Genomic DNA, 67,027 nt, shown 5'->3' on the forward strand with positions numbered 1-67,027 from the left:
TATTTGACACAATTCTCAATCGAAGCTGCTCAAGCCTCTATCTTTCTCTTCTGTTCAATAATCACAGCTACAGGAGCTGTGCATCATTACGTGCTGATCAAAGGGAAAATGTAAAAGACAGTCTAGTGAATTAAAGTCTAATTTAATTGTGCCAAGAACTGTCATAGAAGGATTTTTTAAAAAGTATCTGGAACAGATAAGTTGTTCAGAATGACCTAAATAACGTTATTTCCTAGTGCTGAAGTGCTGCAATATGCAGATCGTACTTTGTCTTTCACAAAGGAGACAATGCCAGGCAGGCTGGGCCCACGCCGTGGGCTGTGCAGGCTATGTATGTTTTGTTGGACTCGAGACCTATAGAAATGGCTTGGCAATTGCCTTTTTCCCTTCTTTGCAAACACATTTATTGGCATAAACCAGCATGTCACAGTGCTGGTCACAACCCCAAGAAGACCAAGTGGTGTGGGAACATGAGATCCCCAAGGGTGATCTCTTGTCACTAGAGGCAGCTCAAACACAGAAAAATGGGCTCTCTTCAGAGGCTTGACTGAAGCAAAATGAGAAAAACAAACAGCCTGACCACGGGGAAGTGAATCTGATTTTGGCTGTGCTTTGAGCTTTCATAATGCAAGGTGTTCTTCACGAGGTGGAGAAGGACGTGGCTTTGACACACCGTTTTTTATCCGGCTGTGCCCTTTTATCTGTTCTTATTTCAGGGCCATTTCTGAGCAGGTTGAAGCAATCCATCTCTCTCGCTACAAGGTCCTCCTGCTTCTTCTCCTCCCTCTGCTCTCTCCAAAATGCCATTTTCCTCCCCGCAGCCCCCCTGCGATGCCAGGCAGATGCTCTGCACCAGGGTGTGGGGACGGGAACTGCCCTGGAGCACGGCAGCCCCCTGCTTTGGACAAAATGCGACAGCGAGGGAGGTGGGATGGGGGCACGGGGGCCAGGGATGGTTCCTGGGGCAGGAGGGCTTTGCCCAGGGTGACACACGGGGAGGACAGGGAGTGGTGGGGGCCCAGGGCCACCATGTCCAGCTGCCTGGGCTGATGTGGGTCTCTCGGCAGGTCCTGGGACGGAGATGCTGCCCCTCTGGTGCCTCACCATCCTCGGGAGCCTCCTGCCCCCCTCCCAGGGCCTCCTCAACCTGGGGGGCATCTTGGGGTCTGGCCCAGCACAGCCCACAGACGGTGAGCTCCGAGGTTTCTCCACGGTGTCCCCTTGGTGCCAGCACGTCCCCATACCCCAGCTGCCTGCACCCCCTGGCACTGCCAAACTGGCCCCACCTGGGCAAAGATGTCCCCGGCAGGGACTCACCCAGGTGGAGGAGGCACCACAGAGGGATTTGGGCTGTTTTTTAAAAGTCTTAGCTAAAAGGGAACGACCTGCCAGCTTGCTCAGTCTGTCAGGATGAAACGCGGGCAGCAGCCAGGCAGTCCCAGCTGGCACGAAGCCTGGCGGGGACGGAGGATGCGGTGTGATGAAGCGTTTTTGTTTAGCAGTCAAGATGTGCAGGGTGACCCTTTTGCTGGCAAAAAAAAAAAAAAAAAAAAAAAAAAAAAAAAAAAAAAGATGTTCTGAACAAGGTAGATTAATAACTGGGACTTGCTTGTTGCAGGAGGTCTGCTCGGCGGTGAAGGTCTGATCAGCAAGAAAGGTGGGCTTCTTGGCACTGGCCTTCTCGGTGAAGGTGGGCTGCTTGGGACGGGCCTTCTCGGCAAGAAGAGTCCGAGTAGTGAAGGAAGTCAAGGTCTCCTTGGCACTGAAAATGAATCCAAGAACGCCGGTGTCCTCGGCACAGGCCTCCTTGGTGGGAAAGGGCTCCTTGGCACCGGCCTCCTCAGCAATAAAGGCCTTCTTGGAGAGGAAGGGCTGCTTGGCACGGGGCTGCTTGGAAAAGGAGGTCTTGCAGGCAATGGAAGTCTACTTGGTGGTCTTTTGGGTGAAGAAGGACTGCTGGGCCAAGGAGAAGGAGGACTGCTGGGCCAAGGAGGAGTTGGAGGACTGCTGGGTGAAGGAGGACCACTGGGTGCTGCAGTCCCCGACAAATCGACACAGCACTTAGCCTGGTAAGTCAGAGCAGAAGCACGGTGGTGATGATCACTGCAGATCCATGGCCCATCCACCAGCTTCCCTGACATGGTGACAGCTTGTAAGAGCCTGGTGTTTAAAAACTTAGCTTTAAGAGTAAATAATAGCAATAGATTTAAAAAAAAAAAAAAAAAAAAAAAAAAGGCAGTAGTAATTAATAGCAGATACTTAACTGGCATTTTTCTAACAAGTGATGCCCAGAGGTGGGGGTTCCCCTAAAGAGGTGCTCCAGGGCAGGACCAGATCCTTCCTGTTACACAGACCATGAGGGGAAATCCCAACCAGACACAGGTCCAGGAAAAGTCTTTCCCATGACAGTGATGCGACTGCGATGGGCACCCCAAGAGGTGGGGGAATCTCTGTCCTTGGAGATGGCCAGGACTCAGCTGGACACAGCCCTGGGCAACCTGGTCCTGCTTTGAAGCTCTCTCCTCTTGGAGCAGGGCTTGACCCTTCCCCACCTACACCTTTTGACCAGGGCTATCCACCTGGGTAACAAGCCCAATGACTGGCAGAAGGGATGAGGCTGTAGGGCTTGCTCCTGCCACCTGCTGTGCAGGAAGCATAGCAGTCTGGCTTGCTCCCATCTCAGCTCGGGTTGGCTTTGGTTTCGACCCCCAGGTTGAAGATGCTGAGCCTGGACAAAGCCCGAGCATCGTGGAAGGTCCTTCCTGGGGGTGAGCTGGTGCTGAACCTGTACTCGAAGCTGACATTCAACTTGCCAGGGTGAGCAGGGCTGGTGGGAGAGCAAAGCGTGGTGGGGTTACAGGGTCCCAGGGAGTGGGGGAGCTGGGGCGGTTCAGGGGGCTGGAGAAGCATCCACCAACGTTTGGTTCTTAGGGGAGCTTGTGCATTGCATGCAGCTCTGGAGCTGCTGTGAATATGCATTTGCAATGCATTTTAGAAATCTTGTTCTCCTTAAGAGAAGCTCTTGACTTCACCAAGGCCCAGATCTCAACCCCAAGTTGCTGGCAGAGGTGATGATCCTGCTGCGAACAAGGTGTTGGAAGCAAAGTGCCAAGAAGGCTTTGTGCTCTTTCATGTAGATGAGTCCTTCCTTCCTCTGAAGTCCGAGCTGCCCTGGAACCCCCCGTGCCTGTTAGCACTCAGGGGCTCGATGACCTGCTAACCTGAACAGGAGCCTGATGAAAGTCCTGAGATGAAAACAGCCACAGCCGAGCCCCAGCTTGTGTCTCAGCCACAGAGACTGCTGTTCTGTGCTTTCATCTTCTCCATAGCCCTCCAAGCCACAACAGTTATTTCCTTACTTTTCAGAATATTTCTCTTTCTGAGCGGATCTTCGGTGGAAACGAACATCACATCCCACATTGCGTTGACACAAGACACCCCTGGTGACCTCAAGTTGGTCATTAAGGATTGCCACAACCTGTACGGTGGCATTAAAGTCAACCTGCGAAAGGGGTGAGTGCGGGCAAACTTCACCAGCCCCATACTAATTTGACACGCTGTGCAGCTTCTCATTCGGAAGTCCCGGGGTGATTTGCAAGGACACAGCCACAGCACACAGGATCCGAATCCAACCCGGGCTTATGTGGGGCTTGGCCCTGGCCCTCAGCACGGCTGTGCATTTTGCCCCTGGGCAGGTTTTTCCCTCCCTCTCCTCTCAGGGCTCAGCCCCCCGAGCTGCCCAGATGGGCTCTGGTCCCCAGGCTGTGGACCCCCAGCACTGCAGAGGGCAGGTTAGCACCAGGGAAGCCTCAGTGGCAACATGCAGACTAAATTTTTCTCATATAAAAGCCATTTTTTGAGAACCCTTTAAAGGAATGGGAAGTTGGTTTGTGCATCTGGAAATGGTTAAAATAATGTGCAGGACTAGCCACAGGTCAGCTCTTTGCATGTTTGCAGTGAGGCAAAATTTCAGTCTCAAATCTGGGCACAGATTTACTGTTAAAATCAGATTTTGCTAAGCAGATAACAAAAAGTCCTGAGCACCTATAATTCCTGCTAAAGCCTGGGGGAGCTGTGGGCTTGCTGCATCTTTTAACATTGGAGAGAAAAGAAGAGAATGTGTGTTCATCCTCAGTGCTCACAGCATCGCAACCCAGCGTTGCACTTCAGATTTGTCTTGATTCTGCGACCTGGGTTTTGTCAGCCTCCTCAGTAATTCCTGCCTTTTTTTCCTTTCCAGCTTCTTCACCAATTTGGTGAGCGGTTTGCTGAACTCTTCTCTTCGGTCTCTCCTACCTGCACTGGTGAGTGCAAGAAATTCTGCCATGTCAGAAGGTTTGACTGAAATCAGTGTTCTTCCCATAAGCATGAAGCAGATTTACATATCCATATCCAGATATGTGTGCGTGTACAGACACACACCCACGTTCTATAACTGAATTCTGCAAACTTCCTTGATCTTTCTTAGAGTCAGGATTTATTTGTTAGAAGCAATTCAAATTCCATCATGCAATGTTACGGGATAATTTGTAACCAATTGCTTTGTGAAATGCCTTTTCGTACGGAGAAGGTATGGTAAACAGAAGTGACAGCCTCACTTAGAAAAAAGGTGCTTGTTAGAAAATCTTTTATTCTGTTAAAGAGAAGCTGTGCTGTTTTGAGAAGTAGGCTGAACAATTTATATTGCTCTTTTTCCGTGGAGGAAACTATGCTCTAGGAGCTGATTGCTCCATCTTGATTTAAAGTCTGTGAGACTCAAAAGATGTTAGTGAAATGTGTTGCTACAACTGCGATATTCTCACCAAGGCTGTTCCACTTATTACCGTTGCAGTTTTGCCCATTAGTGAATATTTGGTTCAGCATCATCAATATCAAACTACAATTTCTCAACCGTAAGTTGTGAACTTTTCTATATAATTTTTGTAGCAACACGTGGCTTTTCTGTGACTGGTGTTTCTGCCCTCAGCAGAGCATGGGACGTGGGGAAGGAGTCGCTCTGCTCGCGGCAGAGGCAGCTCTGGTCCCCCCACACCAAGCAGTGTGCTGGGGGCATGGACACGGCTCTGCTCCCACTGCTCGCCGTGGTGAGAGCACCGTGCATGGACCCTGCTGCCCTTACTGCAGGGTTTATAATTAGGGTTATAATTAGGGTTTATAATTAGCAGACCCAGACTGCTGCAGCAAGGCAGCCCTGGCACGTGGCCCCCAGAGCCATGTCTGTCCCTCCCCAGCTCTCGATCCAGGCAGAGACGCAGTTGCTGCTTCACTCCACGGAAAGTTTTCAGGATGTCACCCAAACATTTCATACACCAGATAACTCCAGAACAACAGCTTTCACCACCTGTGAACCCAGGGGGTTTGAGCCCCACAGGAAAATGAGAGTTGGGAACACCTGGGGGCAGGGGCAGCATTTCCCAGGCACTGCACCAGCCCTGGGGGCTCTGGGCAGGACAGGGCACTGCAGGCAGCTCTGCAAGCCTGGTGGCCTCTGCCCCTGCCTCTCCTCCTTCTCTCTCTCCGCAGGCATCATCTTTTTTGGACTCCTTGGGAAAATCCAGTCTGCCCTCTCCAGTTTCCCGATGACCTTGGAGAACTCTGTGGAGCTGGACTTGCAGGTGCTGCCAGCGCCGGGCGTAGCCCCAGGACCTGGCTTTAGGGATGGTTCTGGATGGAGGCTCCCACGCTCCCCAGCCTTCTCCCATGCCCCTATCCTCCTATGGCCGTGTCCCCACCGATAATAGAGCAATGGGACCTGCCCTATCCACACACTGTGCCGGGTCTGGCCCCGACCCATCCCTCGCCTTTCCTCACCTTCCTGCCTTCCCACAGCCGCAGCGCCTGCACTCACACCCGTTAACGTCTCCTCCTTTTTTTGCAGAACTACCCCTTTCCAGCTGTCTTCATCGACTGGCTCCTGCAGAGTAAGTGCTGCCCCAGGGGCAGCCCTGGGCTCCGCAGGGTGCCAGGAGCGGGGTGGCAGCGGGGGCAGCGGGTGGGATGGGGACACAGTGCTGGCACAGGTACAGCCGGGAGCAGGTCCTGCGGCTACGGGCGGATGCAGTCACACCATAAAACGAGGTCTGCGTGCTCCTGCTCATGCTCTGTACAGCCCTGGAAAAGTCACTTCACCTCTCATAAAAGGATTTAATAATATTTACTTAGTAGGAGTGAATAATGGTTCTCAGGATGCTGTGAGGATTAATTAATATTTGCAGAGGTGATTGTAAGAGCTTTGAGCTTCATATGCATGCAAAGTTAATATATAGAGGAGGGAAGAAAGAGTTGGAAGCCATCCCAGCTTCCCCAGAGGTGAATTCCTCAGGGCACTAAATCATCTCTGCCCATAACACCAGGGCTCCCCGGCACAAGCGGTGCACAGCAGGGCCCCGGGCAGGACCGCGGGGCTCTGCTGGGCTGGGGGCTCTCATGAGGCTCCGTCTCTCCCAGTTGCAGGCATCGATGCCAGGAGCACGCAGTAGGCACAGGGCCAGCAGTGCCTCAGGTAAGGGTTTGCTCACTGGGGACGGGGCTTGGAGCTGGGTGTGCTGGTCCTGGTGCTGGTGCCGGTGCCAGGCAAGGTGAGCCCAACGGGGTGAGCCTGGTGCCATTGTTGGGAGGCAGCAGGGGGCTGCTGCACCAAGCTGAGCTGCTCCCGCGATGCCCCTGCACTGCCTGAGCCTCATCTCCAGCATCCCCAGGTGCCCCCCGGACCATTCCCACCACTACACCAAGAGGAGGAGGAGCAAAGAGAGGAGGATGATACGATGCACAGAGAACAGACATGAAAACGGGAGCAACACAACCAAGAAAATACGCTATTTCTTCTACCTTACATTTCAGCCTCACCAGGATTTGGTGGCTCTGCCAGCTGAGCCGTGCTGACTGCAGTGCTGCCGTGGTGCCAGTGGCAGGAGCTGTGGGTCCTGCCCGTGTGCTCTCCTGGCTGTCGTGGCTGTACGGTCACCGACAAAGACAGTGGCCTGATCCACAAGTCCTCCCCAGGCAACTGGGGCTGGGTTCAGGGCCAGTGATGGCCATGGCATGGGGACACGTCCCCAGTGTGTAACTGAGGCAGCCGGCAGCTAGCAGAAAGTCCTTCCACACGCACTGGTCCCACGTGAATGTTGTGAGCGTGCACCACGTGCACCAAATCCACAGAAAGGGAAGAAAGAAAAGGGACAAACACTGATGAAATGTAAGTCTTTGTCTTTGCTCTCCTCCTGCTTTGTGATTAGTTGACCACTTGAAAAGGAAATTTTTCTCTTTCCAGTGATTTCATATTGTTAAGAAGTAGGAAGAAAGGCCTACAATCTAATCTAAATATGTACGTAGCTGATTTGTTCACAGTTCTGCTTTGAACTGATCAGAGTACATGCTATCCTGTCTTGTAATCTCCAAGTGGGTTTGGATGTGCTGCATTGTGGGTGAGGCCGATCCACGTCCCTTCTGTTACTCCTCGCAATAAAAAGGACTTTTCTTCATCTGCATTCAGCACGTGATTTGGTTTCTTTCCAAACTGCCAAAGGAGTTTTGCATTTGCAAGGGTTTTGTTATTTATCTCCCCTATCAGCTACAGGAGTAACTTGCCTGCAAAGAATATTTAATAGGCAAACCTGCTGGAAAGGCAGGGAGCCACGACGAGCCGCAGCCCGCAAGTTGGGCCTAAACCCTGCCCAGCTCTGCAGGACCGTGCCTCCCTCGCAATTTAAAGTAGCTGCAGAAATGTGGTCAGCGAGAGGAATAAATATTCACCTCATTTGTATTTATGCAGATTTATTCTGCCCTTGTCCCTGAGCTGCTGGTTCTTTTATTCCCTTTTCCTGCTCCCCGCTTGTTCCCAGCGAACCGGCAGCTGTTTTGACACGAACAAATGCGTTCCTCGCGCGCTGACAGGGTCGGGGCTGGGACCCCTGGGACCCCCCGGGCGTGTGGCCGCAGAGTGCGGGGGCTCAGGAGGGGCTCCCTGTGGCTGAGGCAGTTTCCCGGCTGCTGGCTGTGCCAAAAGGCTTCGTGTCCCTGCCCCGATGCGCCTGGTGCCAGAGGATGTCACCATGTGCAACGAGCAGGTGGTCCTTCCCCTGAGAGGGCCTGCTGAAGTGCTGGGGGCTTGCACTTTGTGCCAGTGATGTGTGTGTTCAGCAGCAGGATGAGGCCGTGCGGCTGGCTGCCCCGTGACAGCCCCGTGAGGAGGCTGCAGAGCTCCGTGGCACAAAGGAGAGACAGAGCTCACTGCCACGGCCAAACTGCCCAATATGCAATGCCTCGCCAGGTACATTCGGCTTCCAATTCCTAAGGAAACGGGAGGAACAGGATGAAAGAAACTGCCAATTCTCAATTCAAGCTCACCGTCTGTGAATAATTTCAGAGACAGGTGTAAAGATCTCCTCCGTAATCCTGGAAAGAAAATGCCAAAAAGCAAATCCGCCCAGCTGGCCTGGCACAGCCCAGGCTGCTGCTCTCCCCGCTGCTGCAGGGACAGGGCGAGGGCTGTGGGGGCTCTGCGAGGTGCATGGGGCCAGGGCTGGGGCTGGGTGGGCACCTGGAGCTGCAGCTGCAACCGAAAAAAAGGGCAGGAGGGCAGCTTTGTGTGGAACTGCCCCGCTGGCCCTGAGCAGCGGCGATGGAGGCACGGGGAGGCTTCATCTCACTGCTGTGGCTGGGCTGTGCTGCAGATGACACTGCAGAAGACACACTGTAGATGATATACTGCAGAAGACGCTGCAGGTGACCTGCTGCAGGTGACACTGCCATTTGCAGCTGCTGCTGGAGCAGTGCTGCTGCCACATCCCTGTCCCTGGCCGGTGTGTCCGGAGTCCTCAGTGCTGGCTGTGTCTGGCTGGAGCACAGCTCAGACCTTGCCAGCTCTTCTTGTCCAGCAGCACCTCGGATGTGTCTGTGTTTGCAGGCTTTGCTCTGACAGCGTGCCACCCAGCCTCCATCCGGCTTCTGTTGACACAACAGCGAGACACGAGGTCTGGGGCTGCGGGTAAAGGTTTACTTTGGCGCACAGACCTGCGGAGCCAAAACACCGAGGGCAAACAGAGGCCTCAGCTTCCATTGTGTCTCCGCTTTCCTGGTTCACAGGCTGGTGTCATTGCACAAGAGCATCCAGTCCCACCGCAGCCAGCCAGGTCTGGGTGCCGGGGGGCTCTCCCACTAAGCAAGGCAAGGGGAGGGCTGTGGGAGGGAGACGGGCAAAGCCCCTGCCCGTAGCCAGGGCAAGGAAAGGGGCTCCAAAGAGAGGAGCTGGCATGGGGAGGGGAGCCCACAGACCCTCAGTTTGTGCCCCCAGAGACTGGAAAGACTCAGGGTGCAGGGGGGGCTGGGGGCACCCCAGGGGGCGAGTAGCTTGGCTTTCATGTTCGGGGACATCAAGCTGTGTTCGTTCCATTCAGTGGGTGCCACCTCCTCGACTGAGCACCCCCTGTCCCTCCTGAGGAGCCGCCAGCTCTGGGAGCTCCTTGCCTTGTCCCAGCCCTGGAGATCCCCCTGCTTCCCCGGGCAGTGCTGTGCCGAGCTGTGCTGTGCTTCCTTCCGAGCTCCGCACGGGGACAGTTTTCCCACAATCAGCACAAGGGCTTTTCAGATGGAGCTCTGATCAAATAGTCATGGGAAAGTGTTTTTAATAATGTCAGAAAAATTCCCCTTTTTAAAGAGAAACTGGTTTTGGAAATGGCTAATGTTTTGTTCTGGTAGCTTCAAAGAAAATATTTTACTACTCTTTTTTAAACATCCTGTAATTAAATAACGGAAGGAAAGAAAAAGAAAGAAAGAAACAGGTTAAAAGATGAGGCTAAACAACCTGAAGAGAATGGAATATTTTGTTGTAGCTCAAAAAAAACCTGTATCAGCTTGACCGAAAGTGAATCTTGTTTTTGTTTCCTTGCTTCAGCCATTACCCTTGGCATCTTCATGGATGCAGAAAGGGGAGGAGGACAATTCTGTCTGGCTTTTCATTTTCACAGCAGTGCGCTGAATATTAATCAGCCTAAAAACAGTGCTGTAGGCACTGCTGCAAATTACAGATTCTGCACTGGGTACTAGTTTGCTGTGTAATTTTTGCATGCAAGTCAACAGCAGGGGTTGGGCAAGCTAATTCTCCTTTGTGACCTGACTTTGCAGATAGCAGACATAACACTGAACTTGAGTGTCCCTGAAGCACCCTGATATCTTTATTAGAAATGCCACTGTGCATCAGTTTGTTTTCGTGCCGGGGGTTCCTGTCAAGGAACCAGGCACCCTTCTCCTCCTCATTAACGTGAGGACTGCAGGCAGGGAAGCAGGGCTTTCCCCACAGCGTCTGGCCCAGCCCGGTGTCCTGCCCCTGCCCTGCCCTGCACCTTGCCTGTGGGACCTGGGAATGAAACCCAGGCATGGATGTCGCTGTTCTTACGGAGGCTACGGACCAGGTACTGTGATCTGTGGGCTTTGGCAGGTGAGGGGATGCTCAGGGAAAGCTCAGCCGTCACTTACAGCAATCTAGGCAGAAAACAGTAACTCTTCTGTTTTAATTTCCATCAAACTTTAATCAGCTGAAAGGAGGAGAGAAGTCCTCGCAGGTGTCCAGCTGCCTGATGTAAGTACAAAGTTGTCATTAATTCGGGTGCTCGTTAGTGCCACTCTCAGGGCTGGTAGCAGCCCCGCACGCAGCCAGCCCCTGCCGTGACCCACACGGATACAGCCCGGGTGTGAAAGCTGTGAACAGGCACCTGGCTGCACCAGCAAGCACGAAGGAGATGCTTTCTGACACCAGAGTGCCACAGCTGCTCTATGGGCGTGCTCCCATCTCCTCACACAAGGACAGGATTTATCTTTGGCTCCACCAAAGGCACAGTGAGGACATCCCAGTAGGCTGAGGTGCTGGAAGGTGTCGCAGCCCTGGGCAGTGTCTGCAGGGGCAACTCCTGTCAGCCTGGCTGCGGTGGGGTGGTTTGGGTCCCTGCTCACACACGGCCTTGGAATAACGTGTAAGAATTCCCCTTCACTTCCAGTTTTCTAGGGGAAGCCTTTCTAGCAGGGAAGGGAACCTGTCCGGCACGTGAGGCACCGCGGAGCCTCCCTGCAGCCAGCACATCGCTGTACCACAGCACCGCGTGCCGTCATTCCTTGTGCAGTTCTCAGACCAAGAGCAGCTGCTGCCAGAGGAAGATGGCAATGGCTTTGGCCATGCTGTGATTTTCCCTCTGCAGGCAAGCAGCTGACGTTGTTTCAGTTAAACGATCATCTGCAATGTTGTCCTTTCACTGCACTTTTGTCTTTCCCCCAGTGAAAACAAGTTCCCAGATTTCCCCATTTCCCAGTGACGTTCGCAGTGTGGGGAAGAAGCTGCAGTGTCTCCAGCACAGGAAATGTTTGTCAATGCTCTTTGTGTTTCAAAATGCCCCTCTGCTCTGCTGTGCTGACATTTTAGGCAAAATGCTGGTTTGAATCCCACTTAATTGTTTGCTCTCGCAAGTTTTCCAGATAAAACATCAAATTGCTGTTGGTCTGTGTGCTGGAATCAAGGGGCACGAGGCAGTGTTTTTCCCTCCAGCAGCTTTGTGGCTCAGTCTGTGCTCCTGCTCTTATCGGCTGCTCCAGCTTTCCCCAGACCCCTGAGCTGTGAGTCCATGCTCCAGGTCCTGACCCCTCAACTGCAAAACAAGACCTCGAATCACACATGCACACATTTTCTTTCCAAACCAGCTTTCCAAAAGCTTGTGAGTGTTCCAGACCTGCTTGCCACAGCCCATGCCAGCAGCGTATTTACTGCAGGGGAGCCTGGTTCTTCTGCAGCTGTGTCTGTGAGAGCTGCTGGGCATCCTCCTGGCTCCATGCAGGGCTTGGTTGCAGGAACAAAGTGGGTAGGGAGAGTGCAATGTGGTTATCCAAATGAATTGCACCATCATGCCTCACAGGAGGCATTTTAATTACCCTATTGATTCATGTTCTTGAGAGCAACCACCACGGCACAGCTCAGCCCGGGATCAAAGGGATGCAGCAAGAGCAGGAGAGAGGCAGCCCGTGGCCATCCCGCTTCACCTCCAGCCCTCCCCTCCGCACACATCAGGCTGGCAGGCCTGGGGATGCTCCATGCACATCCCCTTACCATGCCTGATGGCTAAATAATGCAGCCAGTGGGGGAAAAACAACTGAAAATATATGTGGAAGATACAGAGCCATTAATGAAAAACATCAGAAAACAGATATCAAGTAATGACACCATGACAAGAGCTTATTAATAGGAAAGTCTAAAGATAAAACTAATTTAAGCCTGATGAGACAGGACACCTCATCTTCACGAGAATGAGAAGTCAATAGTGAGCTGTCAGTAAAGGAAATAAATTGCTCACAAGGGAGAAGGAGAAGCCACAGGACGCCCAGGCCCCAGAGGACGGCAGAGGCTCTGACAGGCTTGTGAGATACGCTGAATCCACAGACCCCTGCAAAATCATATATGCCACTCCGCAGCAGCCCCTCTGTCATTGAAATGCAGCCCACAGCTCCAGGAAGGCTCCTGCAGCGGGGAGGGACTGGCAGCGGGCAGAAAGCAGGCTGGGGGGGTCCTGGTGTGGGTGGGCTGAGCAGCTGGAGGGGCAGACGGACGGACTGACGGCCGCGCTGTGACGTGAGGGACAGACAGCGCTGGGAGTCCTGGTGCAGCCAGCTGTCCCCCGTGCTTGGGACCACACGGGACTCCTGCTGCTGGCATCCACAGCAGCCAGTTTAAGAAACAAGTGAACGACATGTATGGCTGGTTTCAGAGATGGAATACACTTCAGAAGTATTGTTGATGTTGTGCTAAATCCCTAGGGCCTACCCACAAAGCACGCTCCAGAGGCAGTGGTGAAAAGCCAGCAAAGGCAAGCCCACGGGCCTCTAGCCCCCAGCAGCAGCCCACGGTGGAGGAGCAGCCCCAGGGACACGGCAGAGCTGCCCCAAGGCCATCACTCGAGCAGCCAGCAGAGGTGTGAGACCCCTGAAAAGGGAAGGAAAAGCCTCACCCTCAGCACGGCCCAGCAGATTGTCACCGGGAGGCAATGCCTCTTGTCACCTGCCACTTTTAGCTAACCTGAAGCAAACTGTGCCTACAAGCTGCTGCTGGGGAAAGTGTCGATTTTTCCCTTCAGCTTCATTGTTATCCAGGGTGAGAGCGGATTGCAGCCTGCTGGCATCCCGGGGCAAGCCACGGCACCACAGCCAGCTCTGGCAGGGGGAGAAACACAACTGGCAGCCTTAGCTGCTGGGGAATTCTTGGAGAAGGGGGCAAGGCTGGGTAGGGAGGGTATAGATGGTGATGGGAATGTAGTGAGATTGTCTTTGGGCTAATAAACTGCAGTGTTGAGCAGACGAGCACTGCCTCAACACACTCACTTCGGTCTGTCCCTCCTCCCTGTAAACAGGTTTGTGCCTTTGGGCTGTGGAGATGTGAGTTCGGAGAACAAGGGTCCTTTGTTCACTGTGACAGTGACCTTCCTACCACTCCGTAACATTGCGTCTGTGTCCACACCCAGCCTCACTCAACTGCAAGGCACACTGCAAGCAGAAAGAGGGCAGTCTGCATGTGGCATGAGTGCCAGGAGATGCCTCAGGGCACGGCTAAAGCTTGAAAGCAAACATTGTCCCAGCACCTCAGGTCTGGGCTTGGAAAACTCGTCTGTCAGATGCCTCGTGAGGTGTTTGCCAGCTGATGACTGCAGGGCCTCATCAGAACCAAAGAAAGGATTGCAGGTGTACCTGGGGCACAACTGGCCCCTTGGAAGCACGAAAAGGTTCAGAGGGACCCTAGGACAGTTGCTGAGGTCCCACAAAAGGATGAGCTGTTGGAAACCCTGACTGGGCAGGCCACTGCTTTGGTTTGGAACTACAGCTGTGTGATCCCAGCAAAACAAATCTTTTTGATCACTGAGATATATGGAAATACCAAAACACTCCAACTTCCAATTCAAGAAGGCACAAGCCTAAATGAGCACGGGAGATTTAAATTCCTGTGGATTTCAGGACTCTTGTCCCTGTGCAGGCTAGGAAAAGGAACATACAACAAGGAGCATGAGGCAGAATGACATGAGACCATTCAGCTCTCCCAACAGCCAAACGCAAGGACGTCTTCTGACATGCAATACAGAAACTGCAGAACACCTCTAGTCCCTGAGAGGAAAACAAAAACAAAAGTCCTGCTTCCAAGCAGTGTCAAATGATTAACAGCCTCCAAGGTCATTGTAAGCGCTTCCTAATGGATGCTTTGGTGCCTTAAAGCCTCAGCCTTCATTCCTGAGGCCTATAAAAACTAAGGAGGCAAGGTAAATGGTAAGCACTATGGCTCCTTGGGGAGTCTGTGCAGTGAGCATTATCACCTTCTCATCAAAATGTAAAACCCAGCTTTCCTCCTCGTTAGTCTCTCGCTCTTAAAATAATGACTGTAAAAAGACCACAGCTGGCTTCAAAGCTGGATGGAGCAGGGAGGGCACACCGAGGTCTGCATTTCTCGCTTGGCAATAGGTGCTTGTGGGGAACAGGCCAAAACAAGCAGGGAAAGGCACTTGTCAGCCCTTTTCATGGGGTTCTGGCTTGGGCCATGGTTTCAAGATGCATGGGAAAGCGTGAGCTGAAGGAGATGTTACAGGGCTGTGAAAACTGGGCCACTTACTGAAGCAAACACAGGTTGGCTTCAGTACCCGTCACTGCTGAGAGATGATGCTTATACATCCTGCCCCTTCCTTTGGTATTTCAAACCCAACAGCTTCTTGCTGCCTCTTTAAGAGCCTGCTGGCCGAAGGCTTACACTCACCAGACAGCAGAGGTCTAAGACTTGGTTTGTGAATTTGGGCCTAAGACACTTTCCCATGTGGAGGCAGGATAGCAGAAGGACATTTATCACCACCTCAAAACCCACACTGATCCGTGCTGACCGTGCAGATTCACTTCCATGAGAAGAGGATCAACTCTGAGATAATCAGCAAAACGTATTTGTTTCTTAAACTAAGGTCTAACAGACGTTCAGCGAACCACACTGTTTTCATAGATTATATCTAGATAGAGCTGAACAGGACTTTCTACAAAAAGGCCTAGATGCTTATTTAAAAATTCTGCAAATTCATGCAGTGACTGCTCTACTGAGTTGATCAGCTGCTCCTTCAAAATCTCTCTGGACAGTCTTTTACAATAATTTATTTTAGTTGCATGATAATCAACATTAAAAGTTGTGATTCTGTCTCACATCTCAGAGGAGAGAGTTGGCTTACAAGTGTAGGTTGCACACACACGCTTTAATTTAGCAGTCCAAGCTGGAATATGACACAATGCAGCCACAGTTAACTGCAGGCTCTGATAAAAATAAGGAACTGTAAGATGCACTTATGAAGCTATTGTCCTTTTAAAATGGCACAATTTCTTCCCTCTTGTGAACCAAAGGGAAGGACGTACCACAGGAAAGAAGTACAATGCCGTAGCTAAAGATTTAACAGGCTAGAGAGAGAATGCTAAGGTGGAAGCTAGTTCTTCCAGTGTATTCTCTAAGGCCTGGAGACAGGGAAAACTTAGAATCAAATAACACCAGAGCGAGGGCAAGGCTGCATTCCTTCAGCCTCAGATACAACAGATTAACCAGCACTCACACTCATTAAACATCATTTTATATTCCACAGTTTGGTGTTACATTCCATCATAAAGGCACAGTGCAAGTTCTTACTTCCCCCTTCCAAACATCTTGCAGCTGAGGAAGTTATTATTTGGAAAGAATTCATCACAATCTTCTCAACAATCTTGTTCTTCAAGTTGTTCATCCCTTTGGCAGTTCTCCTGCGACTCTCCAGCAGTTACTAGAGCTGTGTTTTCTAGGTTCTCCCAGTTTTTGCAGCTCCTAAATTCAGTGGAGCTATTAGGAATGATCTGCCCTGCAGACAAATTTCTCAGGCTGGGCTGTGTTAGAGGACAGGCCTGCAGCACAAGGGTGGGCCGAGCCTGACAGCAAGTGAAGACACCAGAGCACAAAGTGCTTGGGTTTGGCACATCCATGCACAGCTTCCCTCCCTTTTGTCTACAAACTTGCACAGATCTGTAGGGGGCAGGCTGTAGCCAAAATGTAGATATACCTAACGTATAGATAAAATACAACACATCGCTGTTTCTGCCCCTTCTCCACCTGTCCAAACTTCGTTGTTTCTTCCTGGGGAGAATGTGCTACTTTTGAGTTATCCCTGCTGCCAGTGGACGACGTCAAGCTGTAGAGCAGGCAAGGGTGGTACGACAAAGCGGAACTCCCTTCAAGGTCTGAGAACTGGCAGAGGTTACCTGAAAGAAACAGCACAGCATTCCTCAGGAACAAAAAGGCTGAGGAGGATCCATTCTAATTTTAGGCTCCCTGGGCAGCAGCTCTTGTAGGAAACAGCACTGCGCAGAAAAAAAAGAGCCCAAGGAAACAAGAATTATAGGCACGTCACCTTCACCAAAACATAGTCCCCTGGCTGGGCTCTGACCAGAGCCTTGCAGCCTGCAGCATCCTTTATCTCAGCATCAGGGAAGATCACTTTGATGTTGCCATCGTTCCTCCCACACAACTCTGAGGCAGAGCGCTTGCTGGGCTGGAAGGAAGACAGGGAACATTACCTGCATGGCAATAGCTCTGATTCACTGCTGTGTTTTATTGTATCAGAAATTAATTGAGCACTATTGTCAGTATTAAAAGCCACGTTCCACACTTAACCATGACATGTAAAAAGTCCTATGGGCTGAGCTGTTGCTAAGAGCCACACAAAGACAAGGTTTGAAAGCCTACACTAATTCCATGTTTGGCCAGAGACGTGTCCCTAACCTATCCCATCCCTTCCCAGGACTGCCAGTCCTTCAGAAAGGAGCCTCACCTTCACAAACGCCTGAAAGACCCACAATGTTGTGCGTAGCTATCAAGCAGCAATTAGTCAGTCTCATCCAGTTACCTCTTTAGAGCCTGTGCTATACAACATTCCAACTCTGGTGAGTTCCCCAATGCCTGCCTCTGTATTTGGACCAAGGATTTTAGAAGCAAAGTGTCTAAAGTCCTAACCAAAGGGATTACGAATTTACTTAGCACCACTTTTTGCTCAGGTCAGTGCTCTGGAAAACCAGGCTGACCACTTGAGTGTGTGCAGTGTGTGCACGTGGTCTTGGAGTCTCAGGATTGTGTGAGGAAAGATGAGAAGTGAAGGCAGAAGTGATGACTGTGGTCTGTAGCCTTGGCTCTTGTACAACAAGAGGGGAGAAAGACAACTGTTTCAGGCATGCTCACCCCTTCCACCAGCACCAGCTGAGACTGGCCCACCATCGCCTCATTTGCTTTTGCAGCCTCCTCTCGGAAGACAGCAATGAGCTCCTGCAGACGCCTCTGCTTTACATCCGCAGGCACGTCGTCCTGCAGCCGGTGATACGCCCGGGTTTTCTGCAAACAGACAAAGCGAGTGCAGCTTCTCAACAAGCAGAAAATCTGAGATCAGAGCCATGTCTAACCAGTAGATGGACAGAGAAAAGACTCTTCTTCGTCAGGTCTTGCACTCACCTGTCTCATGCTGTAAGCGAACAGGAAGCCTACGTTGTAGCGGACTTTCTGCAGCAAGGACACGGTCTGCTGGTGATCTTCTTCTGTCTCCCCACAGAAACCCGCAATGAAATCACTGCTCAAACTCACTCCTGTCCCAAAGACACAGACTTACAACTCACTCGAGGAAGAGAAGAACATTTCACTCCAGAAAGGACAGTAAGATACAGCCCTGCTGAGCTCAGATCAACCCAAAGGGAGTCCCTACCTGGAATGGAGTCACGCACATGGTGCACAAGCTCTAAATATGCTTCCCTTGTGTATCTACAATGAACAACACATGGATTTGCTGATCAGAAACCCAGATGTTGGTGAGGAGAAACCAGCACCCTAAACCAGGGATCAGCTCACAGGGTTCCCCGTGGCCATCACTCACCCTCGTCGCATGGCCTCCAGGACTCGTGTGCTTCCACTCTGGGCTGGGAGATGAAGCTGTTTGCAGATGTTGTGTCGCTCCTGGATAAGCTGCAGAACCTGCAATGGGCATTCAGGAGACAACATCATAGACAGCTCAACTCTACCAGAATGCCAAAGCAAAGAGTCTCCCCCAGGTAAAATTCAGCAAATTGGAAACCCGCCAGCTTTAGCACACACAACCCCCTTGCCAGGAGCTGCCGTTCCCATTCTGTGACTCTCTGGTTCCCTTTGGGAAAGAGGCACAGCCCACATCCAACAGATCACAGATGCCTGCCTGCCAGCAGAGGTCCAGGTATTTATTTCACACTTGCCTCGTCAGGAAAATCCTTGGGGTGTGGAGAAGTGAAACGGATCCTCATTTCTGGATCAATTCTGGAAACCTGGTCCAGAAGATGTGCAAAACGCAATCCTCCTGGCTTAGCTTTGTAGACAGTGCTAAAGCCACGACTGAGGACAGGGGCAGCTGCTGACTGGAACTGCACCTCAGACATATCTCGAAAGCTGTTGACATTCTGACCCAAAAGAGTCACTTCTTTCACCCCCTACAAAGGTAAACAGAGAGGAAAAAATACAACCATACGGGACATCCAAGCTGCAATGGCAGCTGTGGTTCTACTCTTACTTGGGGAACAGTCCCCAGGGGAAACCCTCCCCTGCCCTGTCTGTCTCAGAGCATTGCAGTGGAAATCAAACACAACTGGAGGAGCCCTACTGCAACGTTACCTCCAGAGGTGAAGGCTGTGTCATCACCCAGAGGTATCTCTGAAAATACTTCCATGGAGAACCTGCCTGTGATTTGGGGCAGGTGGGAAGCGAGCTCTGCCTCACCTGATCCGAGAGCATCTTCACTTCCTGCAGAATGGAAGCAATGGGGCGGCTCCTCTCGCGGCCACGGGTGAAGGGCACAATGCAATAGCTGCACATGTTGTCACAGCCCCGCATGATAGATCTGCCAGGAGGTGAAGCACAGGTCACAACACGATCTCTCTGGAAGAATCATCCACGTTGCAGCCTGCCCTGCTTTGACCTGGCCCAGCACCGCTGCCTTCAGCCAACTTCCTTGTCTGCAGCACACACAGCACCAACTCCGAACGCAGCTTTGCAGCTTTCCCTGACACACCACTCCAATCAGAGCTGACTTCTACTTGCCCCCTAGCTAACACCTCCTAATTTTCCACGCACATTTCCAAGAAACTCAGAAAGCAACTTACGGGATGCAGACTTGCACTGCAATCTGGCAGTGATGAAAGATCCTTCTGCACTCTGCTCCTACAGAGGGTGACAACTGTCCCTCTGTACACTACAGACACACTGAGCAGAATCTGACTTCATTGTTTGGGAATCTTATCCAATCCAGACAAATGCAAATAAACCCCACAAAAATGACAACACATGGAGCATTAGAAGAGTTATATATAACCTGGGACAGCACATAGCAGAAGGCAGGGGATGAGAGAGGCACAAGCTTAGAAAGGGACAAATGTCAGTGGAACAGAAATCACTCGGTGCAGCAACAGGCTTAGACAACCAACATTCTCCAAGGACACTAAGAGAAGCCTGCAGCCAGCCAGAGCACAGGGCAGTCTCTCCAGGGCTCAGTCAGACAGCAAAGAGACAGCAAACAGAGTCTAGGAAACTGGTGCCTCTGGGCTGCCGGGAGTGAGTGCGGCCAGGCATTGCCTGTTTCGGGTAGCTGCTGTCACTGGCATGTCTGTTCTGGGCAGCAATATTTCCAAACAAAAACCACAGAAACGTGCACAGAAAATAAGGTACTTACACAAATGCTGTTGTGCCACCTGCGCTAGTCTGGACAGGCAGAATATCTGCGTAAGTCTCATCTAGTGACAGCAGGACATTAGCAGCTTGCTGGCCAGACTCAGCCACGGCCAGCAGCCGAGGAAGGTCACGGTATGCATCGGGGCCTGCCACAATATCGACTAGCTTCTCCCTGTGCAGAATCTCCTCCTTAAGCCTCTCAGCCATGCATCCTGCCACCAAAGGAGAAGGGTCCTTGTGAGGAAGTGCCCACCCGCAGTCAGCCTGCTGTACCCCTTCCCTAGCTGTGTTCACCCTGCAGAAAAGGCTTGATGCCACCAGAGGGGAAAAAAAAGGAACATAATGGGATGTGGCACATCAGCGTGTGCTCCCCGCTGCCGCACAGCCCAGCAGGTACCTAGAATCCCGATGCGGAGGGGCAGGCGATCCTGCTGCCGCCGGGCTTTCAGTGCCTTGAGGTGCTGCAGGCGATTCCAGATAGCCTGCTCAGCCTTCTCCCTGGGAAAGCAGGAAAAGAGGGGTTATTCCCGTCGCTGCACTTTAACAGTCCTCCAGCTCAAAGCAGCTCAAGTGCTTTCAGAGAACAGAGCTAAAGACAGAGAACCAAGAATCCTCCTGATGGATCTGACGGTACATGGAAGTGCTTTCTGTGGTGTGTAGATTATGTCTTGACTCATTTGCTACCATTTTGCTTGCTTAGGAACATCACCACTTCAGAAACAACTCCCAGACTAAGCTCTTGCAGAGAAAAAGTCTGCCTTAGCCAGCAAATATCAGCAACCTTGCAAGAGACAGTGCACGTTCAACATCTGCATGCAGGTAAAAAACAAGCAAAGTTCCCTATATATTTATATCCCAAATATACCCTAAATGGATTTCCCAATTTTTTGTAGTACAGACCTTGTACTAAACAGACAGGCACTTCAACCAAAGACAAGAGTCAAAAAGTTAAAAAATAAAAATCATACAAGCACAAATGACTGTGAGTCTCTCACTGCCCATGAGATATATACACAGCGTACACTACCAAGGAGCTTTTTCTCACCATACAGTAATTAATTACACAATTAGTGTTATGTATCATAACATCAACTAGCTCTAGCCGAAGCTAAATGGGCAGTTTCACATCTGCCTGCTGTTTTCATTACACAATGTATTTATCGCCTCAGTTTTCAAATTGCAATTCCTTTAAAACCACCCAAAAAGCAGCAGTGACAAAAGGTTCCTTACCTCACAGAACAGGTAACAAGCAGAATCACATCTGCCTAGATTGAGAAGGAAGGAAAAATTGTAAAAACAGCACACATAACCTGAACAGGTAGACTATAAAACTCACTTAACTTAGCAAAAAGGATCTGTCTAAAACCACTCTGGGTTTCAATGACCAAATTTGCAAGAAAACTTAGCAGAAAACACGCAGAGCCTTCCACAAAACAGCAGAAGTAAACTCAGATAAAGATAAATCAGGAGCATCCCACCGTGTCCAATCCCCTGCCCCAGCTGAGAAGGAACCCAGCAGTTTAAATGAGGGGAAAAAAAAAGACTGCTTTCTAGCATGCTTGTTAGGTAGTTTCCTTTACTGCACCTACTCATGCTGCACAAATCCCACCACCCCGTGGGACGGCACTACTCAAGATAAGTCCTAGGACTTGGTGGTGTGCAGCTCTCCCAGGCCTGCTTTCCAGAGGAGCTGCCTCACCTCATCCACCTCCTTTGTCCTCGTGTAGCCGTTCTTCTGCAGGATCGCCCAAGCGATCTCTGTATCATTGACGTTCATCTGGCAGCCATAGGTCTCCAGGTACACTGCAACAAAGGCAGAGACGGGGGTGACACAGATATCCGCCTTGAATCAATCTCTCATTTACAAGCTCTTTCTATGATCCCCTCCACAGGAAGCAAGCAGCAGTCCCACAAGAGGCGAGCTGCACAAAAGGTACTTTCCCTTCCAGCCGATACAGACAAGACAAGCCAAAATTAAAGGCAGGCTCTGCTGGTGGCACCAGGAAACCCGAGTGCCTCCAAGCACATCACTCCAATACGGCCTGGACAGTGGCTAGCGGAGGGGCTGAAGCTCCTGCCCTACTGAGACACGGAACTCATTGCAATTAATGCCCCTCTCCCCTGGGCGCTGCATCCTGCGAGCCCTGCCACAGCTGCTGCCGGCACCCCGGGGCGCCCACAGCCCCGCAGCTCTCCCACCACGACCCCCACCGGGGGGCTTCAACCTGGCCTCGGCCCGGCGGGCAGGGCAGGGCAGGGCAGGGCAGGGCCCGGCGGCACCGACCTGTGCCAGGCCCGGCGGCAGCGCCCCGCTCCGGCCCGGGGGGCGGTGGCGGCCCGGGGGGAGCCCTCAGGAAATGCCTCAGGTCCGGCCCCGGGGGCAGCGCGGCCCCGCGGCCCCCCGGCCGCTCGCCGGGCCCGCAGCTCGCTCCGCGGGAGGCCCCGGGGCTGGCAGCCACCGAGCCGAGGCGCCCGGCCGCCCGCAGCACGCGGCCGCAGCCCTGCATTGCCGGGACCGGGGACAGGACCGGGACCGGGACCGGGGACGGAGGCGGCGCGGCCCCGTTGTGCGCCGCCAGCAGCGGCCCCGCCGCGTCCCCGCCCCGCGTCCCCGCGTTCCGCTCCGGCACCGTTCCGCCGGGGCTGGCCCGGTCCCTGCAGCGTCCCACCCCCCCTCCCCTAAAATAAATAAATAAAGGAAAAAGCGCGATCGTGCCCGGTGTTTTTTGACATAAAGGTGTCCTAAAAGGCCCTCCCGGCCCCCTCTCCGCCCCGGTGAATGTGCACGAAGGGGGATGTAACGAGGCAGTAACAGGAGTGATTTCCATGTGGTGTTTTTATATAAAAGGCTCAGAGCGCGGCGCAGCCCCCCCACAGGGCGCTGGAAGCCCCCCTGGCTGAGCAGGGCTTCGTACAGCACCGCGGGTAAGCGCTCGCTGGAGGTGAAGCACATGCAGGAGGGGAAAACGCCGCCAGGCCTCGTCCCAAGCCTCGGCTCTGTCAGCCCCAGCCTGGTGGTGGTCGGTGGCTCCTCGGGGCCAGGGCAGGAGAGGGCCCAGGACCCGCAGCAGCAGCGATTTGGGGTGGGCAGGGACCTCCCGGGGTCCCCTCAGCCCAGCCCGGGCCGTGGGGCTCGGCCCCTGGGGTGGTTCTGGCCCCCGCCCGCGCGTCTGCGGTTTGTCCTCTGGCTGCTCGGGCTGGGGCGGCCGATGAGTCAGGGTCTGGCAGAGCCGCTTGTTTGCTGTCTCGGCGGCGGGGACGGCGGCGGGGAGCTGGGGTTGGGAGCCAGGGGTGCGGGATGGGAACCGGGAACCCTCGGAGGGGCAGCACGGGGCAGGCGAGAGGGGGGCGTTGTCGGCGCTGAAGGTCGCTGCGGTCGTCTTATCTGCCTTGCCTGGGCTGGTAGTGAACGTTGGCTCCAAACAGCAGGAAATTCTAGGAGAAGGGGAGAGGAAGTCTGTGATGCGTCCTTGCAGCTGCTTTGCTGTTAGAGCCAGCCCTGCTCATCACCCGACGCTCTGGGGAGGGAGCGTGGGCACTGTGGTTCTGCCATCCTTGGCTAATTTTAGCTCCGGAAGGGCTCTGAAGATGTTCCACAGCCACACCCCGCTGTAAACAACCAGCACCCAGCCTGTGGCACTCCTCCGGGGCCTCCCCGGGCCTCCCCAAGCGCAGGATTCCTCCCTCCTGCCTGGGTCCGGGGCTGCAGCTGCTTGGCCGCCACGCACAGAGCCCCGCCAGGCTCGGGGCTGAGCTGCCGCGGAGCTCCACTTACTATAAAAAGTGTCATGGGAAATTCAGGCCCTGGTTTTAAAATCTGCAGAACACGGCCCTGCCTGAGTCACTGCTGCGTGTGAAATTTGCTTCATTCCCCCTTCTCCAGGCACCTTGCCTGGCCCCCGCCTCTCGGGGACGAGTGGCAGGACCAGCTCCAGCCCCTCCACTCACCTCATGAAACTGCACGATGGGATCGGAGAGCTGTACTTGGGCTGGCAGTGGCAGAGGGAAGCCCTTACCTAATCTCTCTGGAAAAGAAAACACAAACAGCTGTGTTGGAACGAGAAGCGAGAGGGAGCAAGGGGCCATGTAAAGCAGGCAGCCGCTTCCTACCCCCGGCCCTTCCTTTGTCCCCCCTGCCCTGGGAAGGCAGAGGGAGCTCCTCCAGGCTACGCTAAGGCCTGGGGGCTTCACGTTGTGCTGTGCCCCTGGGGCCCCTGGCAGCCTCCAGCCCCGCTCTGGCCTGATTTGTTCAGCTGTAATGAGAAGCAGCGAGCGGGGGAGAGGGTCTGGAAAGCATTAGGATGTGTGTCAGGCTCATTTTTTCCATTGCGTTCACTTCTGGATGCGTGTCACAGTGCAGAGAGGCTCCCGCACTCAGTTACCCACAGCCCTCCTCTGCCAACCCCAAACACGCCGGGCACTGCCGCTGCCTCCTCTCTGCAGGTTTTACCTCCCGAGCAGGCCTGGCAACAGGGGCTTAATTAACAAACTGATAGAGTGACCTGAGTGGTGTCTGTTCCAGCAGCCCCATTCCCCCCAGTGGGTTATTACCATTAAGACGTGGCAGCAGGATACTGGAGGCAACTACGTTCATTATTGACTGCATCATTTTCACCTGGATATACGGAGAGAGGGAGAAGGAAAAGAGCTTTAGTCTGTGGGAGAGCAGGTGACCAGATCCTGGAGGATAATTAGGAAGAGTTAAAATAAAGGAGAAGCTGGGATGGGCGCACACTTCACCAGAGACCTGTGGTTTTGTCTGGGCCACGCAGGTGGAGTAGGAAGCATAGTGGTAAAAAAGGGGATAGTGGCCAGCTCTGCTCCCTCGCCCAGGCTCACAGGGAGGTGCCCGTGGGGTCAGCATCCCTTGGTGGTGGGGGTGAGGGGGTGAGTCCCCTCCTCAGCACCTGGCAGGCTCCCACCTCCATGTCAGGGACAGCTTACCTTGAAAGTGCCGGTGCCGACATTTGAATGCTTCAGTGTGAGCTTCATCCTGCGTGGAGGGAAGCAGAGCTTTGCAGTGCCCGTGGCCGTCCCACTCCCTCCAGCCCCAGCTCATCCCCTCTGCCCCAGGTTCCCATCCCCAGCACCCCCCTCAGCAGCGGTTCATTGGGACCTGCAGCTCACCTGCCCACGGCCAGGCTCCCAACCATGCGGCCAGACTGCACGTCCGCGGTGGCAGACACGTTGCCTGTCTGGGGAAAGAGACAGAGCTCTGGCAGTGCCCCCCCAGCTCCTCCCAAAACAGGCAAAGGGGGCTCAGAGCAGCCCAAAGGCAGCCAGACCGCCCTCCCATCAGGGCCCCGTTCACACCCAGCATGAAAACCAGCATTTGTGAGCTCGGGTATTTCTGCTGGAATCACCCCATGTGCCCGACTGGGCTGGTTGCAGGAGGCAGCTCTCAGCAGGAGCACAGCACGGATGGCACAGGACTGCCAAACACGACGGGAAGGTGCTGCACAGCTCGGGAGCTCCCACCTTTGCTCACGGAGCACCACAGCAGACTGGGGCTGTGCAAAAGGCTCCCCAGCCGGGCCTAGTAACCCCACCGCAGCCCTGGACCCCAACTCACCAATCCAAGGAGGAAGAGGGGGGCCAGGTTGCCGTTGGGATAGATGGCATAAGCCTGGATGTCCACAACAGGCTGGAGTGAGACCCCGTTTGTTCCGATGTTCAGGAACGGGGCGGAGGGAGCAGACAGCCTGAACTTCATCGGCATGTTGGGGTACATCTCGTCCAGCTGCAAAGGAGCAGGGAGAAGGGAGAAACTGCAGCACAAAACCTCCTGTGGCTCTACAGCCTGCTGCTGCCGAGCTCCTTCCCGTGCCAGCAGCTCATGGTGTGCAGGGATGCAGCACCCAGAGCATGGCCCTGCTGCGAACCCCCCTCACTGGAAACCTGGGGCTGGGCTCTCTGGAGGGCCACCTCGCACAGAGCCTGTGCTGGGCAGGGCCGGGGCTCACCTGGGGAAGGAAGGCCGCGAAGGTGGAGGTGTTCAAACGGAATTCAATGTCCTTTGGGATCTGCAGGAGGAGGATGGTTACTGCCCGGCACTGCAGCGTGGCGCTGGGGCAGGATCAGCCCCTTGCGCACCTCGTGGGTGCAGTAAGGACATCTCAGCCCCTGCCCTGTGCCCAGAGCAGCTCCACGGGGAAGCGTGGAGGAGACCGTGGTACAGAGGAGCCCTGCGAATCTGCCAGCTGCTGACCCCACGCCACCTCCCCTCCTTACCATGGCGTCTGTGATTTCGAAGATGAGTGCCCCAGCCGTGTGGTAGGCGAAGCTGGCGGTGTTGAAGAAGTAGCTGGAGACCCCGAAGTAAACCATGCGGTTGTGTTCGGGAGGAACGGCCAGCGCTGGCGGAGTGAAGGGAACGGGGCTGTGCTGTGCCAGGGAGAAGCATTCGCCCTGGAAGGACAGAAGTGGGTGAAGCAGTGCTGGTGGGGCTCAGCCAGGCTGGGGAATGGCATTTCCAGGCGGTGACAGACCCCTGCCTCCCTCCTGCCCCCTGCAATGGCATCAGCCACACCGAGCTTCCCGAGGGCAGCCTCTCACCTTCAGGTCCACGTTGAGGAACTGGGCAGTGGCAACCGGGGCTGCTGTCAAGGAGTAATCGATCCCAGCCACGGCATCTATTTTGGCTGTGACTGCAAGACACAGGGCAGAGGATGAGCGAGAGCCAGGAGCGGCTTCTCTCCACTGACACCTGGGCAGAGCCTTGCCCCAGCTTCCTGGTGCAACAGCAAAATAGCAGTTTCACACGTGTTCGCTTCTGTTTAGAAATAAAAATTGCGTTTTCCTCTTCACTCTGTTTCTCAGCCATGCAAACTAACTCCTGGACCTGAGACACCACCTGGGTCCCCTGTGCCCAGTCTCAGCACAGTCTCTCCCCGTGGGAGGACTGAGTGCATGGTGACAGCTCTGCTGTGTGGTGCTCCACAGCTCCCGGCACGTGTGTGGAAATACAAAGAAATGGAGAGTGGGCACAAGGTAAAACACCATCCCCATGGCCAGGAAATGCTAGGAAGAAACGCTCCCCAAGCCCCGTGCAGTGCTCGCGCAGTACCTGGTACGGTCTGGAGGTACGGCTGGAGGTATCTTCTGACAGAGCTACGCAGGGTTTCACAGACCTGGGGAAACAAAGGCAACGGAGCTCAGCAGCCTGGCTCTGCTGGAACACACAGCCCTGGGTGGGAGCCTCGGGCATGTGCTCTGCTGCCTGGTGCTGTTTGTATTCTTTGCAAAAGCCTGCTTAGATAAAAGATTACACAGTGACGTTCTTCTCTATTCATCAGACAGTACTTAATTAAGTATCTGAGAGACAGGCAGAGTTTATACCTGCAAATATCTGCTTATGGCAGGTTCCCCACACGGTTTAGCTGCATTGGGGCCCTTTGAAGGATTCTCAGCTGTGCCCTCAGACTTCCTACAGTCTCTGCGGGAATGCTTTGTGCTGAGCGGCTACGATTTAGCAGAAGCAGAGCAACTGAAAGAGTTAATCTGCCCCTGAAGGGGCAGGAGCGCTCCTACCTGTGCACCCACAAAGCACAGCTGTGGAGCTGGGGCAGCTTTGTGCTGCCAGGGGAGAGGACCAAATCCCTCTGCCGCTGTCATCCACAGGCAAAGCCTCAGCATTAGTGGAGGATTTAAATGCAGCCTAAAAGCTGGCTCAGGAATTTACTGCAGGGAGCAGTCCTGTAGACGGCCGAGATAATCTGCACAATCTCTCTTCCAATGCCATCCTGGCACAAGAACCCCCGTGCAGGATGAGGCCATCATCTGCCCAACCAGGCAGCCAGCTGGCAGCCGCTGACAGCGAGACGCGGAGCTCGGGGGGAGCAGCGGCCGCGCTGGCAATTCCTGGTGGCTGGCTGCACTGCTGGGAGGAAGAGGAGGGATGGGGCCGTGGGCATGATTTTATCAGCAGAGGCTTGCTGGTAAGCTGCCTGTCCCCCTGCCTAGTAGAATAGAATCATAGAACAGAACAGAACAGTTCACTTGGAAGGGACTACAGAGATCATCAAGTCCAAATTTGTCTGCAGGTGCAAGACCCCCAGGTCCCTCCTGGCCCCTGGGCACTGCCCAGCCCCGCAGCAAGAGCTGCAGGTGCCCACAGGTTGCTGGAGCAAGACTGGGACAGGGACGGGGCTGAGCAAGGTCCTGCAGCACTCCCAGCCCTGCCCTCTCCTATGCTCCATCTCAAGCAGGGAGAAAGCCCCTGGAGAAATGCGTGTCTGGCGAAGGGGCTGGGCTGCTGGGGCAGATTCCCCAGCTGCCTCCTTCCAGGAGATACCACAGCCTGAAAGCCTTTCTGCCTGGCCCCAGCCTTGCTCCTGCTGCCAGCCCATCTGCTGCCAGGGCTCCAGGTGGCCCCCAGGCAGCAGGAGATGGCATCGGCCAGAGCCAAATGCGCCCCGGCCCGGACCCGACCTGCAGCAGGGTGGGATTTGCCTGCTCTCCAACTGCCTCCTTCCTGAGCAAGGTTCACGGCCAGGGAGGTTGTAGCTCCTGCCAGCGAGCCTTGTAGTAATTATTGCTAACAGCTTGTTTCCATGTCTTGATGCGAGTCTCCTGCATGTAGGCTTTTGTACGGGGCTGAAGGTAGCAGGGCTTCCCTGGTGCACCCCGTTACAAGATGGCAAGCAGCTGAAATCCAGAGATGAGGATTTCTAACCTATTGCTCCCAAAAGCACGTGTGAGTGTGGGCCATTTAAAGGGCAGCTCTGAGTGAGTTTCCTCTGTTACAATGAGTTTGGCCGAGGCCTAAGATCTAATTAACTGACCACATGGAAAGAGAAGTATTTGTTAATTGGGAACCAATTATACTGGGCTTTGGCAAACACTGCAGGTTTAGAATCCAGCCCGAGCCACGTGATGCTGTGGGGACTGCACTTAGCATGTGCCCATTCCTCACAGTTTCCACCAAATCAGCACTGTGCCCGCACGCTCTGGCCCTGCTTAAATCTGTAGGTGTGACCTGAGCCCTTGAAACGTCTGTTACAAGGGAGGGCTACAGAGCACCAGAAAGCCTGGAGCTCTACCGAGCTTCTTTCACGTACCTTGCCCTCCAAGTTTTCCTTGAATTTGGACGCAATGGTTTTACGGAAGAGGTTGTAAAGCCAACTGCAGAGAAAAGGAGAGAGGGAGTCATTTTTGCACTAGCTCAGAGGATGCTGCAGAAGTATTGGTGCAGAAAAGGGAGACACCGGAGCTGTGGGACACTGGGGAGTGCCATTCCCATGCCAGCCTGGAGTCAAGCTTTGCCTCGGGGTTTACATTTGCAAACAAACCTGCTTGTAAACAACATGCATACAAGTCTCGTGACTGCCCCGAAACTTCTCCCTTAAATGTGCAACCACAGCAGGACAAACTCAGAGCAGATTCAGGCACATACTGTGCCTGGCAGCCACCTTCCTATCCCAGCTGGGCTAACACGCAGGATTTCTAGGCCTTCACGGTGACGTTACCTCAATTTGCCTGAAAAGTGTACGCGGACATTGGAGATACTGGTGCTGCAGGCAGAGATATCAACCGTTGGCTTCCCAGAGTCATCTCTGCCCAGCTTCAGGGTGGTCTTGATGTATATGTGCTCCACGTTCAGGTTGAACGACCCATGGTGCCGGCTGCAGGGAGAGGAAGGACAAGAAAGGGGACAATTGTCACCGGTGGGTCCTGGTGCAGAGACCCAGAGCTTCCAGAGGGGTCTGTCTGCCTCAGGCTCTGCTTGCAGTGAGTGTCTGGAGGAGACCGAGAAGGCTTTTAAACTCAGGGAAACTGAATTTCATTGGAATATAAACTAGGCAAGGTAGCCTTTAAACAGAAAGAACCAAAAGTAAGCCAGGGAGATGGCAGAGAAGCGGGCGAGTTCACACACAGCTCTCAGCATCTGCCCAGCTCTTCCTTCCCAGCCCGTTTCATCAGCAGCTTTCTGAGCAGCAGCACCCTCTGCACGGGGGTGCTCAGGGGGCTGCTTCCCGGCCCCAGCCCAGCTTGAACAAGCAGGAGGGACCAACCCCATGTGCCCAGGTGAGGGGAGATGACACTCACGTTACCTCCCTGACCATTTGGCTGCCTGGCCAGCCGTGGGTGCCCTGGCATGGGGAGAGGGACCTTGCGGTGCTCCCCAGGGGCAGGACTAAAGCAGCTGCAGCCCAGCTGGGGCAGTCAGGACATCCACAGGTAACAAGGCAAGGGCTGCCCAAACCGTGAAGGAGGCAGAGGAGGGAAAAAAAGCTCATCCAGATTCAGAGAGGGAAATGCAGAGTGAGGTGCCTGTGCCAGGGAAGGGGCTGTGCGCAGGGACAGCCGAGTACCCACAGGATGCGCAGCTTCACACGCCAGTTCCCATCCAGCTCAGCAAAGGCGTTGGAGATGGAAACTTGCAGGCCCTCGTTGGGGACCAGGGAAATCTGCGAGTGTGGCAACTGGAAATCGCGAAGGTTCAATCTAAAATAATAAAATAAAATAAAATAAAATAAAATAAAATAAAATAAAATAAAATAAAATAAAATAAAATAAAATAAAATAAAATAAAATAAAATAAAATAAAATAAAATAAAGGCATGTGAGAGGGAGTGCCTCACACTAGATGCCCAACTGGGGAGGGCAGGAGCAAAGGCACCGTGCCAGCAGCATCCCCAGCTCCCATCCTGCTCCCACTGGCAGGGCTCACCCGGAGATCTCGTAGCGCACCTTCCCCAAGACCGGGATTCGGGATTCACCCGAGATGTCTTGCAGCTTCAGCTGGGCCAGCTCCTTCTCCAAGATAGCAACCCCGTGCTGCTTGGCTGCGGGGGCAAAGAAACAGCATCATGGTCATGCACTCCCAAGGGAGCCAGGAGCGTGCACTAGGTGCATGGCAAAAGGGTTAAAGGAGACACCAGTGGCCTGGCTGCTCTCCACTGTGCAAGCTCTTGCTGGAGCTAATCTTTGTGCAGCACAGAGCCCTGCAAGTTTGCAGGCATTGCCTAATGTCTGCCTGCTTGCAAGCCCTGGGGAGGTGGCAGCCAGGCGGCAGGAGAAAGGAGGAGCCGGTCCCGTGCAGGAGGTGCCCAGCTCCGTGCTGTTCCATGCCTGGTGCCAGCAGGCAAAGCCCCCGTCCTGGGGTATGGGCAAGTGCTGCAGCCCTGCACCCATCTGGGAAGGGGAGCCACGTCCTCCCCCGACAGCTAGCAAAGCCGCTGGGTAAATGAGCTGTTTCTCACACAGTGTATTTCAATCCATAACAGCGCTCTGCTGGAGCCGGGGCCCTGCCTGCCTCAATAAACCCAGCACAGAGCCCATCCATCTCCGTCACCGCCTTCCTGGCACCTCCCCACCGCCTCCCTCCACCGCAGCTCGCTCCTCTGGGGCTCGGGCTCGGCTGCCTGGATGCGTGCCATGAGCGGGGGGCCCTCCTGCCCCGCCAGCCCTGTGCCTCCTCAAGCCGGAGTCTCCCCTGTTGCCACCTGGGTGCAGCCCCCAGCCCCCCGCAGGGCCTGGGTGCTCTGCACGGACTCAGTGGAGAGAGCAGCAGGAGCAGATGGGGACATCAGGGCGATGCTGCCTTTGGCACACATGGCCAAGGCTGCCCCTGTCCTGCCCCAGAACGGCATGAGCATCCAGCTCTGCGCCTCAGCCGCCAGCACCTGCAAGAGAGGAGGGAGATCAGGAGCCAAACCCACCATAGTCCAAGCCAGCCTGGGTGATCCTGACCACAAAGCCAGGGTTGGTGGCTCCACTGAGCGCCAGTCCCAAAGCCAGCACGGTGCTGGCCACCAAAAGGCTCCGCACTCCCATCGCGGCTGCCCGACGGTGCTGTGCTGCTGCCTGGCTCTCTCTGCCTGCAGCGCCTTTATATCCACTCCAAAAGGGGAACTGCGGACGAAGCAGGATGCAGATCCACTTCTGCAGCCCACGCGGGGCATCCCCTCAGCCTGGTGCTTCCTGCTTGGCCGCTGCCCTGCTCCCAAAGCGGTGGGGAAGGCAGGTGAGGACCGGGAGCTAACGGCCCCAGCCCCGTGCCAGGGGCTTGCAGCCCCTCCCCACAGCAGCAACTGCCCAGGCACAGACGAGCCGCTGGCCTCAGCTCCCTGCTGCTGGCTGAGTTTATGGGGCACTTGTTTGCTTTTTGCCCTGCCCGGTTGCTTTGCCCTCCGCCCAGCAAAGGCCGTCCCCGTCCTGCCCCGTGGGGCCCCTGCTGTGCCCTGACAGCTGCCACCACCACAACCCAGACCTGTCCAAGGCGCTGGTTGTAGTGTTACCAGTGGAACAGCCTTGGGGCAGAACAAGGGCTAAAGTTAACATCTTTTTGCCTCCTGCAAGTAAATCCCAAGTCACCTCGCACCCAGGGGCTGACCAAGAGGCCCCCACCTTAGGCTGGGTGGCTACAATGGGGCCGAGGGAGGCCAGAATTGAGGATCGAGGGGTGCCTGCGTACCTCCCCGTGCCAGCCCCAGAGCTCTGCCCAGGAGACATCTGTTGTACTGCAGATGAGCACCAGATGCAAAACTTCTGGGGTCCCAAGTGCCACAGCTCATGGGTGCACGAGGGGGTGCAGCGAGGTGGGGAGGCAGCAGTCTGTGGGGTAGGGCTGGGCCTCCCCAATGCCTCAGGCTTCCTGCAGGGCCCAGCAGTCACCAGCTCCCCGGCCACCACTAGGAGAGCTGATGGAGGATGAAGTGATTTAGAAGTGATGTGCTTTTATTTTCCTTTCTGGAAGCAGCAAAGGAAGTCCTCAGCAGCTGATGCGGGCAGATCTCTCCCCGTATCCAGGGAAGTCCTAGTTGCCAGAGGCAACATCCTTGCGCTAAGCGCTTGTGAAATCCTGAAACCCGGCTGTTGCTCAAGCACAGCAGCCTGGCATGACTGCGCCACGGGGCCTGGAGAGCAGCTGCCTGCCCAGTGCAGCCCAGGCAGGGCCGTGGAGCCTGGGCTGGCTTTGCTGGGGGCTCCAGCACACGGAGGCTCAGTGCTGGTGGGACCTGAGACCTCAACTCCTTTTGTCTTTCTTCCCCACAGTTGCAGGCTGCCTCACTAGCACGCGACAAGCGCACACCAGAGTTGCAGACGAGGCTCTGGGGAGCAGGACCGCAGTCCCCATGTCCCCAAGCTGCCCGTTTGATGAGCGTGATGGGTCAGCCCTGCCCCTTTGGGTCTGGCTGCTGGGGCTGTGCCACAAGGCAGCAGCAGGAGCCCACGCGGGACCCAGAGGCCTGGCAGGCCGGGTGGTGACGGTGCCTGCCAGCACAAGGAACATGGCCCGGGGGAGAGCCACGTCCCATGGGATGCTCCATGGGCTGCCCGGAGCCATCAGCACTGACCCCAACACATCTCTGGTGCCCAGGAGCCCCAGGGCAGAACTCGATGTACACAGGAAGAGGAAGCCTGGAGCAGAGGAGAAGGTTCAAAAGCCAAAGCCCCGTTTCAGCTTTTTGCTGAGTCTTGCTCGCAGTGAAGGAGGAACTCCCCAGAGCCGCACGTTTGTGGCACGGCATCTCTGCGGGGCAGTTTCAAAATGATGTTTAAGACACTCAGGATGAGCATTAAGGAACCGGAACCTCTCCCGTGAGGAGAAATGAAATTTCTTGGGGGACAGCATGCTGAGGAAGCACAAACACAACGTTTTCCTTCTGGCTTTGAGCAAATTTTAAAGCTGAACTGAAAAAACACCGCGCGAAGCCTGACCAAACAATCCCGTGTTTGTCAAGGAACAGTTGGAACCACTTCTAACACCCAACACCGAGGGCTAGTCCCAGCAGTGCTTCCTGCTGGCGGTGACAGCGGTGAATTAACCACAAAGCCCAGCCCGGCCGCTTGTGGGGGAAAGGCTCGGGGGGCTGCTCTGCTCCCCAGGGCTGCCAGAGCTGGGCCTGGCCACCCCACGGGGGCACGGGGCTTGCTGGGCTGTGTCCAGCATCACCTGGCAGAGCCAGGAGGTTCCTCTCCACCGGCTGCCCTAGGGCACGGCTCAGGACCTTCGTGCTGCCGCCCCCCTGCCATCCTTCCCCCCCATCACGTTGTCCTCCGGCCCCACACGCTCCTTGCCACGTGCAGGCAGTTCCTGGTCCTGCTCGCAGCTCTTTCCACATCTCCTACATGACGCAATGGCCAAACCCATCCTGCAGTTGTGTGCCTGGGCTCTCAGAAGGGACCTGGGGCTTTGGCTGCGGCCCTGCTCCATCCCCATGGCCGTGGTGGGTGCGTGGCCTGTGCCTCACCACTGCTGGCGGAGGCAGTGCGTGCGGCCAGGCCACCACTCCACGGGCAGCAAGCAGGACACCCAGGCACGGGACTTTGGCGAGGAAACCCATCCACACCCGTTGTGTGCGGCGCCACAAACACCACGGGACTTCCCCATGGGGTGGCTCTCTGCCAGTACCCGGTCACCAGCTGATGCCAACCCGGACGGCCGCATCAAAGATGAGCAGCTCCTGGTTTATCTGGCCTTCATTTGTGGCCACAAAGCCCAGCTGTGGTCTGGCAAATGCTCTAAAGGGGAAACCGTGGGGAAACCCCGGGGGCACTCCACAAAAAAGTGAGAGCAAACCAGCTGGTTTCAGAGGGAACCTGCAAGAAAGGAGGTCCATGGCCAGGAATAAAACCCTCCCTCCATTCACAACCCCCCTTTGCCACCAACAGGGCCAGAGGGCTCTGCCCAGGACCCACGGTGCCACCACGGATGTCCCTGGAGCTGCAGGGATATCACCCACAAAATGCCATCATCAGGGGGGTGCTGAGGGCTGTGGCTCACCCTCACCTGCTGCTGTGAGCCCCCGGCAGCACCCAAAAATACGGTCAGGCAGCGGGGGGGCTCCCCCGACGCTGTTTTCCCAGCTGTGGGATCGGCGTGACCCAGCTCCGGCTGTTCTGGGAGGCAGGGACGGCTCTCGGCCAGTGCGGGGTCAGCAGCTGACGCCAGCCCTGACGGCTGCATCAAAGACGAGTGACCGGACACGCTGGGGGACACAAGAGCTAAGAAAGGGGGGGGACTCAGTGAGAAGTGTCAATTTGCAGATGAGGACCCTGGGTGCAGGGGTTTGGCCACAAGCAACGAGGCTCCCAGCGGGAGCTTGGCCCCCGGGACCTTCCCCAACACCGGGCTCACCACCCATGCTCTGCCTCTGCCCCAGTGCTGTCCCAGGCCCCCCCCCAGAGCAGCTCCACAGCCAGGGCATCCCCCATCCATGGGGGGCAGCCAGCACCCCGACACACTGCCCCCCTGCCCCCAGGGCACATTGCCTCCCAGCACGATGTCTGGGAGCCTCGGGGAGACAAAAGGGGACGCAGAGGGGGTGATTTTGCAGAAAAGTAAAAATAAAAATGCAGGAATGATGACCTCAGGCAGAGCCAGGGCTGGGGAGGGGGGGGTCTGAATGGTGGCTCTGTGCCGCTGGAGGGGCAGGGCGAGAGGCCACATGCAGCCTGCCCCGGCAGCTGCTCGGGCAAAACAGGAGGTGGAGAAAGGGAGCAAAAGAGGAGGGTGAGCTCATGGGGCCAGGGGTCCTGGGGGGCCCCCAGAAGCTCTGCCCTTTGCTGGGCAGGCCTGGCCCCTGCACCCCCAGCCCCCCACCTGGCTGTCCCAGGGCAGCAGGAGGGTGCAGGGAGCTGCTCTGGGGGGTGTGGGGCTGGACCCTGCCGTGCTGGGGGCATTCGCAGGGTGACAGCCCCCAAAAAGAGGAACCCACGGCCAGGCAGGGAGCTGCTGGCCTTAGGGACACTGCAGGACCCAGCGTGGGGGTCCCACCAGGGTGAGGGCCCCACCAGCCTTCACATCACACTATCCTCTCCTGCTCATCCCAATTGCTGGTGCGGGACCCCTCAGCCATCCCCCGCCTGCCTGCAGCAGCTCTCAGAAGGCGCAGAAGCCAAAGCGAGTTCTTGGGCTGGCTTCAGAGGTAACCAGGCAATTCCAGCAGGCCAGAGCATGATCTCATGCTCCCTCCTACCCCACGCTCAGAGAATCTATAAAAAGGCTGAAGCAGACTATGTGAACTAACACAATTAAAGAAGCAATTGGCGGCTGGTGGGGAAGGGAGGAGCTGGCCCAATGGGCCCCAGTTGGCGTGAGGGTTCCTGGGGAGACGGCTGGGGCCGTGGGCCAGCTGTGTGCCAGCACCGGCAGTGCCTGGGGGTCTGGGGATGTGCAGGGGGCTGCAGGGGGCTGCAGCGGGTGTCCCGGCCCCGCTCCCCACGGCTGAGCCTCTGCCCGCACACAGCTGCTGGCGCCTGAGCCCTGCAGCACTCGTGATCCGCACTGGCGACAAAAGGGCTCTCACTTGCTCCCACGGAAATGGGAGGCAAAGCAGAAAGCCCTCCCTCGCGCCGTTCCTGCCTCCAAGCTCTCCAGCTGTACCTCCTCCCGCCTCGGCTTGTTTTCACAGCGTGTCCTTCGGCTGCTCGCTAATCCCTGGAGAAATCTTTGTTACCGAGACTGCCCCGGCAGCCCACGGCCCACGCTGCAGCCGTTCCAGCCATCTCCACTCTCGTCTCCATTCCAGCCCCGGCCCAGCCCTGAGCCTTTGCCTGCAAACACGAGGGGGGGCACGGCAGCGGGCAGGTGGGCACCCGGTGCTGTGCCTGGGGGACCGGAGAGCTGTGCTAAATGTCCGTGCTTTGCACACTGATACAGCGGACCTGAGGCTTTGGCTCTTGCACTGATTGCTTTTGTACAACTTCTGGTTGCCCAATCTCCCGCTCTGCCCCCAGATAGGTACTTTCCATTGCTGAATCATCCCAAAGAGCCGTCAAAGGCACTTTTCTTCTGCTCTACCTTTGGGCCAATCCAGAAATAAAAACTCAAGAGTTCTGCGAAGCGCTCTCTTTGGCATACACCAGCCTGCGTTTAATTAAAAAGGGGAAATCCACCCCAATCAGCGTACGCCTGCACATATGGCCACTCACACACACACTCTGTACACATGCACGTGCACACGCAGAGTTTTGCAGGTCCCTGGTGCTGGGGAGGACGGCGATGCACAGCGGGACGTGGCCGGGCAAGGGGCTGGCCGGGGGCTTTTGCAGCCCCGCTGCCCCCCGAGCTGAGGCACGGAGCAGCCCCGGGCAGCGCAGCCCCGTGGTGGGGGCTCAGCGTGGGGGGAGCGGAGTGGGTGGGAGCGTGGCCCCCGTGGGCACGGGGCTGGCATCGGGACAGTTCCGTGCCGGGGCTGTGGGCGTCCCCATGGCCACAGTACAGCCACCCAAATGACACCCAAAGGACACTCAAAAGACACCCAAAGGACACCCCACTCGGCGCCCCGTGGCCGGGCAGTGCTGGCAGCCGGAGCCACCGAGCCCGAGCACCGCGTCCCACGGGCAGCCCCTGCTGCGCCCCCCTTCCTTTCCCTCCCCTCCCCTCTCCTCCGCTCCCCTCCCTCTCCTCTCCTCCCCTTCGCCCTCCCCTCCCCTCCCCCGCCAGCGGGGCTCGCTCTTTTTCTTCTTCTTTTCTTTCTTTCTTTCTATTTTTTTTCCCACATTGACGCGGCCGGTGGGAGGGAGCCTGCCCGTCGGACGGCCCGGGCGCGCCGATGGGGCCGGGGGTGGCGGCAGCCCCACAGCACCCACGGGGCACCGGGACCTCATCGTGGGGCACCCGGACCACGTCTTGGGGCACCGGGACCTCATCACGGAGCCAACAGCCGGGGAGAAGCCGCAGCGGAGCGGCGGAGCGCGGCGGGACAGCCACGGGCAATAAAGCAGCGCTCGGGCCCCGCGGAAGGAAGAGGGAAGGGACAGTTATTGCCGCGGTCTCCCCCGGGCCCTCTGCCACTTCCCATTGAGCATGGTAATGCCTTCTGCTTTCGTATCCTTTACTCTGCCGCTGCACCCAGCACCTGCTGCCCGCGCCCCGTGTGCCCGAGCATGAGGCTGGCACCGAGCGCGGAGGCGTCAGGTGGCAGCGGGCTCGAGGCGAGGTGTGTGCAGGGCCCGAGGGCTTCAAGTTCCCTGCAAAACTTGGGGTGCAACAAGTGGGTGCTGCTGCCTGAGCTGTGCCAGCCTCGCGGGCACAGGGACGTGCAGCACGTCCCCCCCAGGCTGTCTGTCCGTCCGTCCCTGCAGCTGCACACGCTGTTGCCTTGGGCTCCCGGGCGATGCTGCATTGAGCGCTGGCCTCTGACTCCGTGCCGGGGCTGTGGGTGAGCGTTTGCATCCTGCCCTGCCAAACTCGCTGATGGGGAACTGTGGAAGAGGGAGAGGAGCTGTTATTCGCTGCTGGCCCTACTGCTCAAACCTTGCTCCCTCCTCAGCTGGGGAGAGGAGAGGGAGCGGAGTCACCCTGTGGCTTTGGGTATGAGTTAAACAACTTCCCCGCACCAAAATACCAAAGCCCAGCTCGCCGTGTTGGTATAAACCACTTCTGAAAAATATGGGTATTTGGGGAGAAATATCAATCTCTATTTAACAGCACTTTGGCTTATTAAAATGGAAATAGCTTTGCAAATGTAAATCTCCTTATGCTCCCTAATGCCTTTTGTTTCATTTCTGCACTCCCTTGCAGCTGGTGGAGGGAAGTGGGCTAATTGGTTCCTTTTTGATTCCTAATCACTCCCTGGCCAGGCTCTCCTCAGCCTCTCGCACGAACACAAAGCTGCTGCGCTGTGTTTACCCCAAAAACCTCTCACAGTGATGAAGTGCTTTGTGACACTTAACAAAAACATTTCTGGTCGTTCTAGGCCAAAATATTCCTCAGCACAACCCAGGCTGTATCTGGTGCCTCCATCAGTCAATACTTTTCTCCTGACTTTGGCTGATGCCGTCCCTGCTGCCTTAGGAAGTTCTGTGCGGTTTTATTCCATCTGCAGGAAAGTGCCTCTGGTTACTCAGTGGATCCGTCCCGTGGCAATCCACCTTGTGGCTGGGTTTTGTTGAGGGCCATGAGGTTGCCAAACCTTGCAGCTGGGCTGTCCCCGCTCTGACGCCCCACTTTACCCTGGCTGTGGGTCCACCAGTGACCCCCAGGCTCTGCTGGCTCAGCACCTTCCCCGCAGCGAGTGGCAGCCAGGCGGGACGGGGAGGGCAGTGTGGGGTCCTGGGGGGATGGCATCGGGGTGTCATTGGGTTTGGGATGGGGCTTTTGGCACCAATTGGGTTTGGGATGGGGCTGTTGGCACCGTGCACGCTCTCACCCCTCCAGACCGCAGTCTGCCCGTGGCATGGAGCAGCCCCGTGGCTCCCTGTGTCCAGGCTTCTCTTTCTGATTTCTTTTGCTTTTTCATCAGTGCCAAATGAGCTTGGCCGGGGAGACTTTGGTTTGGTTTCAGAAGAGCTGGTTTTGGGATGTGCCAGAGCCGTGCAGGGCTGGCCCATCCCTGGCCCTGCTCTGCGCCACCGCACAGGATGGGAAGGAGCCGAGCTTGGGGTGTCGGGACAGGAGGCCCCCCAGGAAGGGATGTCATGCAGGCAGACCAAGTGTGAGAAAATCGGCGGTCATTGGCACGCTCCGCAGGGAACACACGTGCAGACCAGGCAGTGAGCAGGGCCTCGCTTTCTCCCTCTCTGCCCAGGCCCCGCAGCTCCTCCTTCCAGGCACGATGGTGCCACGTTTCTGGGTACAGACACAGAAAGTGTCAAGAAGAATTAACCAAAGAGTGTGACTGCAAAGTGCTTTAGCTAAAGCACATTAAAGCTAATTAAGCTGCATTAACCAAGCCCACATTGTCTCTGGGTGGGCTCCCAGACCCACCGATGGCTGCCCAAAGCCCGTTCCCACCTCCAGCTCGTGCCCGGCCCCCCGGTGCCATGGAGCACCCCTCACTCTGTGCGCTACGGGGCCAAGAGCAAGCTGCAGTCTTGGTGCTTCTTGGAGCCCCTCCGGCAGAAATACCCCCAACGAGCTGGAGACATCGACATCTCTGTCATCCTTGCTCACTGGCATGGCATTCTTTTCTGCATCCATGTTTATATTCACCCTTGCGCTCTCTGTGATGCAGCTGAGATTTAATACAAATGGTCTGAATGCTTCCTTCCATGTACCGTTGCGTCTGTGAGCTCTGGGTAATTAACGTCTTCTGCAAAGCTGGGAGAGCAAACTCAGAGAGGCAATATTAGCACGGCACAAAACCCGGCGTTCTTGACCCAGTCTGGAAGTCCGTTCCTTGGCGGGACGGGGCTCTGACCCAGCAGAGCACTTCCCAGAAAACACTCCAGTGATTAATTTTGAGTTCATTGGATCCAGCAGTGGGTCTGAACCGAAACACTCCATCCATCTTCAGATGTTTGTCCTTTCTCCATCTCCCTCCGGCCGCTGCATTCCTACAAGTTGCTGAGCGCGGCACATCTCCGGGGCTCAGCTTAACCCCTCGGCTGCTGCTCGGCAGCTGTCTGAGCAGGGCCGTGGGCTGCGCTCGGTGCCTCTCTCAGGCTCATTAAGGCTCATTAAACCACAGCCAAACCCAGCGAGCTCCGGGAGCTGGACCCGCCGTGCTCGTGCCCCTGTTGTGCGGCGCTCTGTGCGCTCTGTGCCCTCTTTCTCCCCAGCTCCCAGCACAGGACGGGTTTGAGCCCCGAGCTCGGCCGTGCTGCAGGTGGATGTGGCTCGGGATGGTGGTGCAGGCTCCGAGGGGTGCGGGCACCCCACCCCGGGGCCGCTCTCCCCACCGGTGACATTTTTCTCCCGCAGGACGCGCAGTCCCTGGACGCGGCGGTGCAGGGCGCCCTCCGTGCCCTCTACCCACCCTTCGAAGCCACGGCCCCGACGGTGCTGGGCCAGGTCTTCCGCCTGCTGGAGACCAGCTACCGCGGGGACGGGCTCTGCTGCCTGCTCGAGTTCCTCATCCCAGCCAAGCGCCTCTTCGAGCACGTGCGGCAGGCGGCCTGTGTAAGCTCACACATACCCACACCTTGCTTCCCGTGCCTAATTTTGCCCTCATGTGTGATGCCCTGTGGGGCCGGGCCCTGTCCTGAGCTGTGGGCTCCCCATCTGCACATCCCCACCCCTGTCCCTGTGCCCTCCCTGCAGAGTGGGTGCTGTGCTGTGCCTGGCACGGACCCCAGCACACTGGGAGGTGACCCTCCTGCACCACCTCGCCCCATTAGCATGAGGGGAGCACACAGCACCCCCAGGAATGGCCACAGGCTGAGCATTGATGGGTGGGCTCCGCTCAGGGACATCCTGGAGGGTCTGTGGGCTCTTCAGTCCCCATCCTGGGGAGAGCACACGGGGCTGAGCTGGGAGGGTACGGGAGCAGGCGGAGGCTCGTGCTGATGCCCTGTGTTCTTCCTCCCTCCCAGGCTCCCTACTTTAACTGCATCTTTCTCCATGAAGGCTGGCCCTTGTGTCTGCACGAGAAAGTGGTCGTCCACCTGGCGCCGCTCAACCCGCTCCTGCTGCGCTCCGGGGACTTCTACCTGCAAGCGGAGCCGTGCGAGGAGCACTCGGCGCGCATCACCGTCAAGCACCTCTCGCACGACCTGCGCAGCGTGGAGGAGACGCCCATCCCCGAGGCCACCTACGCGCTGCTCTTCACCAACGAGTGGCTGGAGGAAATTAACTGCGACCATGCCGGGCCCCCCCTGCACACCTGCCTGGTGGCCACGGAGAACGGCATCGCCCCGCTGCCGTGGAGCAAGATCGCCACGCCAGAGTTCGTTGACAAGCCCAAGGCTGGACCCGACACCGTGCCCACGGGTGCCCCGGGTGGTCCCGCTCCTGAGCCGGCAGCAGCGATCACGCCTGCACCCCGCAGCACGGCAAGCACCCCCGAGCCCTACAGCAACATCACAGGCACCATCCCAGGCTGCAAGGACGCCTCCTGGAAGTCAAAGCAGGGGAGATATCCGGGGCTGATCAAGGTGGACCAGGCGGCCTCGCGGCAGACGCCGGCCGTGCTGGCTGTGCCCAGCCTGCAGGAGATCATCAGCCAGAACCTGGAGGGGGAGTACGTGGACCTGCTGGACCTCTCCCAGGAGAAGCTGGACCTCCTGGCCAGGTCCCTGCCGCCCGCCCACCCGCTGGGGCAGGGGGCTGCGGCGGCGCTGCCCTGGGCGAGCGGGGGCCCAGGGGTGGGCTCCTGGCCCCGTGGCGGGGGGCCGAGCTCGCAGGAGGGTCCCTGCAGCCCGTGCCAGAAGAGGAGGCTGAGCGGGGAGCCGGGGCTGCACGGCCCACGGTGCCGCCACCGTGACTCCTACCTGGCCGCCCTGCAGAACCCGGTGAGCTTCGGCCCCGGGCTGATGGCAGCCATCCTGGAGGAGCCAGACGGCCCCGTGCCCCCCGCTGCCCCCTGTAAGACCCCCGCAGCAAGCAGCAGCAGGGCTGGCCACCTCCACCCCAGCAGCCCCCCGCTGCTCGCCCACCGTCCCCACAGGGCCAGGCCAGGGGTGACAGGGGGGGAGGCGGCAGGGCCGGGCAGCCCCCGGCTCCCCCCAGCCCCTGCTCGCTCAGAGGCTGCAGGCTCTGGCCACAAGTTCTCCTTCCTGAAGGGCCCACGGCTGGGATCAGCACCCGGGGACGGCTCTGCCAGCCAGCACGAGGGGGGCTGGAAGAAGGTGTCAGCCATTTACTCGCCCAGGATGGGAAGAGCCAAGGCAGCCGGGAAAGGTGACGACCGAGCGGGACCGCGGGGGGGTTGCATCTCGCTGCCCCACCGCCCTTTGCCAGCTCCTCTCCTCTTTTCCCACGGGCAGGGACGGATGCAGCGGCTGCAGCCCCCACGGAGGACCGGTCCCTGCAGAGCACCAGCGTCCAGAACGGCCCCGTGGCACCCCGCAGCCGGCAGCCACCGACCTGGCAGGAGCTGCACGCCGGGCTCCTGCGCTCCGGCATCGTCTGCCTGCCAGGTACCGCCGGCTACGGGGGCTGGAGGGGCCTTTCTGCTGGAGGAGGGGGGTCTGGAGGGGGGGTTCCAGGGCTTTGCTAGAGTCCGGAAAGCCCCCAGGTGGAAAATTTCCTTTCAGCTGGGAAAAAAATAATAATAATTTAAAAAGACGTTAAAAAGGCAGCTGACACTGTGCTCAGCTGCACGGAGCCCTCCCACACCATTCCTCAGAAATGAAGCTTTTCAGCTTTTAGCTGCCAAATGCTAAATGTTTGGATACTTCCTTTTCCCAAGAGCTGGAATACTCTGGCAAAACCGTCTTTTTTTTTTTTTTTTTTTTTTTTTTTTTAAGGAAAACCATCCCCAGCAGTTTGGCCCTGGAAATGCCAGGGCTGGTGCTGGTGTGAGATCCCTTGCGGGCTGGCACGGCTCTTGCTGCCCCTGCTGAAGGGCTGGGAGGGGGCTGGGGCCGGGCAGCCACCGCCTCTTGGTGCTGGTGGGGCAGTGCTGTCTTGGTGAGGGCTGTGCACCCATGGGAGGGGGTCACTCACCCGGTCACTCACCCACTTTCCCCCGCAGGTGGCACGGACAAGCTGGGCAGGGCCCTCCTGCAGGTGACCACCAACAGCAGCGCCTGGGGGGCCGCCTGGTGCTCTGCTGCTGAGCTGGCAAAGCTCCTCCTCTGCCTCTGCTCCCTCCCCAGGTAAGGGCCGGGTGGACCTGACGGGACCCCCCCGGCTGCTTCCTGGCTCGGGGGCTTCCAGGATGGGTGCCCTGTGTCCTGCATGCTCCGCGTTGGGCACACACTGGTTGGGCACATCCTGCACACTCCTCGTGTCCTCAGTCCCCACCGCAGTCACCCTGGGGCAGGGGTGAGGACCCCGTGCCCCTGCTGAGGGCTGGTGGTGCTGGTGGTGCCATCCTGCACTGCCCCCAGCTGGGGCTCAGCCGTGGCCCCCGTGCTGCTGTTCCTTCGAGGGGCAGTGCTGCCCGGTCTTCCAGTGGGTCTAGTCCGAGGGGGCACCCACTGCCGACCAGCAGAATTTGCCCCCTTGTCACTGTGCTTTATTTCCCTGGGCTAGGAAGGACGCGAAGGACAGCGGGCTGACGGCCGTGGTGGACGCCAGGCGCCAGCCTCCCTCCCCGGCCCTGTTCTCTGCTCTCCGCTCCGTCCAGGTACGTGGGGCTGAGCACTCTGTGGCAGGTACACGCTGGGAGGTCCTGTCCCATGGGGGACACAGTGCCAGCCCTCCTCTGGTGGGATCCTGAGAGCCACATCCAGACCCTGCAGCTCAGAGCAGCCTTGCTGGCAGCCCCCCTGGGATGCCCGAGGCCGTGCTTTTATCTCACTCACTGATTTTTACCTGTAAGCACCATGGGGTGGGTTTACTGGGGCAGATCTCAGCTGCCTGCTGCATCATCACAATATATTTATCTAGAAAAAACACGTCTCTCTTGCTGCTTTCTCCCCAGCAGACATTCTCATCTCCTGACGGGACTGGCAGCACTTAAACAACCACCCCTTTGTTCCCAAAGTTGCCATTAAGTCTAATTTCTGGGCACGTCCACAGCAGCACAGACAGTCCCTGACCAGGACAGAGTCCCCTGCTCCACAGGGAGCCCACGCCAGGCTCTTGCACTCCCTGGCCCCATAAATACCAGCCCCGCTGCCCCTGCCGTTCAGGACCAAAGGTCTCAGCCCTGGCAGGATCCATCCTCTGCACCGCTGGTGCTGGGGAGGGACGTGCTGGCTGGTTCCTCTCCATGGGCCCTTTCTGCCAGGGAAGCCGCTGTGCTGGCTGGGGACAGGGCTGTGCCCTGAGCAATTGGTTTCCATTCCACGTGCCAGCGAGCCCTGGGAGCTTTTTCCTTTGTTTTCCCCTGGCTTTGGCATCACCACGGGCAGCCCGCGGGCAGCGTGCTGGGGTTTGCCCCGGGTGACTCCCCCCTGCCTCCGCAGAGCATCTCTCCAGGCTGCATCCACGGCGTGCTGCTGCTGGCCGACAAGGAGCTGGGCGCCCACCGCGAGAGGCTGCCCGGCGTGCAGGTGAGGGCAGCCGTCCCCATCCCGTCCCTGTCCCCTCCTCAGGGTCCCCCTGCTTGGGGACCCCAGGCAAGGTCCCCACCGCCCTGGGGCTGCTGCCCCTAAGGGTCTGCTGGCGGGTGCCTCCCCAGTCACTGCCACTGTTTGGACACAGGTGTTGGGATAACAAATCTAAGCTTGACAGGGCTTATTCTTCTTCTAGTGCTGCTCTGTTTAATTAATATAATGTGAAATATTAATGGGCTTGGTTACCTGGCATGGCTGTCGTGGCAGATTATTGCAGTCCGGGTGATCTCCTGTGCATCCAAACGCGGTGGAGCTGCAGGGGGATGCAGCTTGGCATGCTCAGCCCCGGGGGAGCTCATGGGGCGCTCATGGGGGTGTGGGGAGGAGGGATTCGGCCACCAGCTCCACGCTGTCCCTGGGGAATTCTTGGGGTTAGGACCTGGCATGGCCCTGTGGCACTCACGAGCCTCCTGCCCCGCAGGTGGAGACCCTGACGTCGCTGAAGGCCCTGGGCCGCTACGTCGACAGCTCCCAGGTGACAGCGGAGCTGGACGGCACCTTCCCCTACTGCCACGGCGAGTGGGTTCAGTTCTTCCAGGTGTCTGTGATCACGCCGTCAGCTGTCTCCTCACCTTCCCGCGGTGCCCCTCTGTCCCCGAGGCTCTAAGCATGGAGCAGCTTTTGTGTCTCACGGGCATCCCCAGGAGAGCAATAGGAACGCTTGCTTTTGGCTTCGCACCCACATCCACCTCCGCTCCCTTCCTCACCGGCCTTCACGCAGTGTCCCCAAAATATTCCCCACTAGCCTGGCAGTGCCGCTCCTCCTCCTTCTGCACCTCTGCCTCCTCCCTGCAGCCTCTGCTCCCGTCCCACTGCCCTCACAGCCGCCCGGCCCCGCTCACCCCGGTGCTTCCCCCCGCAGAAGCTGCATCCCTTCACGGCCAGCCTCAGGCGGGCGTCGGAGCTGCTGCAGAGCTGCATCCAGGAGCTGCGGAGCGCCGACGGCCTGGCGGGGACACAGGTACCGGGGGGCTGTCCCCATCCCTTTTCCCTCACGGCACAGCCCTGATCTGCTCGTCCCGAGCCCCCAGCTGAGGCCCGTGTCCGTCCCTTGGCAGGATGCGGCCGCGTGCATCGGGCGGCACCAGGAGCTGATGCGCAGGGTGCTGAGCGACCCGCAGCTGGTCCGCCTGCAGCGCGAGGGGGGGGCCGTGCTGGCACGGCTGCGGAGGGAGGCCGCCCGGCTCAGCACCTCGCCACACGTCAGGTAGGAACAGGGCGGCTGCGATGGCGAGGGGGGGACTGGGACCCGACAGAGCCACCTCCCTGGGGACAGCCTGGGCCCCGCCAGCACCAGCATCTTCCCAGCGCGTCCCAGCGCTGCCTCCGTGCCCTCTCCTGCCCCACAACCTCCCTGCAACTGGATGGCCTGGTGCAGGATTTCTGCCATCATCCCACAGCCTTGGACCGGGCTCTTGGCTGCTCAAGGCCGCCTGCAGCGAGCCCCGTGGGCTGGTGTCAGGCAGAGCCACTAGATGGGGCCAGGCCCCGGCGATGCCGCACGTGTCCGTGGTGCCGCACGCATGCAGCACTGCTGCTCGTGTCCAGCAACGCCGCTCACGCTCGGCAGCGCACGCACACACGCCTGCAGCACTGGTCCCACTGCTGCCCCCTGCTCCCTTCCCTGGGCTGTCCTACACCAAACCCCATCCCAATGTTGCCTGATGCCTTCAGCCCCACTCGCCTCATGGGATGGGAAGCTCAGGACACGGCAGTCCCCGTGTTGGGCACATCAGTGTCCCTGTGCTCCCCTGCGGCATGCATGGTGATGGGGCTGGGGCATGCTGCCCGCTGCTCAGTGCACCCCCAGCCTGGGGATGCCCTCGTGCAGGTCCCACACGCCACGGGTGGGCTGTGAGGGGGCTCAGGGTGGGGGTGAGAAGGCGACTTGGCCGGCTCCTGCTGCTCTGTGGCTGCCGGCTGCCTGCAGTGCGTGCAGAGGCTCCTGCCCAGTGAGAGCTGCCTCAGCCAGAGGCTTTGGGAGGCACAGAGCAGCCGAGGAGCCAGCCCTCGGGCACCCAGCCCTGCACCCTGCCACGGGGCAGAGGCAGCCCCGCTGCCCCCCACACCCCCAATCTCCACATCTCCCCATTTCCCCCCCATCAGGGCCAGCATGAAGGCAGCCGAGGGGCTGTACAACCAGCTGGAGGAGGAGGTTCACGACCTGGTGTCGCAGTCCAACAGCTGCCTGGAGCGCCTGGAGTTCCTCCGAAAGGTTCGGGAGCTGGAGGCCGAGTTCAGCAAGGTGAGCGGAGCAGCCCCAGGAGCTGGCCAGAGCCAGAGCCCCCCAGGCACGGCACATTAGAGCTGTCCAGGGGGAACGCCGCAGAGACATTTTCACATATTTCCTCAGTTTTGATGATGGAGGAAGTGCAGATAATAACAGGATTGCCTGAGCTTTGATTTTAATTGCGGGGCCGCCGTGCATAACCAGTCTGTGAGCCGGGTGGCGCAGGGAAGGAAAGGGAGGTGCCGGGGGGGCCGGTCCCGCCTGACCCCCGCCCGTCTCCCCTGCAGCTCGGGCACTGGCTGGACGGGGAGGGAGCGGCGCGGCTGCAGGAGATGGGTGCTGAGGAGTGGAGCCCCGACAGCTTCGAGAAGTCCTTCGAGCGCTTTAACGAGTTCCTCCGTCAGGCCACAGTACGTTCGGAGGGGAATTTCCATGGCACTTACCGTGAGCATCGCTACCAGCAGCGCTGGTGCCTGGCCCAGGCGCTCTGCCTGGCACTTGGCTGAAATCAGAACGTGCAGGATTAGAAGTGTTCAACCATCACTGCAAAGTTTATACACTGAACCCCAATCCTCCCACTTTTGCCAGCCCCTTTGCAGCCTCGCTGCCCTGGGGGTGCTGCCCACTGCTCCCTGCTGCAGGTTGGGCTGAGGCTGCTGTTCCCAAACCCTGAAATCCCTTCACAGCCCCCTCCCCTGCAGGGCCACGCTGCAGAGCCCACAAGTGTATCTGACAGTGGTGTGGTGACAGATTTGTTCCTCGCATCCCCCGCGGTGTGAAGGCCCTTTAGGTACACGCACTACATGGAGGAAGAAGCAAGGTGAATCTGTAGGGGCCAGCATGATCCAGGTCGTGCGAGGAGCCGAGCCAGGGCAGAGCAGAGATTTTGGGAATCCCCATTTCTCACATGGCCAGAAATGTTTTGGCACAAGCACTTGAGCACACAGCTTTGATGGCAGTGCTGTGACCTGCAGAGAATCTCACCCTGAGCAGCCAGGTCCCGGGCAGCAGGTCAGCGCTGTGCTGCGAGCAGGCAATGTGCATCCTTCCTTCCTTCCTTTCCTTCCTTCCTTCCTTCCTTCCTTTCCTTCCTTCCTTCCTTCCTTCCTTCCTTCCTTCCTTCCTTCCTTCCTTCCTTCCTTCCTTCCTTCCTTCCTTCCTTCCTTCCTACCACCCCACAGGCTCAGTACCGGCACGGCTTGGCCCTGTGTCAGGAAGCAGCTGAGGTCCAGGATTCGGTGTTCCCCGAGGCAGACTCCTTCCAGGTGGCCGCAGCCCTTTTCCAGACGAAGCTGGTGAGCTTCTACAGGCACGTGGAGCGGCGGCAGGCGGAGCTGGAGATGCTGCGCGAGCTCTGCAGGTTCTCCAGCACGGTGGGTGCTTGGCTCCTCTCGGGCACCAGGCATGGGTGGGCAGGAGATCACCAGCGGCTCTCGTCTTGTTTCCTAGATCACCTGGCTGAACGTGGGCTGCAGGCAGTGCTCAGCACGGGTGAAGCACGGGGGGAGCCCAGCAGGGTGCCCGGAGGCTCTGCAGTGCCTGGAGAGCTCCTTCCAGAAGCTGTCGGTGGAGTTCTCCATGGAGAAGCTGCAGGAGATGCAGGCGCAGGTGCGCAGGATGCAGAGCAGCAGCGGGCTGGGAGCCTGGACCGAGGCGTGGCACAAGTACCAGGAGACCCGGCAGATCCTCGAGGAGATGCTGGCAGAGCTGCGGGAGGCCTGGGGAGCGCAGGCAGACGGGCAGGGGGGCGCCCCCGGCTCCTCGGGGTCTGCAGCCCCAGCCCACCCGGCAGCTCCCAGCCCTGAGCGAGCCGTGGCCGAGGGAGCGGTGCAGGACTCGGGGCAGCCCACAGCCAGCAGCACTCCTGGCCCTGCCGTGGGCACAGAGCCAGGTGAAGCCACCTCCTTGACACCAAAATCCCCGCAGCCACACTCCGAGGGGGTGCAGGAGGGCGAGCACACATCGCGGTGCCACAGGGCAGGCAGCGGCTCCCTCCCAAAATGCGACAGCGGAGCCCGACAGGGGGCTCGAGGAAACCCATCCCAGGAGCGCAGCCCACCCCGTCAGACACATCCCTCCACGCCTCCTCCCCAGCCGGGTTTTCTGGGTGCTGCCCGCTTGTGTCCCCCCCTTCCAAGCAAGCCCCTGGGGCGCGGGACGGCGGCAGCCCCCAGCCCACGAGGCCAAGTGGCGGCCCAGAGGGTGGACACCACGCAGTACTTCCAGGTTTCCAGCCACAGCAGTTTCTCCTCCGAAGACTCAGACTCACAGACCTCCACCGAGGAAGCCCCGGCGGCGAGCCTGGCTGTGCCCCGGGACCTGCCGAGCCCCCGGCTGCCCAGCGCCTCTGAAAAGCCCCCCCAGATTGTTTACCTGGAAAACCACCGCAGCGAGGGGCTGGGCAAAGCAAACCCCAAGTAAAGGCAGCCCCTTCCCATCCGGGCTGTGTCTGCCCAGCTGTGGATATCTCGATCCCTGACTGGGGTGTCCCCTGCTTGGAGCTGGGGCACCAGGACCCACTGCCCAGCGCTCAGTCTCAGATCCTTCATTTTTTTTCAGTTTTTCAGCATTTAACACTCACCCCTCTGTGAAGCAGCAGTAACCTGATTTACCAGATCTCACAAGGTTAATCAATAATCCTCTAGGTGTGTAGCAATCATCATGTAAAGTGCATTTATCCGTGCAAGGGCTGGGTTTGCATCACGCCAGCAGCCCAGGTTCTCAGCACCCTGTGCCAGGGTGCTGCAGGGGGGCCGTGCCCACAGAGCTGCCGTGCCCCCCTCGTGGCACTGCTGCAGCCCCGTCCCAGTGACGACGACGGGCACTTTGTTTGCAGGCATTCGTTAACACGCGACTAATTCATTAATGGTAATAAACCTGCGGAGCAGTGCCCAGAGTGGTCGTTGTGGAGCACGTTGGGAAGCTACACCCTGCTGCCAGCCAGGCCCCTCGCCCGGGCTCCCCACCACGAACCCCGGGTGCCGGTGCCCTGCAGCAGCTTGCAGAAGAGCCCTCTCCCTTTTTTTAAGGGTTAAGAGGAATGCCTCTTCCTGCAGCCTCAGCCCCGTCCCACCCGCTCCCCTGGTACGTGGGAGAGGTTGGTGTCATCCTGCCCGGCGGCCCCTTGCCGGGAGCGTGCTGCCCAAAGCCCCGGGGACCTGGCAGGGCCGGGCGCGACCCATTCCATCACCGTCCGAGCCGGCCCTCGGGACCCTGCTGAGACGCCCTGAGGGCAGCAGGGACGGGCTGTCCGGGACGGCGACCCGCTGCCCACCCCCAGCAGCCACCCCATGAGCTCATCGGGAGCCATCTGACGAACTGCACTGTTGCACGCCGCAGGCACTGCCCTGCTCCCAGCCGCCAGGCGGGCACGGCTCGCGGTCCCACGCGGTGCTGCGCCGCAGCTTAAAGGGCGCTTGCCCATCCCAGAGTCTGTGAGCATCCGTCATACCCCCTCCGGCCTTGTTTTTGCCAAATTCACCAAGACTTGCTTCTCTGGCCTCGTCCCTGGGGGCAGGCCCGGCAGCCCCCCGCCCGTGGGCAGTGCTCCCACCCTCTGGTGCTGGCGCCTGCTGCGTGCTGCCTGCGCTCCTCCCGCGGTCCTGCTGGGTCCCTGCTCCTACTCACAGTCCTTTTAAACCCCATCTTCTCTGGCTTCAGTACTAATTTCCCTAGTAGCACTTCTATCGCTGCCTTTCTGCAACCCAGATAGCTGAGGTCTGTCCCATTCCTTCTGGCTTAAAAGTAATTATCATGCAGAGATACCGGGTGATGTCTGCCTGACCTATCTTGGGTTAAACCCAGGCAATTTTGCTCCATTTTCCAATTATCTCCACGTCCTGAATTTCTCTGAGGTCACACCAGCCAGGCCACTTTTCTACTTCTTCGTATTGTGATATTTACCCTTTCCCACTCATCTGGCCCCAGAAGAGGTCTGAGGGCTTCGGAGAGCCCTTCACTTCAGAGCTGACGCAGTGCACAGATGAGGGCACGGAGCGCGGCGGCTCTCACCATGGGCTCTGTGAACTCTGCCCCCCTCCCCGTGCTGTGAATTCCTACTCCATGCCCTGCTTTACCCACCTTGCACAAACACTGCATTTCCCCCAGGTGTTTCCTACAAGCAGCTCGCCAAGACTTTGTGGACGTGTGGGTGCCTGAGGGCAGAGCGGCCCCGGCGCCTTGCTCAGCTCCCGCAGGGGCAGCCCCGCACCCTGGGGTGCAGGACCCCATGGGAGCAGAGCGAGGCAGGGAGCTGGCAGCTGCACACAGCCTGCGGGATGCCCGGGGCTGCTGCTGCTGCACCCTGCCTGGGCACACACAGCTCGTCCCCTGTACGGGCACTGCCCGAGCACCAGGACTCCCTTCTGAAGACTCATCCCAACCAGGAGGGAGCAGCTTGGCCCAACATGGTCTGTTATCAAAAATGAACCACTGAGTACATGAAACAAGAGCAGAGAAGAGGAATTAGAATATTATTACTGAGCTAATACCACGTGGAAGCGTTTGGGCGATGCTGTCCTTGCACGTAGCCCCCTCGATGCTGCGCTGTCACGCTGTGGCGCTGGGTAAGCGTCCTCCCTCCGGAGCAGGAGCTGCTTTTTATCACTTTTGCAATACTGCTGGAGTCACAGCCCTGCCAGGCTGTGAGGAGACAAAAATGCTAATCAATACTTTTGTCATTTTTAGGATTGATTATTCTAATTAATTCGGGGAGCCTTTCAGCCCGGCTGTGAACAGATAGCTGTGGATACACGAGGTGGCAGCCGGATTGGGATCTCGTTTATCCCATCATATAATTCAGGAGATGAAATCTCTCTAGCGGCCATGAGTAAAACTCCTTATTGATTCTGAAGTGCTTTGCTTGTTTATAAGAATAACACCTACAGTGCTGCAGAAGATGCTTTATGCTTTGCTGTTTCCCTACACCATTTCCAGTGGTTATATGAGGTCAGAGCACACAAACGACCCAGACACCTGAAGGGCAGAAATGGTGAGGGACAGAGCCTCTCCTGGAAAGTCGCCTTTTCACTTACCTGTAGCAAGCAATGTCTGTTTTAGCTTCCACGTTGAAAAGAAAAAGATGCTCACCATTTTTCATTTATTTTCCTTGTGTTTAAATAAATAGTTTCCTGGGAGCCCTTTGAAAAGGCACTAAAATCCATTCTGTTGTTCTTTATTATCATCACATGAGGAACAAAGCCATTTTCTGCTTCTGAGCATCCCTTAACCTTGCCTAGAGAGATGCTGGTGCCCGGGCCCTGGTTTGGCAGACAGAGCACACGCATTACACCCATCATGCAGGCAACAGCCGGGCCTCACCTCTAAAATGAGCCTCTGGGGAAGGGAGGGAGAGAGCAGGCTGCCCAAGGAACCAGAGGCAGGTCCAGGGAGCCCCCAGTCTGAGGTGCAAGAAATGGGTGCAGGGAAAGCAAGCAATAGAAGGCTGGAACTGGTGATGGGGAGAGAAACAGAGCAGGCACTGAGGGGGCTGCAGGGGGCACAGCGGGAGGTGGGGGCTGACTGCAGCCAGCCCAGCACCTCGGGAACCCGGCAGCCAGGAGCGGTTTCTGCTTTGCCACGGTGAGGAGCAGCAGTGCGGCAGCAGTAGTGGGGATGTCTGCAGTGCCTCTTCGCAATTCCTCATATTAACATCCTAATTCCTCAATAAAGTGCTGGGAAGAATCAGAGAAGGAATAATTACCGACATGAATAATAGATGCCTCACAGCTGTGCCCGCCTCCCCTCCCCGTTCCCCGTGTTTGGCCAGCGGAGCAGCCGCACACCTCGCCCGCTGCACCGGCACAGCTCCTGCGGGCACCCCGCGCCGCCCTGGGGGTTTGCTTCCCAGGGATGGCAAGAGGCTGCCCAGGTTCCTGGCCCCGTGTCACAGCCAGCAGTGCCCATCGCAGAGCAGTGAGGAAGAGGAGGAGGATTTCAGCCTCACCCGATGCTGGGTGATCTGCCCCGAACACCCTGCAACGCCCCGTGGGACGCACGGCACCTTTCCGACCGGCCTGCAGCAGGGAGGAGCGGCCGGGCTGGGTGGCCTTTTCCACTGCTCAGGAGTACAAGCTGTGCTCTGCCCTGGTGGGAAAGGCCTTTTTCTTCCTTCTCCACTCCTTCCTCTGCTAGGAATATGATGTGGGTTTTTTAGTTTTGTTTTTTTAAGTTAGAGGGGAGCAGCATTTCCCAGGGAGAAAGAGAATAATCTTCCAAAATGGGGTTAAAATCTCTTCTGCTGAATAAAACAAACAATGGCTTTCATGTTTTTCTTTTTTTTTTTCCCCCCCCCAAAAAAAAGATATTTTGCAAATCCTGAGATTAACTGATAGCAGAGCTGAGAATTTCCTGCTCCTCGGTAGAGGGAAAAAGTTTTCTCCAGATGCTCCGGCTGCCCTTGGCACCCCAGCCCTTCATGGGCGCAGCTGGATGCATCCTACCAAAAAGTGTTTTCGCAACATTCTGCAAAAATTTTCTTAGCTATGCTGATCCTTCAGCGCCTGATTTATGACTCTGAGTCTGACCAATTAAGCTATAACCTTTCCAGAAAGGCAAGTGCAGGAGTTAATCAATGTCTCTTTCCCACCCATGAAATGGCAAAGCCATTTGTCAGGGAACGCGGGGTCCCTGTGGGGCCGCACTCCCACGCGGGGCTCCTGGGGCTGCAGCGGCTCTGTCAGCCCATGAGCACTGCTCCCGGGAGGCTTTCTGAAAATGCTTCTTTTCCAAATCCAAAAAGCTAATAAATTTCACATGCAGAAGGAGACGAGAACAGCCTGGAGACAGAAATGGGTCACTTGGGTCAGACAAAGCAGCGGGGCGAGAACTCCCCGAGCCTGGCATCGGCTGCAGCGAGTGGCTTTTAATAGAAAGCACCGCACGTGGGACAGGAGAGGCTGTGCACAGGGCTGGGAGAGCCACGGGATGGCCCTGCTCAATCCTCCCATCCCACGCCAGCCTCACCCAGCGCTCAAGGACCCCCTGCTCCCCCCAGAGACCCAGCGGGCTCCCCAGGGCAGGAGCAGCCACAGGAGGAGCACAGGTGTGCACACAGCAGGATCTGTGTGCATGCCCTGAACAGCTCGTGTCCGTGTTGGTGTGCTCCACAAGGGGCAGGGATGGCTCAGTGTCTGCATGTGGTGGTGGCCAGAGCAGAGCCACGAGCTCCCTGCCCCAACAGAGCAGGCAGCACCAGTGCCAGAGCTGACTGAGCTGGGGGCTCGGTCTGCAGGTGTGGTCCTCCTCCTCCTCGTCTTCCTTAATCACCGTCATCATCGTAGTCATCCTCCTCCTCCTTTTCCTCCTCATCCTCTTCCTTCTCTCCACCCAGTTCCCATGATCCCGGCCTCGCAGACTGCGGGGGCAGGAGGGATGCTGAGTTATCAACCGCAGAGAGACAGAGGGGAGAGGAAGCAAGAAAGAGGCTGAGCAAGAGGCACCGGGGCTGGGAATCTCTCCAGGCAGCGCTGCAGCTGTGCCCTTGTCCAAGGCAAGGAGAAAAGCACCAGCTGTGGCAAGGCAAAGGCTTGGGAACAACAGCTACAGGCACAGCACAAACCCGAGCCCCTTCTGGACCGGGGCGCAGCTCCCTGGTGCCAGTGGAGCTGCTGCGGGCTCCATTCCTATCACAACAACCCCTTGGCGCCACGTAAGCTGCTAATGGCCAAAGGCATTTCGAAGCACGGGGCGTGGATTTGGCCCATGTCAGGGCAGAGACACGATTGTGCCTGGATTTGTCCTTCCTGCGGCAGCCAAGCCACAGGGATTTGGTTTCAGCAGGTAAACACAGCCGGAGCCTTTGGTGCCAGAGGGAGCTGACCTGCAGACACCGCACTGCTTTGTGATGGCTTCAGAAGTGGCTGATGCCATGAGATGGCCCTTGCCCAGGGCCGCAGCCGGGAGCTGCCCCAGAGAGGCACGGATGGTGTAGAAGGAATGGAGCCTGCCCCGGTCACCGTTTGCCACCAGAGACATGAGCACGTCACTCGTCCTGCAGGGATTCTGCAGCTTCGGGTGTTTAATTCTGGAAAATCACAGTCTGAGAGGTGCATGAGCATTGTTACAAACCAAAGCCATGCATGAGGTTGAGATACCATCTTGATTTCCCCTGGAAGACGCCCGTCAAAATTCGCGTAGGTGTAGGATTACTGGGGAAATGCGCCTCAGCGACACAAAGGCCCTGTTGGGGAAGCAGGGTTGAGTTTTTTCCAGCAAGATGATTGGAAATTACATTTGAAGACTGGAATTCAACTCAGATCAGGGTGAAGCAGTTCATTTTGCAAAAGGAATGCTGTGCCCTGCTCATGTTTCCTCCTGCCTGCGCAGCCCCGCTGCCCGGGGAGCCCCCGCTCCGCACCGCCGACACCCGGCCCCTGCTGCCCACCCGGCCCCACACCCCGGTCCCAGCCCAGAGCTCGGCTCTGGATAAACGGCAATGTGAAAGTTTGGCTTCTGCTTTTCTGAAATGGTAAACACAGGCTCGGCTTGAGAACAAAGGCTGTGAAATCATGAATTCCTCTTCAAACCTCCCTCTACAAACATGGCAGAGCACTTTGCCCCCAGGTTTTCCAGACAAGCTGCTTATCATCTGCCTGCCTCATCACCTCTGTGGCTGATTCCACATTTTTGCTCTTGGCAATTCTCAGAAATATCTTCTCCGGGCTCATTTTATGCCGAGAGCCTGATCCCACGTCTGATGCATCCAAAGGCATCCTCCTCGGTGCGGGAGGGGATCCAGGCAAACATGCAATTGGTTAGGAGTCAGTTGCCGATTTAGCATCAGCTCAGGGGAAGACACTGTCCCTTTTCATGGGCTTGTTTATTTGCCTGCACAAGAGCCTGAGTCAGGGTGTGCTGGTGTGCGTGTGCAGCTGAACGCCTGCTAGCTGGTGACCAGTGCACACACCCAGGAAAGCAAACAGCCCGGCTCTGCCTGTGCCGTGACCTCGGGGGCCAGGAACCAGACTTTGAAGCTGCTCCAGGACCAGGGTGGGAGCAAGGAAATCACAGCCCTCCACCGAACACCTTGAGCAAATGAGTTATTTTGGGCATCCAGCAGTGCAAACACCATCTTAATACAACCTTGTCTTACTAAGGAGAGTAAAAATAACGATTGGTGGGGCTGGCCTCCCATGTGCAGCATTTTCCAGTGCCTGGGCAGACAGAAGCCTCCCCTGTACGCAGTGTAAATGGAGCAGGCACCGGAAACAAGGGGGGATTCCTTCTGCTGGGATGCTGGGATCGGACCCAGGCTCCCCATGCCCATTGCTCTTATCCCACAGCAAAATGCTGCAGAGGAGCTGGTAAAACCTGAAAACCAGACAAAAACCATGTCGGTCCCTGAAGCCACGCCAGCCTCGGGCCCCACTTGCCTGGCTTCTTGCCCCGAGGGGCACAGACCCACCGCAGGCAGCGGGCAGCTCCTGGCCCCGAGTGAGAAAAGCGTCTCAGATTGCTCTGAGAAGGCAGTGCCGTTACGTGGCTACTTGTCACACATTAACCAGAGCGAACTGAGCACTTCCAGAGAGCGGGACCTGGGGACCTGAGGCTGCCGAGTTTATCTAAAGTTCACCTGCGGTAAGGCAGGAAGAGAAGGCTTGTGCGGGCAGAGCTGAGCCCGGCACCCCCAGCGTGAGCCCAGACAGGTTTGCACGTGTCGCCGCCGGTGGCAAAGGCTCCGGTGCCCCGGAGGCAGAGCTGGGAGCAGGGCCAGCAGAAACCACCTGCTGCATGGGGGTCCCTGGGCCACCAGCACGGGGCCAGCTCCTGCATGTGGGGCAGCTGCTGCAGAACCGTCCCCGAGCCCCTGGAGCCCCGCAGCGGGGCCGGGTCCAGCCACACCGTCAGGCTATTGCTCCTGGGGGTTTTCCCAATCTGCTCTGCCACAAAAAAAAAAAAAAGGCTCTTCGTGGAGCTGGCCGAGGCTGCACGGTTCATTGCAACCCTTCCCAGCACAAACACCGCCCGCTGCCAGGGGCCCCTCTCCAGCAGCGCCCCAGTGCCGGGGCCGATCCGGCTGCCCCGGGGGGGGGCTCAGCACCACGGGACCCAGCGGGAGCCCCGGGGCTCCCCAAGCCACAGAGCCCAGCAGCTCTCGGGACACTGCCACCCCCGGGAAGTCCCCGTACCCCCAGCAGCTGCCGAGACGCGGCGAGCTCCCAGCCCCGGGCACTTTGGAAGGGGCAGGAGGGAAGGCTCCGGGGGCGGGCAGCCCCCCCGGCCCCGCTGGCAGAGCGGGACAAGGGCTGCGGGGCACGGGCAGCGGTCCGGGGGGGTGGGGGGTGCAGGGAGCAGGCTGACAGCGCGATTGCCTCTGGCCGGGGCAGCGCCGAGGGATGCGCTTACGGGAAGGGGGCTGGCAGCTGCGGCCCCGAGCCAGCCACGGCCCTTGCCAGAAACGGCCGCGGCCGGAGATAAGGGAAGGGGGAAGAAAACTTTATAAGGAGAAAACATCCTCAAACTCCTGGCATCTCGGTGGGAACCGCGCGGCCCCCTCCCCTCCCCTCCCCTTCTCCCCCCCGCTTCTTCGCTCCCAACCCAGCGCCGCCGCTCCCCGGAGGCTGCTCGGGGGGAGGGCACGGGGCGGGGGGGGGCTGCGGCCGCAGGTGCCGGGACCAGCCCCGCTCCTGCCCCCGCGGAATATTTTTTTTTTTTTTAATTATTTATTTTTCGGTTGTTGTTTAAACTAGGTGGGACCAGAACTGCTCCGTTTCCTGGAAACTTTGTTTTTCCTTTCTTTCCCCCCAGCCGGCCCCGGCCGCGGGGGGGGGGACGCTGCGCCCGCTCTATAAAGAGAGCGAGCGGCGGGGCCGGGCGGGGGTGGGCGCTTCGTCGGCACCGGCACCGGCACCGGCACCGGCACCGGCACCGGCACCGGCACCGGCACCATGGCCGAAGGTAAGGGACCCGAAGCTGGGAGCGAGACGAAGGCTGGAGTGGGTGGTGGGGGCAGCCCGGGGAGCTGGGGGCAGCCCGGGGGGTTGGGGGCAGCGTGTGCCCCCTCCTCGCCCCGCTGCGAGGGCTCCTGGAAGCCGAGGCGGTGAGCATCCCCTGCCTCGGAGATGCCCCTCGGGGGGCTGCTCGGGGCGGGCGGGGGGCAGGGGTAGGGCGCTGTCCCACGGGGAGCCCCCGGCCGTGCCCCCGCGAGCGGAGGCCCCGCGGAGAGCCGAGCCGAGCCGGGCACCGCAGGCATCCCACCGCCCTCCTGACCAGGGGAGGAGATGCCTCCGCTTTGGAAGAGTCCCCGCTTTTTGCTAGGACCGCCGAGGATGGTAATCCTCACGGAGACCCGGGGGGACCTGAGGTGCTGCTCCCGCACCCAGCTCATCTCCAAAGTCCCAAACACAACTTCTCATGTAGCTCGGTGTCAGCGAGGCTCGCACTCACAGCTGGCGTGGCATCGCACCGAGCAGTGCTCCTGCTCACCAGGCTGGAGGTGACAAGGACGAGGTCCTTTCTGTGCCCTGTCCCCACTGCAGGGTCCCGGGGGAGCAGCTGGGTGAGCCTTGCCCGCATTCACAGGCAGGCAGCCCCAGCTCCGCATCTGCACACGAGTGCGTCCTGCAGGCTGCCCGTGCCCAGAGGAGCAGGCGTGGGGATTGCATTTCTCTCCGGGAATGCAGGGCTCAGGGTCAGCTCTTTGCATCCAGCACCAGCCCAAGGAGGGCTTGAGAGCACGGCTCCCAGCACACGGGTGGTGGGAAGGGCACAGCCAGGCAGAGCCGCAGCAAGCCCAGCATCGCCCCAGCCGCCCGCCCCGCGGTTCCTGGCTGGTGCTGAGCTTGCACTGCGCTCTCCAACGTGAAATGCTTTCATTTATTCTGGCAACTAATCAGTACTGCCGCCAGAGCATTCAGGGGTCACTGGTCTTGAGCGATGATGAACGATATTGCATTGCTGCAGCGTGCTGCCTGGGGCTGCGGCCGCCGGCCCTCCGGCACGGAGCCCTGCCTGCATCAGCGTCTGGGCTGGGAGGCAGAGCCGAGCTGAGTGCCCGAGGCCAGGGAATTGAACGCTGCCTCCGTCGCTGAATTTATGCTTGGTTTCTCCAATTTCTCAGCGATCACAGAGCAGGAAAGCTGCCCGGCGCCTTGCTGAGGCACACAGACATCGCTGGCATTCCCCAAGCTCAGCAATGTTCCTCTTCTGAGGGGTTTGGAGGGGACAGACGGCAAACCCCAGCACACAGGCCCGAAGCCTCCCAGAATGTGAAAATGGGCACTGGGCTTTGCTCTGGCGTTGGGTGCTCCCTCCTCCTCCATCCTAATAGCATGCATGGCAGCACCGTGGTGTGAGAAATGGGGCACAGACCCGGGCCAGCAGAGCAGCACTCCACTGGGAGCTTGGCTGGCTGCAGGGCTTCTGCCCCCGTCCCAGCTCGCTCCCAGTGGTGATCCCACTCCATCCAGTGCAGCCCTCCAGAGGGGTGCTTGTAGCCTGGGCATGGATGTGCTGGGCATGCCGGGGGGCACGGGGCTGGGTGGAGGAGGCTGCTGAAGCCCCACATCAAGGCTCAGGGTGAGGTTAATGAGAAATCACTCCCAGACTGAGCGCAGGGGAGAGCTTCACCCACTGCTGCCTCTGCAGAGCTGGTGCTGGAGACGTGGGACCTGCAGTGCGAGAGCAATGGCCGCGAGCACCGGACGGCGGAGATGGGCGGCCAGCAGCTGGTGGTGCGGCGGGGGCAGCCCTTCACCATCACCCTGCACTTCTCCGGCAGGGGCTACGAGGAGGGGGTGGACAAACTGGCCTTCAACGTCGAGACGGGTGAGTGCCGCCGCGCCCCGCGGGAGAAGCCCCAGCTGCACGCAGCCCAAAGGGGGGGCTTCTGCCTGAGCCTCCCCCCACTGCGTGCCCCCGCTGCCTCCCGGGTTGGCTGCTGTCTTAGCCAGTCCCTACCGTGGGACTGGGAGGGAAGGTAGAGGCTCCATAAAGGGAGCTGAAAAGAGGTGGCAGGGAAATAGAAGAGGGTCAGGGTGGGACCCCCTCCCTCAGGGTGATGATCTTCTTACACCGCCCCCCTCCATCACCCTGGGGTCAGGGGAGTTTCCCACCGCCGCTTTTAGCTCCAGCAAGAGCCTGCTCAGGGCAGCAGGGGACAGGGACGGGGACACCGCTCCCATGGCCCCCAGCTGGGTACAAGAACCCTGCCCAGGGGTTAGGCCAGCCACGGGCAAACAAAGAGGAAACTCTTTCTTGGACGAGAGCTATTTTAGGGAGTCCGTATCCTGCTGAGTCAACCAGGCCAGAATTCAAAGCAAAACTGCACCAGGGGTTCCCCACGGGGTTCAGCATTATTTTTCCAGGAGGCTGAGCTCCTCCCTTGGCGTGAGGGAGGCTGTGAGGCCAGGACCCCCAGCTCCCGCACCGCTCCTGGCGCACTGGCGCAGGCTGGCAGAGCTGGCTGCAGGCGGGACGGAGCGCAGCTGCAGCGCTCCCAAAAAAAGGGCAAAGGAGCTTCAGCTCCAGCCAAGGCACAGCCACACGGCCCTGCTGGCAGCGGCCCCAGCCAGGACTCTCACCAGGAGCTGGACCCTCAGCCCCGTGGGGTTGGAGAGGAGCAGGGAGCAGGAGCTGCCAGGCCTGACCCATCCCCATGGGACAGCAAAACCGCCCGCGGACACGTGCCACCTGCTGTGCCACCTCCTGCAGGAGAGAGGGGAATGGCTCGGTGCAAAAATAGAGCCTGTATTTTTAGAGTAGCTGCACTTGAAGAGCCCTGCCCCGGCCCCTGGGGCGCAGGGATGCTGCTGCAGGACAGCAGGTTTCAGAGCGGGGAGGAGGTGGAGGCGGCTCCCAGCAGGGGCCTTGCCAAAAGGACACGGCTCGCTCAGCCCGACCTTCCCTAAAGGACACGGAGGAGAAGCTGTGTCACTCTCATGAGTTCATGAGTATTTTTGGTGGCTCGCCTGCTGTCCCACCCTCGCTGTGGGCGCGGGCTGGCGGGGGCCCAGCACGCGGCCGCTCCCCGGGGAGGAGCAGGCGGCACCGGCGGCGCTGCCTGGCTGCCAGCCCACCCCACGCAGCCACCGGCATCACCGGCATCACCGGCGGGGCCGGGCGTCCCCATTCCCAGGGGAGCAGCGTTTGGAGCCGGCCTCGGCGCAGGTGGCTTGGACGCAAGCGCGAGGGCTCGTGGCCCCACGCAGCCGAGGGCTCGTGGGGCCGGTGCAGATCGCTCTGTCCTCGGCTCGAGCGCTGCAGCCGCTGATGTAACGGCTCACTGCGGCGTTTGGAGCCGCGCCTGGGGCTGCACGCGCTTGGCGGAGCTCTTGGGGGCTGTGGCAGGACCCGTGCTCGCACCGGGAGCTGGCTGCTCGGCTGGGGAGGAGAAGCTCAGTAAAGTCTCGCCCTCCTCTCCTCCCGGGCTGCACGCGTGCCCCCTGAAACAAAACCTGTCTGTGCCAGGATGGAGCAGGGCCCCCTCCACCCCAAAGCATCCCAGCTCGGGTGGCTGCTGTGTGTTTTTAACATTTGCCCTGCTCGGCAGGGCATCACCCTTGGGTGAGCATCTCTGCTGCCATCCTGTCCCCTCCCAAAAAGGGACGGAGCCACCCCTGGGCTTTACAAAGCGGGGCACCGCGCACCCCTCTGCGTGGGAAGCCAGAGCCTGTGTTGAGCTGATGTCTCCTTGCTTGGCAGGGCCCTGCCCCGTCGAGACGTCGGGAACCAGGTCCCACTTTGCCCTGACCGACTTCCCCGAGGAGGGGACGTGGAGCGCGGTGGTGCAGCAGCAGGACGGGGCCGCGCTCTGCGTCTCGCTCTGCTCCCCCGCCAGTGCCTGCGTCGGCCGCTACAGCCTGACGCTGGAGACCTCCACCGACTACCAGGGCTCCACCTTCCACATCGGGGACTTCGTTCTGCTCTTCAACGCCTGGCACCCAGGTGAGGCTTTCGCCTTTCCGACACCGGGGCTTCCAGAGCTGAGTTTCCCTGCTCTGTGGGCTCCTGCACCAGGCTGTGAGCCCCTTCCCCTGCCCCAGGACACACAGCTCCTCTGACCAGCACCCCGAACACCCAGTGCCCCCTCAGGGCAGCCCCCGAGAGCAGCTCCCAGCTGGGGAGGAGCCCCCAGCTCCCCCCACCCTGCACCACCTGGGCTGGTGCCTGCTGAGCTGGGGCTCACAGATGCTATTGTCCAGGTGAAGTTCGGGGGGCAGGACACAGAGGGGAGAACGTGTGCTGCCGTGTTTAATTACAGCTGGGCAAACAACAGTTGAGATTCTCATCTGTTCACGTCCTTCCTCTGCCCTGAGGAGCAGCCCCATTGCTGTCCTGCTCCCAAGACCTTGGCTAAAACAAGTGATTTCCTGAATCCCAAACGCTTTGTGCTGGCTGCAGAGATAAGGGCTTTTAGGAAGCTTCACATACCCGGGGCTGTGCTGAATGCTGATGCTGGAGATGTATAGTTTTGCTCCCTGAAAACATTTCCAGTAAAGAGCATTTTTTCCAGCGGTAGTTTCTATGTGAGCCGTGACCTCAGCCAGCACTCCCAGTTCCCACTGCTCATTTCTCAGGCCAGGGAGATTTCCACTCCTGGGAAAAAGAAAACCCACTACATAAAACAAAGGGGATGGAAATAAAAGAGTTATAAGAATGAAAAAGGAAAACAAGCCCACTGAAATTTTCCCATCTGCTCAGACCTAACCGGGTCAAAAGCTCTTCAGGCAGGAGCAGCTCCAGCCCCAGCCCCTGTAGCTTCCTTCCCCACCAGCTCTGTCTCAGTGGCTGCCCATGGCCTGTCCTGGGGGGAGCTGAGTGGGGGGCACTGGGAGGTGTGTGGCAGAGTCCCCATCCCCGTGCCATCTGTTTTTCCCCCCGCAGAGGACACGGTCTACCTCCGAGACGAGGACGAGCGCCGCGAGTACGTGCTGTCTCAGCAGGGGCTCATCTACCAGGGTGCCCGGGACTACATCACCTCCACCCCCTGGAACTTCGGCCAGGTGCGTGGGGCACGGCCCCCCAGGACCCCAGGTGCCGCAGCCCTCGGCTTCACAGGGCATGGGAGCCACACATGCCCCCTAGACGGCACGCACCCTGCACCCCAAATGCAGCCAGCACGTGGGGAGGAAGAGGTGCCACTGTGTGCCCACAGAGCAAACACATGAAAATCTCATTTCTGAGCGGGAATGTGCCAACTTCAAAGCCTGGAAGAACAGGGGGAGCGTTGCTGCCTGGCTTGGGGCCTCACGCTTCTAATCGGTGTCACCGGGGAGCTGCTGCTCGATAATGTGCTCCCCAGAGCCGTGCCGGCCGTGCCGATAAGGCAGCGCCTGTGTCCTGAGCTGCAGCACCCAGAGCCAAGCTGGGGGCCCCGGGTGCTGGGGGGGGCCCAGCTGCCCCCCAAGCTCCAGCTGGGGCTCTATGCAACCCCCCCCATGGGCTGTGGGGGCAGGGGGCTGGTGGCTCTCAGGAGATCCACGTCTTGATTCAGGGAAGCCCTGACTCATCGGATGGTGGGGAAATAGGTGGTTTTCCCCCAGAGATTTATTTTCTGCCCGTGCCTGACCTCTGTGCAGCAGCAGCTGCAGGAAGCAGGATCCAGCCCCAGCACGAGGGCGGGAGCTTGCTCCTGAGCCGAGCCTCCCGCTGGCATCAGCCCCAGCCCCTTATCGTGGTGCCCCAAAAGGGACAAAGTCATCTGGCCGCTGCCGCGCTGCCCCCGCCACGGCTGCACCACCTCACGCGTGTTTTCTCCCCTCCCTCTGCACCAGTTTGAAGATGACATCTTGGCCATCTGCCTCAACCTGCTGGACACAAACCCCAAGTTCCTGAGGGACCAGAACCGGGACTGCTCCCGCCGCAACGACCCTGTCTACATCGGCAGGGTGGTGAGCGCCATGGTGAGTCCCGCGGGGCTCTGGCCAGCACGGCCCCTCCAGGCTGGCCACCAAACAGCCCCTCCACTGCCGCCGTGATGCACAAGCTCACGGTGATGAATCAATTGTGCACACTCCAGTATGCCCAAGCACCCCGGTGTGCCCGTGTGTGCTGCTGCAGCACCAACACCGTGGCCACGCGCATCCCGGTGCAGCTCTTGCATCCCTGCCTGCTGAGGGTGGCAGCCTGCATGAGCTGGAGGAAGGCATTCCTTCCCCTGCCTCCGCAGCCTGCTCTTACCCCTGGGGTTTTGTCCCTTTGTGCCAGGCCACTCAGGGCTGTCCGGTGGCATTTCCTCCTGTCGCAGCCCCCCTTGTCTCACCGCAGGTTAATTGTAACGACGAGGACCGCGGGGTGCTGCTGGGACGCTGGGACGATCGTTACGAGGACGGGATGAGCCCGATGGCCTGGATCGGCAGCGTGGACATCCTGAAGCGGTGGAAGAATTTTGGGTGCCAGCCAGTCAAGTACGGCCAGTGCTGGGTCTTCGCTGCTGTGGCGTGTACTGGTGAGAGCAGGATTCCCCCCGGCCCCCCCGGCCCCTGGATCCCATCTCCCACCCGTGGGAGGGGGCAGCCCCCTGACCCCAGCCTCGTGCTGCAGCGGGGGAGCCGCCTGGGCTGGCTGCGGCCAGCCTGCAATGAATGCTTAGCAATTAGGCTCTGTTATTCCAATTTGTCAGGAAATGGAGGGAAAAAATGATAAAGAACCTCTCTGGCTTTTCAATTAGCTCTCCGTGCCCTGGCAGGGACAGCCCGGCCAGGAGGGAGGGGCTGAATTCACGGCTCGGGAGAAGGAAAGTGGCTTTAAGGTCAAGTTTGCAATGAAGTAATGAATCCGCTCAGATCAAAATAATTTCAGTGCCACCAAGGCAGTCAATCTGGGGCAAAAGCGAAGAAAAATTCAAGGCTATCCTCTGTTAAGGAGTGCACAGACACACGTGCGTGCTTGCGCTGTTTTGCCCTGAGCACAACGCTTGGCCTTGCTCTCTGGGTTGCAGGAGAGTGAGCGCCTCCATTTATATATTTCATGTGTATGAGGTTCTTTTTAGAGGAGAGAAATAGCAGAGAACTTAAGTGGATTTTCCACGAATCACAGAAGTTTATAGCCTTCCTTTGAAACATTATAACTGCCTCCCTGCTCCCCAGGGTGCCCCGCTCGCAGTAAAAGGCAGCTATGAGATTAAATACGAGGCTGCTGCGCGCTGCCTGGCTGTGCACTCCCTTAAAAGCACTTCCAGCCTCTTTTGTGCCTTTTGCTACTGCAACATCAAACTGACTCTCAGTGCACCACCCATCTCGCCCGTGGCTCGCCGAGACTGGCAGCGTCTTGCAGGGTCCCGGGGCTGGCGCTGCCGAAGGGCTGGGCAGGGGCAGGGGCAGCGCCCCGGGGACCCGCAGCCGACCCTGCCCCGCTTCCCCGCAGTCATGCGCTGCCTGGGCGTCCCCAGCCGGGTGGTGACCAACTACAACTCAGCCCACGACACCAACGGCAACCTGGTCATCGACCGCTACATGAACGAGACGGGGGTGGAGGAGAGGCGCTCCAAGGACATGATATGGTGAGCGGCAGCGGGGACGGCAGCCCCCCAGCACGCCCTGACCCCACAGCATCCCCGGCCACCAGCTCTGCAGGGCCGGAGCTGCTCAGCCCTGTGCCTGCGCTTCCCTTGCAGGAACTTCCACTGCTGGGTCGAATCCTGGATGTCCCGGCCGGACCTGGCACCTGGCTATGACGGGTGGCAGGCGCTGGACCCGACCCCCCAGGAAAAGAGCGAAGGTGCGACGCGGCCACGCGCCCTCCCTGCCCTCCCCATGCCCTGCGCTCGGTGGGGGCCAGCGGGGTCGCCCCTCCGGGTCCTGGGCAATAGCAGCGACCCCGCTCCCCGCAGGGGTTTACTGCTGCGGGCCGGCCCCCGTCAAGGCCATCAAGGAGGGCGACCTGCAGCTGAAGTACGACATCCCCTTCATCTTCGCGGAGGTGAACGCCGACGTGGTGTACTGGATCGTGCAGCGCGACGGCTCGCAGAGGAAGAGCACGCACTCCTCGGTGGTGGGGAAGAACATCAGCACCAAGAGCGTGGGCAGGGACAGCCGCGAGGACATCACCCACAACTACAAGTACCCGGAGGGTACGGGCACCTGGGGGCAGCCAGGAGGGAGGGGGCAGCCGTTGGGGGTCAGGGGAGAATTTCATTAGCGCAGCAGCGGCACCAAAACGGCTCCAGCAAGGAGGGTGAGCACCAGCCAGAGCCAGCCCCGCTGCCTCCCCGCTAACAGGATGTTTTTCTTGCACCCCCAGGGTCTGAAAAGGAGAGGGAGGTGTTTGCCAAGGCAGAGCATGAGAAGAGGTCCCTCAGCGAGGGTGAGGAGGGGCTGCACGTCAAGATCAAGCTGTCGGAGGGCGCGAACAACGGCTCCGACTTTGACGTCTTCGCCGTCATCAGCAACGACACGGACACGGAGCGCGTGTGCAGGCTCATGCTGTGCGCTCGCACCGCCAGCTACAACGGCACGGTGGGCCCAGAGTGCGGCATGAAGGACCTGCTCAACCTCACCCTTGGGCCCCGCACGGGTAAGAGCAATGATGGCACCAAGCTCGGCGGTGTTCCTGGGCTCAGATAGGGCCGCAGGGCTGCGGTGAAGCAGCGGTGCGGGGCAGGGGTGATTGTGCCACCCAGCAGAGCCTCGCCGTGCCCGCAGCGCTCACACCCTGCCGGAGGGAGCTGCCAGCTCCGAGTCCATGCTGGCGGCTTCCCAAAGAGGAAATTCTTCATCCCAGCTGCCAACCGCACGCTTTGTGCACACAATGGCTTGAGCAGAAATAATGCCTGTGCAAACCTCGTCCCTGGACCCAGGCCAGGGCACAGCGGGACAAACAGAAACCGCTACAGGCACGTGCGAGGCACCGAGCCGCTATGGGGCCCTGGGCGCCTGCGCTAGCCCCCGACACACGGAGCGTGAGCCACAGGCAGGGTTTTGCTTTCAGCTCTCCCCCTCCCAGCTTTTCCAGCCTGCAGAGAGCTGCCTGACCCTGCAGACGTTGTACCCACCCACGTTATACAACCGCCCAGAGGGTCACCAGCTCCACACAGCCCGGCTGGCACAGCGCAGCATGTTGGGCTTTGTTTGATCCCGTGTTATCAGGGCAGCGTTAAGGCCCTGCTTGGGATGGGCTGGCAGACTGGGGGGCAGATATCCCACGGGCAGCCCGTGGTGTGCTCACCCGCGGCACCTCCCAGTGCAAAGCACGCCATACACGGGAGCCTGTGCGAGCTGCAGCGCTGTCACACGGCTGCGCGGTGATCGATGCCTCCTTCGGGGGTTTTGTCCTTATTT

The 67,027-nt window shown here is 58.4% G+C and overlaps 4 protein-coding genes across 4 annotated transcripts in view; 2 read left to right on the forward strand and 2 right to left on the reverse strand.

Moving 5' to 3' along the window:
• Nucleotides 1-15,158: 15,158 nt before the first annotated feature.
• CDK5RAP1 (CDK5 regulatory subunit associated protein 1) lies at nucleotides 15,159-22,248 on the reverse strand. The gene is made up of 13 exons (XM_032198576.1): nucleotides 22,026-22,248; nucleotides 21,441-21,544; nucleotides 20,972-21,006; nucleotides 20,139-20,239; nucleotides 19,743-19,953; nucleotides 18,794-18,914; nucleotides 18,277-18,507; nucleotides 17,925-18,022; nucleotides 17,757-17,812; nucleotides 17,510-17,640; nucleotides 17,243-17,392; nucleotides 16,419-16,559; nucleotides 15,159-16,269 (listed from the first exon to the last, which is right to left on the reverse strand). The coding sequence occupies exons 1-13, from the start codon at nucleotides 22,246-22,248 to the stop codon at nucleotides 16,195-16,197; spliced, it is 1,677 nt and encodes a 558-aa protein (XP_032054467.1). The 3' UTR covers nucleotides 15,159-16,194.
• Nucleotides 22,249-23,018: 770 nt separating this feature from the next.
• BPI (bactericidal permeability increasing protein) lies at nucleotides 23,019-31,519 on the reverse strand. Its single transcript, XM_032198412.1, is given in 16 exon segments — nucleotides 23,019-23,176; nucleotides 23,690-23,766; nucleotides 24,293-24,356; nucleotides 24,686-24,734; nucleotides 24,869-24,936; nucleotides 25,314-25,481; nucleotides 25,705-25,764; nucleotides 25,973-26,149; nucleotides 26,297-26,406; nucleotides 26,409-26,513; nucleotides 26,808-26,871; nucleotides 28,801-28,864; nucleotides 29,209-29,364; nucleotides 30,059-30,187; nucleotides 30,414-30,528; nucleotides 31,405-31,519. Coding segments are annotated over 16 exon segments (1,575 nt in total). The 3' UTR covers nucleotides 23,019-23,122.
• A 5,693-nt stretch (nucleotides 31,520-37,212) lies between these two features.
• On the forward strand, nucleotides 37,213-49,701 carry KIAA1755 (KIAA1755 ortholog). The gene is made up of 14 exons (XM_032198058.1): nucleotides 37,213-37,502; nucleotides 40,338-40,535; nucleotides 40,949-42,254; nucleotides 42,341-42,493; nucleotides 43,051-43,174; nucleotides 43,554-43,647; nucleotides 44,432-44,518; nucleotides 45,003-45,119; nucleotides 45,444-45,542; nucleotides 45,640-45,788; nucleotides 46,688-46,826; nucleotides 47,099-47,221; nucleotides 47,993-48,184; nucleotides 48,261-49,701. The coding sequence occupies exons 1-14, from the start codon at nucleotides 37,500-37,502 to the stop codon at nucleotides 49,230-49,232; spliced, it is 3,756 nt and encodes a 1,251-aa protein (XP_032053949.1). The 5' UTR covers nucleotides 37,213-37,499; the 3' UTR covers nucleotides 49,233-49,701.
• Nucleotides 49,702-57,676: 7,975 nt separating this feature from the next.
• TGM2 (transglutaminase 2) overlaps nucleotides 57,677-67,027 on the forward strand; it is a gene marked incomplete at its 5' end in the record, with an annotated part of 11,963 nt that continues 2,612 nt past the window's right edge. Inside the window, 10 exons of the mRNA XM_032198577.1 lie at nucleotides 57,677-57,707; nucleotides 59,397-59,576; nucleotides 61,452-61,694; nucleotides 62,634-62,752; nucleotides 63,524-63,652; nucleotides 64,017-64,197; nucleotides 65,115-65,250; nucleotides 65,365-65,468; nucleotides 65,581-65,820; nucleotides 65,991-66,263. Coding sequence (XP_032054468.1) covers nucleotides 57,677-57,707; nucleotides 59,397-59,576; nucleotides 61,452-61,694; nucleotides 62,634-62,752; nucleotides 63,524-63,652; nucleotides 64,017-64,197; nucleotides 65,115-65,250; nucleotides 65,365-65,468; nucleotides 65,581-65,820; nucleotides 65,991-66,263 — 1,636 coding nt within the window. The remainder of the gene's footprint in view (nucleotides 57,708-59,396; nucleotides 59,577-61,451; nucleotides 61,695-62,633; nucleotides 62,753-63,523; nucleotides 63,653-64,016; nucleotides 64,198-65,114; nucleotides 65,251-65,364; nucleotides 65,469-65,580; nucleotides 65,821-65,990; nucleotides 66,264-67,027) is intronic.

This window comes from Aythya fuligula, chromosome 16, assembly GCF_009819795.1.
Source record: "Aythya fuligula isolate bAytFul2 chromosome 16, bAytFul2.pri, whole genome shotgun sequence".
Lineage (NCBI taxonomy): Eukaryota > Metazoa > Chordata > Aves > Anseriformes > Anatidae > Aythya > Aythya fuligula.

Excerpts from the sequence above, each read along its gene's own strand:
- CDK5RAP1 (XM_032198576.1), bottom strand. The coding sequence starts at position 22,248 with ATGCAGGGCTGCGGCCGCGTGCTGCGGGCGGCCGGGCGCCTCGGCTCG. Across the intron at positions 21,545-22,025 it reads TGCCGCCGGGCCTGGCACAG|TGTACCTGGAGACCTATGGC; the intron begins GTCGGTGCCGCC and ends CCTTTGTTGCAG. Across the intron at positions 18,023-18,276 it reads CCAAGGATTTTCCTGACGAG|GTTCTGCAGCTTATCCAGGA; the intron begins GCAAGTGTGAAA and ends TGCCCATTGCAG.
- KIAA1755 (XM_032198058.1), top strand. Across the intron at positions 45,543-45,639 it reads ACGGCCTGGCGGGGACACAG|GATGCGGCCGCGTGCATCGG; the intron begins GTACCGGGGGGC and ends GTCCCTTGGCAG. Across the intron at positions 47,222-47,992 it reads AGTTCCTCCGTCAGGCCACA|GCTCAGTACCGGCACGGCTT; the intron begins GTACGTTCGGAG and ends ACCACCCCACAG.